General features: G+C 34.6%; 1 pseudogene; it reads right to left on the bottom strand.

The window, feature by feature from the left end:
- Positions 1 to 40,894: 40,894 nt before the first annotated feature.
- On the bottom strand, positions 40,895 to 41,687 carry LOC105865042 (enolase-phosphatase E1 pseudogene; annotated as a pseudogene).
- Between the last annotated feature and the right edge of the window lie 30,402 nt (positions 41,688 to 72,089).

The following is a 72,089-nucleotide window of genomic DNA, read 5'->3' as shown; positions in this document are numbered from 1 at the left end:
CTGGGCTTCTTGAACTTGTATATCGAGATTTTGAGCAAGGCCTGGGAAATTTTCCTCTATTATATCTTCAAAAAGCTTGTCCAGCCCTTGAGTGTTGTCTTCCTCCCCTTCGGCTAAACCTATGACCCTCACGTTAGGTTTTTTCATATAATCCCACAGCTCTTGTAGGCTTTGGTCTTTTCTCTTGTTTCTCTGCTGTATTTCTGTGACTGATTTATTTAATTGGAAGGTGTTATCTTCAAGCTCTGAGATTCTTTCTTCTGCTTGATCTACCCTGTTCTTGAGACTTTCCACAGTATTTTGTAGTTCTCTGAGTTGATTCTTCATCTCCAGGACTTCGGTTAAAGTTTTCTTCACTGTGTCAATCTCTTTGTTGAACCTTTGTTCCATTTCTTGGAGGTTTTTTGTGTTTTCTTGGTGTTGGTTATTGAGTTGTTGTTGCAGCTGGGTGAGTGTTCTTATGATCCACATACGAAATTCCTTTTCTGTCATATTGGTTGCCTGATTTTGGTCGGTGTCCGTTTCTAGGGGGCTGGTGCTCCTCCTTGGGGGTGTGTTTTCCGTTTGGTTCTTCATATTTCCTGAGTTCTTTCGCTGACTTCTTCCCATGTCGATCAGTTGTTGTTTCTTTCCTTAGGTTATTGTTTGGGTATTCACACACCTTGTTTAGTTTCTGAGGCGTTAGGTGGTGCCCTTGCCGCTGGTCTCCGGGTGCTCCGGTGGTCTCAGCCTCCAGTTCTCCCCCGCAGCCTCCTCCCGTGGAGTCTCCCGGGGTCTCAGGTACCCCTCCTTCCGGCCCTTGTCCGCTGTATGCTCGTCTTCTTGCTTCTTTCCTCTAGTTTCTGCTAGAATTGGTCTTTTCTGTAGAGACCCTCTGTCTGGCGGTGTTATTCGTCCGCCATCTTGCTCCGCCCCCTCCCTCTATTTTCTATTATATAATGTTCTTACGACTATGTAACGTCCCTCTACCTGTAATTTCCAAGCTTGCCCTCTGGCAGCCCCTATACTAAAGTTTCCTTTGTCCTGTGACTACTTTTCCTTTTCATATTGCTGAAGAAAGCTATATAACCCCACTAAGTCTCCTTTAACCCAAGTCAAATATGCTCAGGTCCATCAGCATGTATTCAGTCATTCTTTCTTCTGTCTTTATGTACACTCTCTAGTTTTTTCTTTCTGTTTTGTTTTATTGGTGATGCTATTGTTGCTATTTATTTTGATTGTTTTTGTTTTTATTTTGTTTTTAACTTTTCCTCTAAATCCATAGATTGCAGAATAGAATAGAATGGTTCAGATGTTCTCTAATACCCACAGATCAGTATCAGTCTCCTCTCATTCTATAATACATTTCATCCTGTTCATTTCACATATTATTCTACAAACCCTACTGGACTTCTATTAATTCTTGTGTTGTTGTTATTTTTGTCGATCACATTTCTGAGTTGTAGTGAACTGGCAAACACCTGAAATCTTTAAGATTTTTTTTTTATAAAAGTGATGCTTTTGGTTATCATTTATCCATTCTGTAGCTGTATCTTTATTTGTTGGATTCAAAAAGCAATATCTACAGATATAATGAATATAGCACATTCCATATAATATTCTATGTCTTTTCATTTTATGAAAAATAAACAACCCATTAGGGAAAACAAGAAATATTGGCTTGCCTGTGTTTGGTAGGTATTACCATGCAATTGGATTCATTTTGTTGCTGGTCCTCCTTCCTGAGTGCCTTACTCCCTTCATCTTATAGCCAATAAACATGGTCAACATCAGCATCTGCCTCTCTACTGACCTGAAGACACCCCATCCCATGTCTAATCCAATGCTCACATTAATAAAGAACAAACCTTTTAGCTGAATTGTTATGTCCTTCATTGTTTTTATCAAATGCATACTTGAAGTTTTATTTTCAAAATTTTTCAGGAAATGGCAGAGGTTGGCTAGTGTAAGATTGGAGAGAGTAAAAAGGTGATGAGAACTAAATACTTAGACTAATCTTGGTACCCAGACAAATATTATAATTTCAGAGATCATTCATACACTACAGAGAAATGTGATAAAAGCATCGAGAAAATGTACTTAAAGTTGCATTGATTTATAGTAAGTCTTTCTCTTTTTTATGTGCTTAAAATTTGTTTATTGGAACACTAACCTCTGAGGCATCTTTTAAATATTTGTTTATATGACTCAGATTTTTCTATTAGTGTCAGAGGAATTTGGGGAACAAAATCAATTCACTATCCTTGAAGAGGTATTTAATCTAGTATTCTTCTTTTAGTATATTTGAAAAAGTTTAATAATTCGTGTTGTTGGAATAATAAAACTATTACTCCAAATAGAAGTTCAAATAATAGAAGATTCACAAAACCTTTAAAAATTTGCTTACTCAAAACTCTGATCTGAACTTTAGAGTTATATGTTCAATGCTGTCATTACAGATATTTCTTATTGTTTGAATGTTTTGTTCACAAATTATGTTATTATCCACATAGGTTATATCAATATCATAAACTTTACTCTTTTTATGTAATTAAAAATTGTATTAATATGGTGTGATAGAAGTTGGACTAAATTATATATATTCTTCAAATTGCTTGTGCAATTACACATAGTCAAATCTTATATTACCACTGTTTAGTTATTTTTAAACTTATTTCTTAATTGTATTTAATATTTAGGTGAAACATATCATTTATTGTACAAAGCCACTTTTATAAGTAAATTGGGGCACTGGAAGTATTTACTTTGGGGCAAAATCTTACTCTTCTAGGAAATCTTAAATGCAAGATTACCTTGTCTATAATACATGCTTATTTAGAAAAGTTAGAAAATACAGAAAAATATAAAGAAAAAATTTGGTCACAAGCCCTCAATCTTCTTTTCTTCTCTCTCTCTCTCGATAAGTATTTGCAATATATGGGTATGCATATATATTAGTACATATATGTACACATACATACCTTTATACATATATATTAATATACTATACTGTTGGAAACATACCATTATAAATTCTTCAAAAACAATTCCAATGGCTGCATATTATTATTATTATTGAGACAAGTTCTCTCTATGTTGCCCAGGCTGGTCTAGAACCGAACTCCTGCCCTCAAGTGATCCTCTCACCTCAGCCTCCTAAGTAGCTGGGATTACAAGCAGGAGCTACCATGTCCATATGCATATTATTCAATTATATAGATGTGCAATAACTATTTTGTTCCCCTATTATAGAATATTTATATTTTTCACCTTTTTGTAATTAATATCACTGTTATAATATTCTTAGACATAAGTATTTTTCTATACTATTGATTTATTTTTGTAACAGATTATTAAAAGTTGAATCATTGGATTAAGGAATATGAATATTGCAGTGTTATTGATACATCCTTCCAAATTGATTTTTATGAAGATTTTGTGAGTAAGCAATATTGTCAGTCTATAAGAGATCTGTTTTATTATGTCTTTACCAGTACTGAGAATATCATCATTTTTCTTTTATAATTAGTGAAATATACTTACCTTTTCCAAAAAAGTGGCAAAAAAATTTTCAAATTCACTGAAGTTAAAATTTCAAACAGCACTTAAAATTTTAATTTCCATGAAGTTTGTTCCATATGCCTCATCAATTAGCTAGAAAAAATTTTAAAAACTACTTTAATCAACTTTAATACATTTATATGATCCAATTGAATTCAACTTAACACCAAGCACTTACAAACTGGAAAGAAAGCCTATTTCTTAGATATAACCTATAAAGAAGGAAAGAAGTTATCTATAGTACTAAGGCCTCATATTTCTGGTGTTTTCCCCTGAGAGAAATGACAGACAAGAGATCTGTTGTTAATAATCCTTTTGGGAACATGCTTTGACTACTGCTGGCTACTATATTGGGTTGTTTCTTTGACAACATAAGACTCAAGGCATCATAGTTAAGGGACAAGCATCACCTCAAAGAATCATGGGAATGAGCAAGATATACGTGGCAGCATTGTGCCTATTTTTTCTGTCCTTTCCCTGAGGTAGAAAGTTCTGTTATGATATCTCCCTATTCCACTGCATCAGGTCTTTGGCTGTGCCTTAAGAGTGAAAGGTTTGCTAGCTTTGCCCCAGCAGCGTAAAGGAGTTTTGGTCTGTTGGAGAGAGAGGGGAGAAGGATCAGGGCAGGGCTCCACACCTTTTCCCGAAGGGGCTGCTGTTACCACCCATTGTGTCTTTCTCAGACATCCTTCCCTACTCCTAGTCTCTCTTGTGAACACCCAGTTCATGGAGAAGAGCCTGCAAGTGGAATCACATTCATTTTGTTATACTCTCACAGTAGTCTGCCTACAGTCGTAAACAAGATTCATTACAAAGTTTAGCTGGATTCTTTTTACCTGCTTCTGTGACATTTGCTCTTCTTACCTGTTTGTAGGACAATTGCTTACTTTCAATCTCTCATTGGAAGCATCTGTCTTCCTTAGATTTCAGGCTTGTTGGTTGGCCAATGACCTCATTTGTCAAGAGAAATTGTGATTTTGTAGAGTGCCTTGCTTTTTGTTGTTGTTACTGTTGTAAGGGTGCGTGGTAGCAGCATTCTTTGCAGTTTTCTAAATCTTTAGAAGATGCCAAACACCCATAAAAGTTTTTGAGGTTGTGTTTTTATAATGCATTAATTTTAAGCCTCTGTAAATGTCTTTTTGTGTTTTACTTTCTTTTGGAACTTTTTTCTAGTTGGAGTTAAAATTTATTCCATAAAACTTCTTACCCTGAGGTAAAAAGGAGGAGATTGTAATTCAATTGAGGAAATTAAAATCTTCTTGGGTTAATTTAGGGAGACTTGTAACTAACTTTAAAGTGAAATCCCACATGAAACATGTTCAAATGTGGCAAGGGATTAGGTTAGCTTGAATTTGTTTATTTCCTTTGGTATTTGCTGGATAAATGGGAGTTTATTTATTTTAACCTATTTCAAAGCATTTTTACTTTTTGTTGTTCATGGTGGTGCTGCTTCCTGTTTCATATGGGGAAATGATGGAATTATGCTCCCTGTAGAAAACATTTTGCCTTAAGCAGAGACAAGACCTATTTACAGAACTAAGGAATAATAAATAATCTTATGAACTGCATTTTATTTTATTTTGCTGAGTTTTATTTTTAGGTAAAATACAATAATCGTTTTTTTTTACCTCTTTTACTTACTCTCAAGGATAAGACAGGAAACCCCAAATATTCCTTGAAAAGCCACAAAGTGAATTCATGAGATTAGTCCTTCAACAAAGTTTTTCTCTAGCACATTCTCTGTGCCCAGGACTTTAGCAGACAGTGGGATACCATGATGAACAAACAAGAGCAGTATTTCTGATCTCATGAAAGTTCAGATTTCTTGTTATTAACCCTGGACCCACATCAAGTATTGATTCTATGGAGAGAAAGATTCATTAGTTATACCACACAAATCAAATATATATATATAATTTTAAATTGTGATGATCCCTTTTAAAGAAATGTATGAGCTCCTATAAGACAGTACAAAGGAGTACTGGAGTTAGACTATGAGGAAGTGTTCAAAAAACACATCACTGAGAAAATTACAATTAAGATCAGATTTCAAAGAATAGTATGATTTGGAGTCAACTGGTGACTACATGGTATAATTTGTTTGGGAAGAGCTTTCCAGGTAAGGTGGACAGGATCTGCCGTATCCAAATGTCATAACAGCCAGGAGGGGCTTAATACATTGATGAAGCTGAGTAAAGCCTAAACATAGCTCAGAAAGCAAAAGAGAGAGTAGCATAAGTGAAGGACTAAATGTAGTTAAAAACTAACATTTACTGATTATTTAATATGTGTTGAGAACTGCTGGAAGCGTGTTCTATGGGTAAACACACTTCATTCTCTCAACATCCCACATTTTACTTTTGGCCCATAATAGAATAATTGGGACTGAATTCTCCTTACCATCTGTGAATGACTAGGAAACTAAACAAAATCTATGAAAACACTATTTTAATATATTGGACAACAAGCAGCAAGGGATTGTGTTCTTCTCCCAAAAAAGAAGAGAAGATATCGTGTTTCCCCGAAAATAAGACCTACCGATAAAATAAGCCCTAGCAGGATTTCTAACCATTTGCACAATATAAGCCCTGCCCCCAAAATAAGACCTAGTTGTCCTGGCCTGCGGGACCTTTTGTTATTTGCGGGGGCGAGGGGGACCGTGCCTGAAAGAAATGGGCGAGAGAAAGAAACGAGACCAAGCAAATGGTTGTCAAGGTCTGCTTTACTTAGATTTTTAGTAGGTTTTATAAGCATATAGAAACAAGGAAGTAGAAACAAAAAAATAGAGTGGCGACGATGAGGCTTGGGTCTGGGTTAATTAGCCCCAATCAGCGTTTTATTAGTATTTTGTTTTTGACTGGTTACTCATTTTTAACCTGCCAGGTGGTCGGGAACAATTGCAGGTAGCATGCCCTGGAGCAAGCACGTTAGGGAATGCATTTTTTTTGGAACTATAGCTGGAATTTTTTAGGGCAAAGTCTGTGCGTAGGACGAGTCATAGGGGAGTTGAGGGTCTTTGAGGGTCCTTGCCTCTAACACCTAGTGATGGCTGTGGCTACGCAGTGTATCTGTACAACCCATGCATTTCGTTGCAGAGTGGTAAAGAAGATGAGCAGCCCTTCTCATCTGCCCCATAAGAGCTCTGTTGCTCGACATGAGAGATTGGGGCCAATGGTTCTAAAGGAAATAGAGTCGCAAAAAATTCAGGATGGAATTCGGGGTTTGGAGAGTTATGATGATGTTCCAGAAGAAGACGATTTAACTATATTTGAATAAATGTAGATTGTTGTACTGTACTTAAAAAAAAATAACACACCCCCTGAAAATAAGCCCTAGGGTGTCTTCTTGAGGAAAAATAAATATAAGACCCTGTCTTATTTTCAGGGAAACACTGTAGGTGATCCCTATAATTGTCCCAGGTGACCTTTAGGCACTTCCTTGTATTCAGCATAAGCTAGGAGAAGTCAGCAGGGAATTTTGTCTTAGTATGATAAGGATCAAGAAACCAAAATTCAAGCAGACCAAGATTATTAAGTTTTACAGGGCAATTTTACTATATAGGTAGAAGCTATGTAGAGAATTTCTCTAGAAATATGTACAGAAGGCTCCTTGAGTCTTTTACTGAACACTAAGCTGTGTGTGCAAAGGATGACACTCAGTGAGCCCTGGGAAAGAATAATTACTAAGAAGCTGTATGGAAAACATTTTCCAGATGTCGCACAGATCTAGAAGACATGTAAGTTCCAAACAGAGTGGCCAAGTCTTGCTAGACATGTGAAATACTCACTAGAGAACTAGAAGGGTCATGTTTTAATAGAAGGGCTAAAGAAACCCTGGAATAAAGGTGACTGCAGATGTGCCCTAACAAAGCCTGGAAACAAGTTTTGAAAAAAATAAAAAGCCTGAAAAAGCCCAGGCTAATCTACCGGTCACTTAACTGCCTAGTTAAACAACATTATTTAAAGGAAGGCAACAAAAACCAGACACCCAGTATAATATTCACAATACCTTGAAGCAACAAGTAAAATAAAATAAAAATATAAAACAACAACTCTTAAGACATTGGATATTAGGCAATGAAGGACTGTGATCTCTGAGAGATAAGAAAACAGCTAGATGGGCCCTTTATTTTTCTAGCTTATTGCATAGAGAGTTTTCTGGTAATATTGCAGAGATGTTCAGGCAGAGCCTCCCTCAGTTAAGGAGATGGATCTAGGAGTCCAGGTAAGATACAATGGCTAGAGCCTACAGGATAGGGTATCAAAGGGGAGAAAACTACACAGGAAAAGGAACCCTGGGGGGATGCAGAGATTTCTACCTAAGTGTTCACTTAATTACCTACTACCACATGCATGTAAGAAAAATATGTAAGGCCAAGGAAAGACCATCTGAAAGGACTGGAAGCAACAGTCCTTGCACTGAAACAGGAGTAGGGATAGTGTCAATTCCCAACAATCACAGTGTAAAACCTGAAATAATTCACCAAATTGTTAGAGAATTAGGATGGGACTAGCCTCAGAAAGAGAAAAGATTACACCTGGGATAAATTATTCTCTGATCTTATCTAGAAAAGCTAAAAAGTAAAACCTAAAAGAATTGGAAGGTTTCCAAGTAATTTATCTCCCTCCCAGAACAAATCTTAAGAATATTTTTAAGAATACAAAACTGTCAGGCAATCAAAAAGGAAAAAAAAAAAGGCACAAAGTCTAGTAGTGTCCAATCAAAAATTTTCAGCTATGAAAAGAAGCAACACAATACAGCTCATAATGAAGGAAAATAAATCAATCAAAACTAACTCCAAAATGACACAGGTAATAATATTACTAGAAAAAGACATTAAAGCAGTTATGCTGACAATATTCCATATATTCAACAGGCTAGACCAGGGCTTTTCATCTTTAATGCTACTGATAATTTAGTCAATGGCCACAAAAGTTTTTATTTATTTTTGTTATTGCTAGAGGATTGGATTGTACAATGCATGATGGTTAGCAGCTTTCTACCCATTAAAAGTCAGTACCCACTCCTCACATTGTGACAATTAAAAAATTCACTGAGCATTGCCAAATGTCTTCTGAAGAAATAAATTTGCTTCTGATTTAGAAAACCACTGGTCTAGAGAAAAGATTAAATGTGTTCAATAAAAACAAGAAAGAAATGTGAAAAAGACTGAAATCAAACTTCAAGAGTTGAAAACTGTATTGTCTAAGATAAAAGAAAATACACCAGATGAGATTAATAGCAGACTAGACATTACAGAAGAAATAATAGTGGATTGAAGATATGTTGATAGGAATTATCCAAGAATACGTGAACTTGCCAAAAAATTTCAAGCAGCCACACATTCACATAATTGGAGTCCAAAGAAGAGGAGACAGGAGAGAGAAACATATAAATAATAGCCAAAAATTATCCAAATAAGAAGAAAAGTGTAAATCTAAAATCCAAAAAGTCCAATGAAACCCAATTATAAGAAATACAAAGAAAACTACATAAAGGCTCATTATAATCAAATTTCTTAAAACTAATGATTGAAACAAAACTATAAAACAAATAAAATTAAAAACACTTAAAGGAATCCAGAGAAAAACAGATACATTATATACAGAAGAAAAATAAAAAGATGACTAGATTTTTTTTGAAACAATAAAATCCAGAAGAAGTAAAACAAAATCTTTAAATTATTAAAAGAAACAAAATAAAACAAAATTTGTAAATCTAGAATTCCTTACCTAATAAAAATATCTTTCAAAAATCAAAGCAAAATAAAGAATATTTTTAGAAACACAAAAGTTTAAAAAGTTCATCATAGCAGACTTGTACTGTTAAAATATTTCTTTAAAAGTTCCTTAAGGGAAAGCAAAATAATGCCAGATGGAAATCTGGGCCTCCACCAAGAAATAAAGAGCACAGGAGATGGTAACTACATAGATTTTTTTCAAAAGACTTTATTTTTATTATTTAAATGTATTGAATGTATTGTAGAGTTTAAATAATATTGTGAACTAAAATAAAGTCTTAAGCCCCACAGCAGACTGAACGGACCCTTTCTTGGCCAAGGAGAGCTGAGTAAAACCTTAAAACTCAGTTGTTGGCCATGATAACAGAGGTCAGACAAGCCTGGTCACATCCCTTCCCTTTTGGAGTATTCTTTGTGACAGTAAGAAACTAAATCATAACAGGCCTAAGGCTATATATGACAAAGCTTAAATCACACCAGCAGGCCATCAATTTACTTAACAGATCACTTGAGTTTCAGTAAATGTCCAGTGACTTGTCTTTGATTGACAGACATCCACATTTTAAAACAATCAAAGCCTTCAGACAAATCTTCATTTCTTTAACTAGTTATAAAGCAAAGAATCTTTAAACCCACTTATGACCTGTAAGCCCCTGCTTTCAGATGTCCCATCATTTGGGGCCAAACCAACATAGACTCTCCATGTATTGACTCAGGATTTTACATCGAATTCCTGTCTCCATGAATGTATAAAAAAACTGTAACTCAGCTACTGAGAGCACATTGTCTCAGGACTGTTTAAGGCCATGTGCTCAGGTCAATCACACATATTTGGCTCAGAATAAGCCTTTTTAAATTATTTTACAGAGTTTGAGTTTTTTTTCCATTAACATCATGATGAAATAAAATGTATGATAAAGATATCACAAGTGATGATTCATCAAGGGGAATAATATTATTTGAATCTAGACTGTGATAAATATAAGATATATAATGGAAACCCTTGGACAACTATGAAAAAGTAGGTAGAGTTATAGTTAACGTGACTACAGAGTACTTAAAACTTTTAAGTATTTTTAATAAAATAGAAAGGAGAAAAAAACAAGTGGAACATATAGGAAGATTATTGATTTAGTTAACCAAAATATATCTGTAATTAATTTTAATGAAAACGGAATAAAAACTCCAATTAAAAGCCAGAGTGTGTCAGTTTGGATAAAAATGGAAGACCCAACTATACACTGCTTACCAGAAACTCATGTTAAATATAAAGATACAGGTTAAAATTAAATGATGGAAAAAGTTAAACAAATAAACTTGCATCATAAGCTGGAGTGGATATATTAATAATAAAGTATACTACAGGACACAAAATGTTTCTAGAGATAAAATAAGATATTTCATAGTGATAAAAGGTGTAATTCACCAAAAATAAATCAATAAATAAATGTATGTGCACTTAATAGAAGAGCTTCAAGCTACATGAAGCAAAACTAGGAGAACTAAAAGTAGAAATTGACAAATCTATAATAATAGGTGGAGATTTTAACACTCATCTCACAGTAATTCATAGAATAAATAGACACAAAATCACTCAGCATATAGAAAACTTGAACAACACTAAGTCATCTAACCTGACCTAATGACTATTTATAGAACACTCCACTCCACAACTGCAGAATGCACATTCTTTTTGACTACACATGAAACATTTACAAAGGTAGACCATATGCTATATATGGAAGTCTCAATGATAATGCACCTAATCTTCATAAAAAATACAAACATCTTTTTAACTTTTATTCTCTAGATGAAGAAACTGAGGGAAAGAAAAGTTAAATAAATCACTCAGTTATTAAGAGGCCAAGATGATATTTGAACATGGTGCTATTTCAGAGCTCATGAACCTTATTTTAAATTATTTAAAATATTGTCTGAGACCACCATCTTTATTTCTTTTGAGGTTCAAGAAGTAAACAGTTATATAGGGAATAGTTGGAAAGCAATTACAAAACTCTGATAAGCTGGAGTGGTTTGTAAGACTCTAAGGTGGGTTTGCCTGATATAGTCCTGATTCATTTCTTGTCCTAGAAGAATTATTAATTGTAAACCTTTCACTCACAAAAGTATCCTTGTTTGCACTATAAATACTGCATTATCAAACCTAATAGCCTATTTTCTTACTAGGTTTAAGTCAGACATTTGGAAATTATCAAACTCTGGCCAGTCACATGGAAAAAAGAAATGAAAGGAAAGAGCATTGAAAGTGCCTGATCTGATATGACCCACCCTAGGAAATTACCATCTCAACTAATAGAGATGGAGGAGAAGGAAGTGGAAGAGGAGGAAGAGAAGGAAGAGGAGGAATAGGCAAAGAGCAAGAAGGTGTTTGGCCTCTTCTTTTAGTTGAGTTGAATTCTGAACTAATTCGAAAGAAAGAGAGAGAGATGGAAACAGAAAGAGAAAGAAAGGAGAAGAGTTGGGAAAATAGTTTCACTCATTTGAATAAGGTTTTAACAGAGATCCAACCATTACCATCAACTCTCACACTTTCAGACCTGATTCTTGCTATCTTTTATTCAAGGAAGGTACAGAATTGAGGAATAGAAACATCCCCTAATCTAGCTACCATCCCAACTTTCACATCACTGGAACAATCACAAGGACTTCAGTTTTTCCTCCTTTTATAAGTCCTCCATTATAACAACATACACATTGCATATAAGGCAGCGGCCTCAAAAATAAACATAATGTGACACAATATTGAACATCTGCAAAATGACAAGAGTTGAACTGAATCTTTGCATAATTAATGCTTTAAAAAGTTAGATTGCCCACACTTGGAAGAGAATAATAAAGTAACAATTCCAAAGTTACAATGAGAAAATGAAAACATTTACCATAAATAGTGAAACATGAAAATTCCAAGTCATTTTTTCTGGAATACTCACTTGGTACTACCATAAACTACACATGTGCTGCTCTTAACACTTAAAAGGACAGATGGTTCCCCTTGATTCAAGGAAGTATTTTTATAGTAAGTTTCTATAGCTTTCTGATCATATGTATTATAATATCTTTAATATATATGAAATCAATGAATGATAAGATACATAATTGTGAATGCTTTCCATTTCTTTGCATTCTTCTGCCAGTTAAGGGGAAAGGATTTATCCTTGCTAGACTTAATCCTGATCTCCATAATTTCTTAGTTATTATCAAAAAGAAGGATGCACTTTTGATGAGAAAGACTGCTGTAAAAATTAAAAGTACTTTTATTAATTTTTGTCTTTGGATTAATTCTCTCTGAATTCAGCTTCTCAGAAGCCTAGAACATGGGCTGGGCTGGTATGACATTATATAGGTTATACATAAGCAATTCTACTGTTTAAAATAAACATGAGAATTTGGGGCACTAATATAATCACCAATGATAAATATTTTGAGAGCCACCATCATTCTTTTCTGTCGGAAATTTCATCTACTGCTAAAGTTAGAAGATCAAGTCAGAATTCATTATCTGCAGACTTGGGGACATCTCACAGATAAATTCCAGCTGCAAACCATGATAGTGAGTCTGGATTTAATGTTTGACTTTCTGGTTGACAGGGTGAGTAATTTGAACCTGAGTTGATAGTAGTGACCCTCAACTAGAACAACTTGATGTATTAGCAACTTCTTCTAGAAGTTAGCTTGCACTTCTCAACAACCCCTTACTAAGGAAAATAAGTTACTTCAGAGGAGAATTAAATAAAACAAATCAGAAGGGTAACATTTTCTTTGTATATATTTATTTCTACATAGGGTTTCCTTGACCCTTCAATAATAGAAATGGCAAGCCTGAATTATTTCTTCATCCAACCCTTTATAAAAGTAAGAAGGGAGTAGCAGCAATACAGAGAAGGATGGAGAGAAGTAGAAACTTAAGTAACTAATAGATTGCTCTAAATTCATTGTGAATATTTCGCTGGTATGAGAGCAAATATGTAAGAATGTATTGGATGTGGTAATAATCAAAAAATAAAAATTAAATTGACAGATTGGGGTTCCATGGTAATTCTTAGAATAATATCCATATCTATATTTCCTGGCATGAATGTCAAAGGTTTGTTTTTCTAATTTCCAGAACAGCAAACTCCACCTGGGATATCAAATTCAAGCTGCATTTCTTCCCACCTCTTATGTTAATAATAGTCATTACAAGCCTTCACTCAAAATTTACATTGCCATTTGGCCTGGCATTTTTACAACTTGAATATCATCTTAACTGTAGAATAGAAATGTAGAGATATAAACATATTTATTTTATTTAAAAATTCAAATCTAAGGAAAATGTACCTTTCACAAATAGAAGGAGTGGTGCCTTTTTATTTCCACAAGAAGTTTACTCAGATGCTTCTTTAGTCTGTCACAATATATAACTTTTATTTTAACACTCTTTTATATCTTTAGAATATGATGACATAACCAAACAATGTATTGGTTAATATATATATATGTGTATATATATATTACACATACATACACACATATATATATGTGTATATATATATTACACATACATACACACATATATATATATTATTTATTTGGGAGCTTTGGTTTTCTTTTTCAAAAAGCCTTTTATAAAAACTAAGAAATAGTAGTAATACAGTTTTCAAACAATTCATATAGAGAAATAATACAAAAAAGTATAGTTGAAATCTTGTGATTCAGTTTTTGGTTTATTATTATATTATTATTAATACTATACTTGAAGTTGATTGAGAAATTCAAATCAGAAGAAAAGAATCTCAGGCCAATATTTTATTCCAAAACCTTTTCAGTGGATGTTTTAGGTTGAGTGCCCACTCATTCTTCCTTTCACTTTCCACACCCAAATTACTGAACAGCGAAAATTCATTTTCAACATAACTCTGAGATATTGCATGAAAGCCATCAAAGGAAGACAGCTCAGCTCAGAGTATTATATTTATAAAGACAGGAAAGTGAACCAATACATTATAAAAGATTGTCAAGAGCAGGAGTTTGAACTAAAAAGCATTTTCTCTTTTTATTTTCAGAGATGAAGACTGTTAGATTAATCAATCTTCCAAGAACCCACACAAAGAACAAAGGTAGCAGCTCAGGTTTTAAACAAAAAGAAAGTTAACTAGTTTTATTTTTTCATATGTTTTATGATGACCACATCTTTTCTGTTTATACTGACATCATTGTTCAACAAGTAGCACATCGGTATGTGGCCATTCAACTGACTGAGTAGGTTTAATTTCCATGAGCCTTCTCTGTAACTGATTCTGCAATATTGGACAGTGGATCATCAAACTTATTAAATTACATCTTCTAAAATAGTTGACATTACATAACAAATTGCCCTAAAACTTAGTGGCTTTAAACAATAGCATTTATTATCTCACACTGTCTGTGGATTAAGAATCTGAGCATGAGTTAACGGAGTCCTCAGTTTAGGGCCTCTCACAAAACCACAATCCAGGTATGAGCCAGCACTGTAATCTCATCCCAAGGCCTGAATATAGAGGGTCTGCTTCCAAGCTCACTTATGTAGCTGCGGGCAGGATTCAGTTCTTCAAAGACTTCTGGGCTTCCTTGCTTATGTTCCTTGCTTATGGTTGGCCAAAGGCCACCCTCAGTTCTTTTCCATGAGATTCGGGGATTCATGCAAATTAATTCGTCAGAGCAAGCACACAAGAAAGAGTGCCGACAAGGAAAGGAGTTACTATCTTTTATAACTTAATCTCAGATGTTACGTTCCATTATTTTTTGTTATTTTCTAATCATTAGAAGCAATCATTAGATTAGATCCTGCCTACACTCAAGAAAAAGTGATTCTAGTATTCTATGGGGATATTGGGAAGAAATTTTAGAAGTTTACTGATCACAATATCAGACCATTTTGTAGATTAGTGTGTGAGTTGCTAAAGTGTCATGCTTTTGCTTAGTTTCAAAAATGATGTAAATAAATGTATTGAAAACAGTTGATTAGATGGTCACTAACACAGTGGTTTTATAAGAAATAAATGTGGACTTTTTTTATAATATAGGATGCAGATAGATGACTATGCATATTTTGCTCTGAATGATCTATATATATGCCATGTAATAGAAAATTGCTCACATTATCATTATACCTATAATCATTTGTTCAGAATGCCAACATGATTTTTTAAGATATCAAAATTTCCAAGGGTTTTCTACTTACAAATGTTTTTTAGTTATATTCTAGATTTCTATCCTTTAATTTTAGAACATTTAAGTGCCTACTTTTTTTTAATAAAAGTGATAACATTAATGCTATACTTCCAACAATTTAATTTCTTTCCCTGACATTCATTTGTACATATATACACTTACATGTATTCCACTGTCACTCGTTCACTATTTTTCATACTATTTTATTCTATATACCTGTCTAATGAGAGCATATCCCAAGTTCTTGCTTGTGGTTGTAATTGACTTTGATTCCTCTTTAGGGCTTACACAGGGCAGCCAACTACACAGAAGAATATAAACTTTTGGATTTGCATCTTATTTCTTGCTTCATTAATTTCATTAACTTCCAAACTGATGAATTCTTAGAATTAAAATATCATTCACATTTAATACCAAAAATCACTTTCTTCACACTTAAATGTTTTTAATTGTATTTTTTAATTCTAGTCCTAAATGTGTTTGTCAAAGTCTGAATTAGATTTATGTCCTAGGACTACAAGAGTTAGCTGAACAGTAATAGGATTGAAGGAGAATGTTTTCTTTATAAGAAATTGGAAGATTGCTTAAGATATTTGGTATGCAATGTAGACTTTTATACTTTTCAATGTAACTAAAGGTATGTGTCTAAGATTGGTGAATGATGTATATAGGTAACTATTGATTGATACAGAAAGATCAAATCTAGGCACCTGAAGAAGAGACCTTTCTTTTTTCCTACAAGTACAGCCTGTGTGGGATTTGTATAGAGTCTCATTTAATAAGAGATTTTATTTTGTTGTTTACTTACAACAGTGACAAATGGTGGCCAGAAGGAAAAGCAAAGTATGTAATCAATCTTAACACCTTTGTTTTTTTCCTGAGAGAATAAAAAAGACTAAAGGAGGACAAAACAAAGAAGATACTTTGAAAGAAAAAAGGGAAAAAATGTTTCTTGCTTCTGCTATCAACGATGATGATGGTGATGATAAATAATGACAATAGTGATAATAATAAAAATAATGAAAGCTGCTATTTCTTATCTTTAAAAGATACCTAAGAGTTAGGTATTATCACAGCTTCACAGATGAGTCTATTTGAGATTCACAGAAAACAAAAATTTGCCTGAATTGACACTTCTAAAAAAGCACTATACAAATCCAAGTCAGTCTTTCTTTAATTTTTGTGTCCTTTCTATTATTTCATTCTGCATGTCATAAAGAAACTCGGTGACAGTGGTGGTGACACACACTTTAACCCATTTTCTACAGTGGTAGAAACTGTAGAAAATACAAAGTCCAATTTCTATAATTCCTCATAATTTCTTAGAACTTGTGCTTTCCTTTCTAAAAAGTTTTTGATATTTTAAAAACACAAATATAAATTTATTATTACATGGAACTATTAAAAAAATGGAAAACACGTTGCAAATATTCAAAGAGCAGCAAATTTTGTCTCAAAAGAAAGAGGATAAACCCTATAGTGGTTAGTAAACTGCAGCTACCATTATCTGACTGAAGATCCCCAAAGTAGACAAAATTCATAAAAGTATGGCAGGACTAGTTTAGACTAACATCACCCATTCCAACTCTGATAGTTTTGCTGAAATTATCATGATTTCAATAATTGCTGATTCAATTCTTGCTAAAAGAAGGCATTAAAAGCATGAGCTTTGAAGTCAAACAAACATGGGACAAATCCTAGCTTTGCCAATAGCCACAAGACTTTATATTAACATTTAACTTCTTAATGGTCTATTTTATTTTTTAACATAGAGATTAAGTATAATAATATGAACTTCATGGGGTTATTGCACAGAATAAAAGAAATAATCTGCTTTATAAATGGATATTACATTATTGATATTATTATCATCATTGATATTGATGTTTTAATAGCACCTACCTTGGTTTCAAATATGACTAGATTGCTTCTTGGTGGCTCTCATTCATTTACTCAACTATATTTATTGAGATCAGAAGATTTGCCTGGTTCTTTGCTAGGCACTGAGATGGAAAGGGAATGAGACACATTCTGTCTCCTCAGCCCCATTCTTGTGTCTCCCCTACTCTCAAACTTCCTATGGGCTTAAAATGTAGCTGGGGCTTAACAAGAAGCCACATATCCAAGGACTTGTTGAGTATCAGGGTTATTTTTCATTTGTTTGTTTGTTACAGTCTAAAACCTTTAAAAGAGAGATAGATGTGGCACTCTGCCTATTATAAGAGGGAAGTGGAGAGAGTACCCATCGGCACATACATTAGTTAAGAGTCCAGTGAAATAGTCCATGGAAGAGATTATAGTAGGTCGGACTAAGTCACTGACAGTAGAGGTGGAAAGATGGGGCTAGACTTGAGATACTAAACAGAGGCAACATTAACAAGTCTTCTAATAGATCAGATATGTGAAGACGGGTAGATGGAAGAAAGCAAGGGTGAGTTGAAATAGATTTAGCTAAGAGGAACTAAGGATAGATTAGATTTGCATGAGAAAACCAACAGATCAGCTTTAGAGATGTTGAGGTTAAAATGATTATGATATTGGCCGGGCGTGGTGGCTCACGTTTGTAATCCAGCACTGTGGGAGGCCCAGGTGGGCAGATCGTTTGAGCTCAGGAGTTTGAGACCAACCTGAGCAAGAGCAAGACCGTCTCTACTAAAAATAGAAAGAAATTAGCCAGACAACTAAAAAATATATATAGAAAAAATTATCCAGAAATGGTGGTGCATGCCTTCAGACCCAGCTACTCGGAAGGCTGAGGCAGGAGGATCGCTTGAGCCCAGGAGTTTGAGGTTGCTGTGAGTTAGGCTGACACCATGGCACTCTAGTCTGGGCAATGGAGTGAGACTCTGTCTTAAAATAAATAAATAAATGAAAATAAAATAAAATAAAACATAAAATGATTAAGATATATCCAAGCACATATGTCAAGTATGTCATTGGCTAAAGAAAACTGGAAAGGTTTTTAGGAAAGGTTTGATGGAGATATGTATGCCAAAGTTTTTAATCAAGAAGATGAGCTGAAAGTCAGTTAGAAAATAAAATGGCATTTTAGCAAGCTGTGAGAAAATCCAACATTTCAAGATCATTTCAAGAAGAGGGTAGTGTATGGAAATCACCTAACAGAGTGCTGATGCATATTTAAATGTAAATAAACGCTATTCAGTAATAACAATTAAAAATTGTAGTATTGCTCACCTAAGATATTCATACAAGTTGATTTTTATGTTAAAAAAATAAGGCAGCTCAGTGTTTCTCAAATATTTTAACTGTTTGGGATTACCCACACTAAGTTACAACTATGTGTTTGTATAATGGATGACTATAACTTGCATCTATTAATAATTCTATTGATTTACTGTGGACACTCCTTTGACATGTTAATTTTTCCATTTTTTATTTCCCAGGGATATTAGTAATTTGTTCTTTCTCTTACATTTACTATCTAAACTATGATAGAGTTTACTGAGCTAAAGACCTTTCTTTGTGATTTAGCTGAGCAAGAAGGAAGGCATGGAACACTGCAATGATGATAAGAAATATTTGGGGTGACCTTCTGTTTCCTTTTCCTCTTGCCTTCTGATTTCAGGTACTCTGAATGCTTTCATTTGGAATGTAAATCTGCTTTTCAACAAAGGCAGCTTTGATTAAGTTCTGTATGTTCTTGGGTGAGATTTCAGCCACATCTCAAGGTCTTCAGTAAATTTTCACATTATTTAGTTTCTCAGCTGTCTTCAGCCTTATTAAAAGCAAGGTCCTTATGAATCATGCATCTTTCTGGATGGGGCACTCTATGTCATTTGCTCTTTACTTTTGCACGTACATTTTAAATCTAGGTGCTATTTTTCTCTCACATTTATTTTTTGGATGAAGAAAAGAATAAGAATATTTGCTTTGCTTAGTCTATGAAGGAAGTAATTGGTGTTCGGAATTGTATTTTTGCCCATGATTATGATTTCCAGATTTATTCATCATTGTCCTGTTTGCTTAAGGTTATTTTTGTCATATTTTAAACCGCATGATTGACAGGAAAAGTTGGATATAACAAATTTTCTGATGCTGAATATAGATGACACGGAGCACTTGCTCTGAGGTCCTAGTACACAGATGTCTAAGCTATTATCTTGGGCCAAATCCTCACTTATTTTGCCAAAAGCACATATCAATTAAATGGAGTCAGAACTTTCTGCAATATTGCATTCACATTCTGGCTCATTGGATGTATCAACATTAACATTTTTGGGTTTGTTTGTGTTTTCCCTTTGAACGATCTAAGCACCATGCCAGCCATTGTTTTTTTATTAAGTTTGCCCATTCTTTAAAACTAACACAACTTTTTCAAACATCTTCAGTTTGTCTTAGTCTGCCGATAAGTAAGTTCCTAAAATTTGAAAATAAAAATCTTAGCTTATACTGATACCATTTAAGTATTGAAGGAAACAAGAAATAGAAAAATCCCATTCTTTCAGCCACACACAACTGGTTCTGTGCTTTGGCTTTGCATAATTAGATTTACGAACTTGGGCAAATTTTACAAATTTTATAATTGTATTTTATTGTTTTAATTATTAGTTCATTTCTTTATCTTCATTTTAAAGAGAATATTAAATTCTGTCTATAGAAAAACTTAATTTAAAGCATTAGACGAAATAAATTAGAAGAAATAAATTAGCTTCATTTGGCACCAAGTAGATACTTAATAAAAGACATTTTTTTATTATTACAGAAATTTAGATATTTTGGAAGCTGGGAAGTATGCTCTAGATCAGTTGAATCAATTTTCACACCAACCTCTTTCTAGAATGGACTGTTTCCTAGGCTCTCTGGTAGGTAGGGTTCCAAGAATAACTGTGTTCCAGTAGACAGATGCCTGCATGTGAAACAGAAAGGGAAAGTGAGCTGCATGAAGCTGGGAGACCAGAACTTCTGGAATATATGTCACCAGAGTGGTTTGGTCCTTTCAGGACTAGAATTGCTGGCAATGGCTTCCTGATGTGGCAGCTTTCTGATCACAGCTAGACTGTGTGGTCTATAGCATGGATTAGCAGCATTTCCCTTAGCAGACCGGTTCTACAGAAGCAGTTTGGCAGTTCCTTGAATGTCTGCCTAGAGTCAATTCCTTCTGCCTACCTAACAATTCCATGTAGTGTATAAACTTCTTAGTGGATTCTTTCCTATTTTATGTCACCAGAATAGATTCTGTTTCTTATCTGACCAATACAGCAATCACTTATATAGGATGAAAAAATAGTATATAATTTACTTAAGCTACTGTATTTTTGTTTATTTGTTTTGTGGTGAGCTGCTACTTTAGTTAAACTTTAGACAAGTCATGCTTAGGGAATAGAACATACAATGTGGAATTTACTAAAGGAGAAAATGGAGAAGTGAATATTAAGAACCAGAAACTACAGGATAGAAAGCTAATGACCTTTCTTGTTACATGGTGGTAAAACATTCAGTTATACCAGTCGCCTACTGTACCTTTAAAAGCAAAACACGTACCAAGGGGAATTAAAAAAAAAAATCAGATTGTTGAAGTAGCTGGTGTCTCCCTGTCAATTTCGTCAGAATTCTACAAGACTTAGACATTCAAACTCTCATTTTCTTTTGCTTCACAGATATTCAATTCACCCAGCACCATTTATTAAAAAGACCATCATTTTCCCACCATGCTGCAGTGTCACCTTGTGCTCAATCAAGGGACTGCATATGGGTGAGTCTGCTGTGTGTTCTCTTTTTTGTTCCTTTGTCTTATATGTGTACCTTATTACCAACACCACAGTCTTATTATGCTTTATAAGTCTTCATTTGGGGCGTATGAGCCCATGCAGGCTCTTATAACAAAATACCATAGACTGGGTGGCTTGTAAACGAATATTTATTTCTCACAATTCTGGAAGCTGGACAGTTCAAAATCAAGGTCCTGGCAGATTCTGTGTCTGGTAAGGGTTTGCTCTCTGCTTCATAGATGGTGCCTTCTTGCTCTGTCCTCACGTGGTGGAAGGGGCAAGGTAGCTCTCTGGGGTTTCTTTTATAAGTGTGCTAATCCTGTTGACTACTTACCTCTCAAAAGTCCCCACTTCCTAATTCTGTTTCCCTAAAGGTTAGGATTTCAACATACGAATTTTTGGGGGACGCAAACACTCAGATCATAGTGGTGATAATATTTATTGTCCTTTAAATATGCTAAGTCATTTTTGGGCATACTCATGTTCATGTAAATATTAAATTCAGATTGTTAGTAGCCATATTCTTTTAAGGGTGGAAATTTTGCCTGAGGTTGCCCTGAATTTACTTACAGTTTAGTTTTGACAGAACTGACATCTTTAAAATATTGGGTCTTCCAAACAGAGAAAAAAAAAATAGATTTGCCTGTGTTCATCTAAATGTTTTGAAACATACCTTAGCAATATCTTTTTCTTTAGTTTTCTTGTATAGCTCTTACCCATCTTCATTACATTTATTCTAGATATTGAAGAATTTTCTTGATGCAATAATTATTGTATCATTTCTCAAATTTTTGTTTGTTAATTGTTCCTAGAACACAGAAGTACAGTTGATTTTTATATGGATCTCGTATTCAATGATTTAAGTTTATTTGCTTATTCTAAGTTTGTATTTAGGTGATTTTAAATATTTTAAGTATAAAACCATGTCTTCTGCAAATAACAATATCTACATTTTTTCTTTTTCACATCTACTAACTTTTATCTTTTCGTTACCCCATTGCTATCAAGGATCTTTGGTAAACGGTTGAAAGGAGTATTCATAGTGAACATTTTTTTCAAATTTAACCTTGGGGGGGAAAGTCATTCAGCATTTTAACTAATCATAAACTTTATTAAAATTTTCCTCTAAACACGACCTTAACAGCATCACAGATTTTAACGTGCACAGTATGCACTAAGGGACATTCCTGGATTCCGTGCCATAAATAGTGACATTTTTATCAGGACTGAATCACTCCCCGGAACAGGAGTATAGTGGCATGAGTACTGAATGGAACTCATATGCTAGACTCAGAATATCAGCAACCCAGGAAGACATTCTGTCAGAACACGTTGTTCTCAGAATAGAGCCTGCAATGAGCTGTCAGCCAGAGGGACTTGAGAAGAGGTTTGCAAACATTTGTTCAACAGAATAGAAATGCAGAGGCACACCAAGAAAAACAAAAGGCAGATTCCTGACCAGAGGAGGTCCTTGTATATGGAGATAATCATGCTCACCAATCCTAGTCCTGGGAAACCAGGGTAAGACCTCCGTCCAGGTTGGAGACTGACCCCCTTCCTTTGCATCCAGAACCTTGTGTGGCAAAGGAACAGACATTGACCAACTTTTCTCTGTGCATATCAGAGCCCAGTTTGAGTGTTACACACCCAGGAAGATGGTTGGTATTTGCTTTGTTTGTTATGAGAAGTATCTAATGGCTGTTTTTTCCTAAGGATATCTTTTCCTCCCTGTATGTGTATGTGTAGGAGCTGATGGGAGGGTGAATTGGTTTGGGGCTGGGGAAATAATTAAATGCTATTACTAATGTACAGACACGAGTCTATCATGAAATTTTTAAAGTTTAAGAGACTTAAGGGAGAGTCTTGGCAATATCTTCACACGGTCATGTTTTTATAACATGTTTTTATAAACATGTTTTTATAAACATTTAATTTATAAATTAAAAAAAAAACAAATGATATTTTAACCACAGCTGGTTTAAAAAAAGACTTTAACACACTTGTAACAATATAATAGTTTTAATAGTTTTAACTATTAATTTTCTAACTTACCCATAACATTTTTTTTTGTTTATTTGACTTAAATACTCTGGATTTACCCCTGTTAATGTGTTTAATTTTCTTGAAGCTGTGATTTCTCCATCCATGAGAATTTTGTGATAAGATATTATAGTTGAATTCAGCCAGGCTCCAGTGAAATCCAGACAAAATTTCATACATTTCATTAAAAAACGATAATGTAGTTTTAGATAAATTACGAGTAAGATATTTAAAAATGCAGTATCTTTTGCTGGGGCTCTGCCAAAATTAGCAGAAGAGAAAGTGAGGTAGGTTGACATTTATTAACATGTTCATGTTCCTAGATATTTTCCTCTCCACTCCACCCCCCATAAAGAGGCTTTGCCTGTGCAAGAACCCCTCCACCTCCAACAAACACACAAACAAATAAACTGGAAGTGGTCTCTAAGCTAAGTAAATTGGGGAGCTCAGGAACTGTCCTTTAGCTACTGTCTCCATTCTGCTGTTTCTTCATGGTTCTCGATTGATATTTGTGCGTACAATAAAATAGGATGTCTTTTGCTTGGAAAAATCAAACATATTCTTTATTTATTTTAAAAACTAACATAGTAGGAGAGTCACAGAGTGAAATCTGAACCTCCTACTTCGGCCTTAAGTGTGAGAGGCTGGCTAAAAACTCAGCATAAGCTTGTCTTCTATGTGACTTTTGTCTTAATGTGACCAATGTCCTATTCTATTTTTCCAGGTCATAACTAGATAATGTTGAGGTATGTCGGACAACAAAGTACCATGTACCTTTTCCAACTACACCCTCTTCCTATACTTTATCAATGGAAAAATGGCAAAAGTTTAAGGAATTTCAGACCTTGTGAAAATGAGCAATGAAATGTTGAAATGTTTTATATTTTATAAGCATATGAGTTGAATGGGTGCTTACATGTGACCTTTATACCCCTTAAGAATTATCCAGCTCAAATTTTCCAATCCTAGCAAAACAGGCTTAGTCAATTTCTAGAAAACAAAAACAAAATCAAGAGTAGAGGAAATATGTGAATATAAGACACACAGGCTAGGGCTGTAGATGGAGATTTTTTTTAAGGAGAACCTTTTGGAATGAGAGATGAGGGAGGTATTGGAATATGGGATGCCTGTCAAAGACAGAAAAATAAAAAGAAATTTAAAAACCATTCCTCTGGACTATTTGTCACCTTCATGGTATTTCAAGAAGTACAAGTCAAGCAAAAGACTTGAATTATTTTGAATTTGTTCTATTTTCATGGGCTGTGTCATTTTAACTGCAACACTGCCCTGGGTCTGAACTACGTAGGTCAAAGCTGTAGAAGTATTTGTAGATGTTAGATTTATAACTTCCCCATGAATAGGGGAAATTTGGGCCTGTGATGTATATATTAGGTTTTCATATGGTACTTTTGCTTGCTTCTCATCTTAGCAGTGCATTTATTAGTTTCTGTGCATGTTCCTAATTTTCCCACATCCCTTCTTATGGACACATTTAATAAAATTAGCCTTTTCATATATAAGTTTGATTTATAAGGTCTTCTGCAATGAATGTATAATGGGCAAGTATTATTATTCTGAAACTTATATGTGTAATGTTGTTTGTAATATTTCTAAAATAAATATTTCATTCTTTGGCTACTCCAGCAACTGAGGAAGACAGGCTTCTCTGAAAGCTACAGGTTACTAGAGGAATCTGATTCATTTCCACTACTATCCAATGGGACTAGGTAAATTTATCTGTGCAAAACTAAAAGAAAAAAACCTCATAATATTGTTATTTTCTAAGAAAACCTGGAAAATTATTAGAGAAGAAAAATGATCCCATAAATAAGGAAATAATGCATAGCCTAAGGTACATTTTCAAATAAGTGATCATCAATCAGCAGCTTGGCATAATGGAAGCTACTGATTCACCAATTCTGCCCTGAAATCTTTTAATCTCAAAAAGGAAACAACAGAGATCAGATGGTCTTTGTGTGTTTCCTCCAAAATGTAGACCTGGAGTCAAGGATATAGATACAAGTATTTTATCTGGATCTGATCTGAGAAAACATGAAGTGGTGGAATAAAGATGAACACAAATTCTCTGACACTTTTCTCATTGAGAAGTGAGGTCTATTTACTCACTGGCTTTATGACTGCTTTATTGTGGTCTGGGTTATGACTGTGTTGACCAATAAAACAGAGTAAAAATGTCTGATAGAAGTGATGCTGCATAGTTACTGACGCTAAATACAAGAAGCCTTGCTGTTTTGCCCAGGTATCTTGTAATAATCACTCTGGGAAGCCTCTGTAGAAGAGATCAAAGTACAATGAGACTGCCATGGTCTCAGGCCTCATGCTAATTCCTTAGCACTTCTTTCCTGCTCTATGTTTATGACCCTTTGGCCAGAGAGTTCTCTCAGGCAGGTGAGCCCAGGGAATACAGATATATATGCACAGTGTTTGGTAATCATGTAGAGTATAGTTCGCAAATGTTTGACTCAAAGATCCCTTTGAGCGACTTTGCCTATGTAGTTTTGTTGATTTAGGATTTTAAAGCCTGCTATTATCCTGAATTCCTGGCTGGGTCAGAACCAGAAGAGACCCTGTTATAATTTACAGATATAAACTTGGTCCTCATCCCAAGTGGGCAAAAGAAAATAGAAATCATAAAAGGCTTGTGAAAAATACAAATGTATCCCTGTTGTCATATCATAGGTTGGCAAGACATAGGGGTGAACAAAAATGGCCAAATTAGAAAAAAAATTTAAAAGTGAAATTACAAAGTCTTCTTCTAGGTAAATGGAAAGAAGAGGATCAGATCACTCTGTCTCGGGTACCTGGCTTCCTTGTGTCCATCCACTTTTATGCTTAAAATTGAATTTTTTTCTTGGCTAATAGGGACCCTTAATTCTTCTTGGGAGAGACGGTAAATTCTCTCTCTGGGAGAGAACATGTAGGGATGTCTAAGGAGGAGACATTACTGGTGGGTAGAATGTCCAAGAGTCATCACAGGGTTATCCAGGATTGCCAAAAAGGTTACAAACCTGGCACCCATCTTAGATTTTTAAGTTTTTAAAACTGTTCTAAAGTAACCTATAAAAACAATACAAATCACTGAATTGCTTTCTCCCACCATCAGTAATAAGGGAAGCTATGTCCCCAGCTGGAGGATGTAACTCATGGTCTCTAGGGTAGAGAGGTGGCCAGCACACACTGATATAGGGAAAAGAGAATATCTTCAGCAGAAAGACTGGATAATCCTTTCCCACGGGAAAAGAAGCAGTGTTTCTATCAAAGGGTCCCAGTGTGTAGAGCAGTGACAGCTTTGCCAGAGGGCACCTCAACTATGGCAAGATTCCACTAAGAAAAAAACCTCACAATTTTCCTTTAGTTCAGTTGAATGGAGTTAAGGTTCTGATTCGTTGACTCCAAATGTGTTCAGCTGTTAGACTCTTCACTTCATTCCAGCAAATAAACCGACTAATTCAAAGTTTAAGCCAACACTTATGTCATTATAACAAAATGGTTAACATAACGGAATGTATTTGATTACCTGGTGACTATCTCAAGGGTTTCTTATGATATGATACAGGAAAAACTAGGCTGAAAACTAAGAAAACCAGTCTCGAGAAAGATTTTTCCTAGGAATTCCTTCGACTAAAGCATTATATTTTCTAAACTTAATGGCAACATCTTTTAATGTAGATACCTGAAATGCCATAGTGTTCTATATACATTAAAGCAATTAAGAAATACAACAATGGCTTCTTTGTGACTATTTCTAAATTTACCTCAATTCTATCTCATTTTTACTTTGTGTTTCAAAGAATTCAGCTAGCCTTGGAACAGTGCCATTTAGCCACATTCTTATTACATAGTGCAGATCCAGTGTTCGTTACTTAAAACAAAGTATTGGTTGATCCTACTTCTTTACTTTGGTCAATGATTTTGAATTATATGGTGTGCTTGTTATTGGTTTTGTTGTCTCAATAAATCCTGAAGATTAATTTAAGTTTATTTTCTTCTTAACTACCATTTGGTCCTTTCTGTTATCCTTGGTTTTATCTGATTTATTGACAATTTTGTTGATCACTTGTCTGAAGTTTCTATTATGCCCACTGTTCTTTGTATTTAATTATTTGAGTGATTATAACATTTTCTTTTAAAATAGAGCTTCATTTTTAAAGTCTTGTCAATTAGTCTCTCATGCCTTTAATGATGTTTACTACAGCAAATAGCAATATTTATTTCAGATTTCAATCTGTCTCTCTCTCTCTTTGTCTCTTTCTCATGGTAAAATCTATGAGAATGAGCATTGAAATAATAACATGATAAAAATGTTATTTCAAAAAATTATGTTTCTATCTTTCCTAATTGAGATTTTAGAAATTTAACAACTGAGAATAAATCACAAAAAGCTTGACTTAGTGAATGTCCAAAAATAGAGACTATGAAGTGAAGTGAAAAGTAGAAAAAGCCACATTGAAATTTTCTAAACCAAATGATTAATTTGCTTTTTATTTTAATCGAGACCAAAGGGAAAAAATGATTGCATCACTGCCAATTCATTTGACATAAGTATTTCTTGAGATTTTGTAATTTTCTCAGAGAAGTATGTAATAGTGAGAGTCTTATGTAAGTATAACTAAAAGAAGAGATTTATGAGACAAAAGCCATTAGACTCTATGTTTAGAAAACTCTCATGCCATTTGTGATCAAAGAAAAGAAAGAAGTTATGGGGGACTGTGTCAGGGCGATTCTGCCCTATCCAGCCCATAGATGTTATACAATGAGTATCCCTTATCCAAAATGCTTGGGACCAGAAGTGTTTTAGATTTCATATTTTTTTCAGATTTTGGAATATTTGCATATACATAATGAAATATTCTGTGAATGGGACCCAAGTCTAAACACAAAATTAATTTATATTTCATATATATCTTATACCATAGTCTGAAAGTAATTTTATATATTTTTAATAATTTTGTACATGAAACACAGTTTGTGTACACTGAGCCATTGGAAAGCAAAGGTGTCACTATCTCAGCCACCCATGTGAAAAATTTGTGGTTGTTTGGCATCACCCTGATTCCTGACTCTGAATTTATATGGTATGACACGAAATCATTTTTTTCATACTACTCACACATGAATACTTAACAGTAAAAATTATGACACACCATTAATACAGTGAAGAAATAATGTGTTCCCGGTAACTAAGCAGCACAGTAGCATTACCAGAGTACCTGGATCAGGTGTTAGACAACAGCAACAACAAACCATGGCAGGCTGTCAGTCTCTACCTACGATGCTGTGTTTTGATTAAAAGGTTACTGTGTACTGTATCTTATTTTTCTAGATGAGAAGAAACATCAGAAGCATCTGAGGGACCAGGAAGTGAGTCTTCTGGTTAAGAGTAGACCTTCTGCTGGGTGGCTTTTAAAATGTTCCTCCAGAGTTATCTGCCTCAGTAACGACATTTTTTGTATTAGAAATCCCTCTTTGATTTTATAAATTGACATGATTTCTTGTCCTGCTATGAATGTGTGCACCTCTAGTCCTTCAATGAGCCCATCATGCATTTTCATCATGTTATTTCTAGACATGTTTTCTGCAGTGTTAACAACGTCATCTTTAGCGTCACTATTATGAAAATCATGTTGATTCAGAACCATTTTACTTCTTTCACCATCAGTTAACACGTGAACAACTGGAGCTTCATTAGAGATGTTAAAAACTTCTTTGATATACACTCCTTCCAACTTACCGATGGACTCTGAAAGTATATGTTTTGCTTATATATGGAGATCAGACATTTTCTCTTTCGATATACAAAGTCTTTCAAATCACCTCATCATTTATCATCATACTGAACATATTTGCAGGCCAGAGCTTGTGCCAGACATGTACAACTGTGTCTTTACTCACTGTGTTCTAAACGTTGGCAATGGCATATATAGCATCCTTCATACTAAATTCCTTTTGGAAATCTTCCACAACTGCACTTCTGTTCACTGTTGCTAACACACTGTTCAAGAAAGTACTTTTGTATAATATTTACTCTTCATTGATCTAAGTATACTCTGGTTGGTCAGATGGCTGAGCTAATGAATCACATTTGGGGGAAAATTCATGGCATAAACATTATTTTTGATGAGAATTTCAGCTGGAGGGTGAGCAGAGGAATAATTGTCAAGGAATAACAAAACCTTGCCATTGGCTGGGCGCAGTGGCTCACGCCTGTAATCCTAGCTCTCTGGGAGGCCGAGGCGGGCGGATTGCTCAAGGTCAGGAGTTCAAAACCAGCCTGAGCAAGAGTGAGACCCCGTCTCTACTATAAATAGAAAGAAATTAATTGGCCAAATAATATATATAGAAAAAATTAGCCGGGCATGGTGGTGCATGCCTGTAGTCCCAGCCACTTGGGAGGCTGAGGCAGAAGGATCGCTTGAGCCCAGGAGTTTGAGGTTGCTGTGAGCTAGGCTGATGCCATGGCACTCATTCTAGCCTGGGCAACAAAGCGAGACTCTGTCTCAAAAAAAAAAAAAAACCTTGCCATAATCATCCAGTTCAGCTTTCCTGCAGTGAACATGAGCCACTGGTTCAAAATGTTTGTGAAACCACCAGAAAAGATCTCCCTGGAGATCTACATTTTTTGTTAACATAATAATGGACTGGTAAGACATTTGTTCCTTAAAAACAACAAGGATGCAAGCTTTTGCCTCTCACAGCAAGTTTACACTTATGCTCGTCTGCTGCATTAGCACATCCCAGAACAGTTATTCTGTCCTTGGCATCCTTAATTCCTTCAGGGTCTGGCTAATCAGCTATAGTTGGTGTCTTTCTGGGGAAATAATGCCCAAATGGTGATGTTTCATCAGCATTATCTGGCATCGGATTTTCATCAGCAAGGATGTTGGCTAACTTTTCAACGACTTTTTCTGCTGCTTTGTGATCAGAAGATACTTCCTTACTCCACATTCTTAAAAATTTAATGCTATGCCTCACCATAAATTTCTGTAACCAGCCTAACCAGCCTATTGAATAGTCACAGTTCCCTTCAATTTTAAGTTCATCGTGATAGATCTTTGCTTGTTTCATGATCAGCATACCAGTAAGTGGCATGCGTTCACCATAAAGCTGAAGGATTCACTCTTTCAATACACAATAGAGATTATCATTTTTAGCTTTATGAAGTGTTTTTCTATGTTTCATTAACTTCTGTTCATCACTTTCAGCATAGAATTTCAACAGTTTGTCCCTCTGTTTCTTCAAGTCATATACAGTGGCCATTCCAATACCATACTCTTCTATGTGACATTTCACATTTTCACCACTGTCTGATTTCTCCAACAGCTTGGCTTTCTTAGATAAACATAAATGCTCACTCTTTTTCTTATCAGTATTATCCACAGGGTATCTTCAGACCTTTTTAACATTTGCAACAATATCTTTATACAATAATGAGGAGAATAAGCAAAAAATGCCCACAAAAACCAGTGAGTAATGCATGTAGGTCTTGGCCCCATGTGGGGCATTGTGGGGAACCTGCCACTTGGTGCCTCCAGCCTGCATGTGCCATTTCATTACCCTTTGTGGGCGTGGTTTTGTGGGGGCTCAGGGAACACAAGTAAAAAATATATCACAGCTGAGGAGGGCTGGGAGTGTCTTTTTTTCCTTGAGGATGCTGAATAAACTGTATGTTGTGCACCTGTGTTTTGACTGTGACCTTATTGCGGGAGGTTAGATGTGGAATTTTCCACTTGTGGCATTATGACAGAGCTCAAAAAGTTTCAGATTTGGGAGCATTTGGGATTTTGAATTTTCAGATTAGGCATAAGTAACCTGTATATTTCTACAACTTTTGGTATTGTAGAACATAGAAACATCATGTCTTGTAATTAAAATGCCTGTTGAGGTTGTACTTATTTCAAGCCTCCACCTGATTTGCATCTTTCTTCTACTGTGTTTCCCCCAAAATAAGACCTACCCATAAAATAAGCCCTAGAATGATTTCTAAGCACTTGTGCAATATAAGCCCTACCCCAAAATAAGACCTAGTGATGGGCGTGGCTACGCAGTGTATCTGCACAACCCATGCATTTCATCGTGGAGTGGTAAAGTAGATGAGCAGCCCTCCTCATCTGCCCCATCATGACAGCTACTAGCCCCAAGGTGACCGGAAAGTTGCGGGCAGCCCCACCAACAACAAGGTCGTCTCCCCCTGTCAGGTCCTGGCCATCCTGTGTGTGCTGCAAGCTGTGGCTTTGAGGGGAAAATAACACATCCCCTGAAAATAAGCCCTAGGGTGTCTTTTGTTGAGGAAAGATAAATATAAGACCCTGTCTTATTTTCTGGGAAACAGGGTATGTGGTGAAGGCAACTACTTTTTGGTGAAAGACCCATGCTCTTTATCCACAGAGTAAAGTAAGTATTGGGAGAAAGATATTTGTCCAAGCATTTTATAACTCAGTCCTTTTGTATCTAAGTGGAGACATGTGATTAACTCTGTCTAATGAAATGTAGGCAAAAATAATGAATATCGCTTCTTACATAAGAAAGTCATGTATCCTCTGTGTCATCCTCATATTTTTTCTTACACTTTAGTAAATTTATTGGCTCCATATGGAAGATCTTAGGATTACAAAATGCAAAGTATCTAAATCCTCACATTGTCCAGGCACGGTGGCTCATGCCTGAAATCCTAGCACTCTGGGAGGCCGAGGCGGGCGGATTGCTTGAGGTCAGGAGTTTGAAACCAGCCTGAGCAAGAGCAAGACCCCATCTCTACTATAAAATAGAATAAATTAATTGGCCAACTAATATATATAGAAAAAAAAATTAGCAGGCATGGTGGCACATGCTTGTAGTCCCAGCTACTGGGGAGGCTGAGGCAGGAGGATTGCTTGAGTCCAGGAGTTTGAGCTAGGCTGACACCCCGGCACTCACTCTAGCCTGGGCAACGAAGTGAGACTCTGTCTCAAAAAAATAAAAATAAAATAAATCCTCACATCTGCCTAGAAGAAATCTTTCTAACAAGGTACATATGTTTAGGTTGGCACACTTTTTCTATGAAAGGTCCACTTTGTAGATATTTTATTTTAATCTTTGTGAACTACAATCTGTGTTCCCTTTTTTTCCTCTTCCTTCTCTTTCTTCCTTGTCCTCCTCTGCTTCTCCTTATCCTTCTCTTTCTCCTTCTCCTTCTCCTTCTCCTTCTCCTTCTTCTTCCTCTTCCTCTTCAAAAATGTAAAAACTATTCTTTTCTTGAGAATCATTGAATAGGGCATGGAGCAGATCAGCCTGTGGGTCCTAGTTTGCCATTCCTCATATTAAGCCACTGAAATTTGGAGGTTTTGCAACAGCAATGAAAATATCCTGATTAATACATTTTATAATAGGGGCTTGCAAACTTTGTCCCTCTGGCCAAATATGGCTGTAGCCTGTTTGTAAAAAAAAAAGATCTATTGGAACTCAGCCATACCCATCCACCTTCATATTCTCTATGGCTGCTTTTGTCCGACAAGGGCAGAATTAAGTAACTGCCACAGAGACCACACAACTACCGAAGCCTAAAATATTTACTGTCTGAAACATCACAGAAAAAGCTTGCTGACCCCTCTTCTATAACTTTGAAAATTCAGACTTTCCCTGTCTCTAAAAGTGCTTTTTCATTAATGTGCCAGCCACATTCTCGAGGCAGTTTATTTTCCTACTTTATAATTTTTTTTCCTCATATTAAGCCAAAATCTCTCCCTGGAACATTTCTCTATTGATCCTAGTTCTGCGCCCTACAACCTCAGAGCATAAAATGTTTCCTCTTCTGCAGAGCAGCCTCTCAAACACTACAGTACTGTGGAGGAGAGGAAAATGAGTTATAGTGTGACATTTCACTAGTTTACCACAAAGAGGTATGGTTTTTTCTGTTTTCCTTGTAATCCTTTTCTGAAGTGTTTGTTAGAACCTTAAAAAGAACTATCTGGTGCAAATTGACCTCAAAAGTGACTTCTTCATGTATAAATTTCAAATATTGAAAAAAAATATAGAACATTGTCCAGTTTTATGTATCTACTCTGGGAAACATCAGCTATGCCCTCTTTTGCTTTATTGATATTTTGGATAAGATTGTATGATGGAATGATTAGCATTAAATAGTGAGTGTGTTGAAATAGATTGTTCTAAATTTTATATATAATTTTATCATGTATAAACTTTGTATGTTCAAGCAAATTTCTTAAGTCTGTTACACTTCACTTTCGTTATCTATAAAATGAGAGAATTATTACTTCATCAGAAACTGTCTATCACAGGTGTGTTTTGAGGATTAAAAGAAACAATACCAAGCTATATTTTTTAATCAAACTGTATTTAAAACATGTATTAAAAAACATTTGTTTTGTTTTTTTGGTTTTTTTTTTTGAAGTCTTTAGGCTGGTCCAAAGGTAGGGCGTTATCTAACTTTTTTTTTTTTTGAGACAGAGTCTCGCTTTGTTGCCCAGGCTAGAGTGAGTGCCGTAGCGTCAGCCTAGCTCACAGCAACCTCAAACTCCTGGGCTCGAGCGATCCTTCTGCCTCAGCCTCCCTGGTAGCTGGGACTACAGGCATGTGCCACCATGCCCGGCTAATTTTTTTTTTTATATATATATCAGTTGGCCAATTAATTTCTTTCTATTTATAGTAGAGACGGGGTCTCACTCTTGCTCAGGCTGGTTTTGAACTCCTGACCTTGAGCAATCCGCCCGCCTCGGCCTCCCAAGAGCTAGGATTACAGGCGTGAGCCACAGCGCCCGGCCCGTTATCTTACTTGATTGTTCACAGTTACAGGTTGAACTCTAGTCTAAAAAAAAACACCTGTCTTTAAAAAAAAAACTGTATTTTAAAAATGCTGTATTTTAAAAAAGAAACAATACATTTGTGATGGTCTGCCCTATCCTCAACACATTGGAAGCATTAAGAAAATGGTTATTATGGTGCTAAGTCATAGTTTCATTTTTGCTGTAGATATGCTCTAAAAATAGCATCTTTTGCCATGTTGCCTGTACATACTCTCACACAAGGAGCACAGTGTGTGGATTTTGCAAATTTGTATGAAATACAATTAGCAGTTATCTTATTTTAAAGACTTCTTACTATATTGCATAATTTTTCAGTGTTTTTTAATAAGTTCCACAACATGATTGTATATTTCTTTGTACATATGTGCTCTTAAACATTATTTACTTGTGACTAATGCAAAGTTTTAAATTGTTTTGAATACACAATACAATCTCTATAGAGACTATCTCCCATTTGCTACCTTTTTTAAATTAAGCTAAAAAGGTAGTTATAGATCCTTAGAGTAAAAAGACCTTAATCTAATGATACCGCATCTAAGGCATGAATAGCTTCTACAGTATTCAACAAATATTCACTGAGTGTCTCTGCCTTGCATAGTCCTCATGTTTCTTCTCTTGGAAAGTTCATTCTAGTGGGGGGAAAAAAAAGACAACAATTTCACAACAGATAAGCAAAGGCAATGTTTAAATTGTAAAGAGAGGGCTACTTTTCCAAGAATAATCAAAGAAGATACTCTTTATCACTAAGGCTTTAGCTCAACTGCTACCTCTCTGGAGAGAAGATGCAAGAAAAAAGCACTCCAGGCAAAGAAAACCACAAGTAAAAATGCCATGAGTCAGAAACGGGTCCACGTGGGAGCAAGTAGCATCAAGTGACAGGTCATCATCTTGGTATGACTTGAAATTACATGGCCCAAGTGGCCTGGCCATTAGAAAATCCTCGTTGTAGGAAAATATGTCTTCTTTAATCTCCTTCCAGTTGTTTCTAGTTTAGTCCTTTGGAACTGTGTAATATAAGCCTAATCCTTCTAATATTTGTCTTCTTAGTGCTAAACTTCCTCAATTCCTTTCAGCGTTGCAAGGTAGCATAATAGGAAGTGCCCTGGCTTTGTGGTTAGATAAACCCAGTGTCTTTTTCAGCTTTACTATATATTAGCTATGTGGTGTCAGGAGAATTTCTTAATCTTTCTGAGCTCTAGTTTTCTTTCTTAGAAAATCACAAGAATCATACCCAGCTTTTAGGAATATTGTGAGGATTACGTGAGAAAATTGTATAAAGTACAAAATAGCACTAGGCATATAGCATGCGTTAAATGAAAGGTGACAAGAATAATTAATAGCAGTTATTACGTTCTTATTGTCCTTGTTTTATGGCAGCTCTCCTGTTTGTTAATGTTCATCTGGAAGTGCAGCTCCCAGAATTTAATGCAAGAGACTGACTAGTGTGCATTGAAGTCATCAATCTAGGACTATTGCATGCTTTGTTCTGGACACTCTAATTTTATAATTGAAGTTCAGGATGCTTTACGTGTTTTTTGGCAAGTACATGATACTTATATTGACCTTACTTTAAAATAAAATCTCTGTCTTGTTTGCATATGTCTTCCTTTTTTCTCCTTTTTTGAACTAAGAGTTAGATTTCTGGAACTTAGATGAAAGGCAATATAACACAGAAGATAAGAATACTGCTTTTGTGGCCAGATCTGCCTTTGAATGCTGGCTTTGTACCTGTCTGAACTTGGGCAAGTTGTTGAAAATTCTTATACATTTTCTTCCTCTGTAAAGTGTGAATGTTAATAACTACTCTGTAGAGTTTTTATAAAGATTAAATGGGATAATACATTTAAAATGCTTAGCATAAGGCCTAGAATATAATAGATCAATAAATGTTAGTCATCATTAATATTCCATTAAACTGCATTTTGTTAGTTTAATTGTTCTTCTGGTTAAGTATCTTTTCCTTTTTTTTTTTTTTTTTTTTAGGTCCTTATCCTATAATCTATGTTCTTCTCCATATTTGAGTAAGGCATAAATTTTATTAATGTTCTATTTACATTTATGACCACAACATTGGAAGGAACAAGGCTAAGTGTAGCACCCTGGGACAATCGAAAAGATATCTCTATATATACAAATTATTAATAATTCATTGTTCAGTAGCCTTGGGTATGGGCAACCAACCATTGCCAAAGATAACTGTTTTTTTGAGGTGTATCAGCTGTTGATTCATGTTTAGCCCAGCTTTCTCTGGACTGACACATAATTATATAACAGATGGCCTGGGAAGATATCAATATGAAAATTAATTTCATTTTCTTTAATTTATGAAGTATATGCAAATTTCTATTTTTAAAAAAGATAGCCAAAACATTGTTTTATGATTTTTTGCATAAATCATACTCTCATTTATTAGAAACAAATGAGAATGCATATAAATGGTCATTATATAACAATCACTGTAGTATTACCATTTGAAATGGTTTCTGTTCATTCCTGACTTCATTCCAACAAATTATAGTAAAGACATGTATCACAAAGCATTTTTTATTCAGTCATGTAAAATTTGTGAGGACATATTTTCATGCTTTTGATATGCTCAATCCTTTAACAAATATTAAGCTCTTTTTTTGTTACTTTGCTATTAGGAATCAATAGTGCCAAGGCATACTCTTAGATTTTGACATAATTCACATCAGCAATTAAAATCTCAATAATGACTCTGATGACAAGTGGCTCATCTTAGACTTGAGGAACAGGCTTATGAAGTGGGGAACCCATTCTAATTGCACTATGAAAGACAATCACAACTTTTATAAATGTGTGAAAGAATCAGTTGAAGTGAAGTCTGATAACTCTAATTTAAATAACTAAATATTTTATTTATTTTTTTTAATTCAGGGTGCTATGGGGGTACAAACATTGTGGGTACATGTAATGTATTTGCCTCATCCAAGCCAGGGCTACAAGTGTGCCCTTCCCCCATACAGTGCACTCTGCTTCCATTAGTTGTGGGTTTTCCCCCCCCAACCCCCACATGACCAGCACCCAATGAGTATTACTTCCATGTGAGCACCTTAGTATTAAGCAGTTAGTACCAATTTGATGGGAAGTACATGTGGTGCTTGTTTTTCCATTCTTGTGATAACTCACTTTGGAAGATGGGTTCAAACTCTATCCAGGATAATATAAGAGGTGCTAGTTCACCATTGTTTTATGTAGTTGAGTAGTATTCCATGGTCTACATACACCACATTTTATTAATCCACCCATATATTGATGGGCACTTGGGTTGTTCCCACATCTTTGCAATTATGAATTGTGCTGCTATAAACATTCAAATGCAGATATCTTTAAGAATGTACTTTTTTCCTTTAGGTAGATGCCTAGTAGTGCCATTGCTGAATCAAATGGTATTTTTATTTTTAGCTCTTTGAGTTATCTTCAAATTACTTTCCACAGGGGTTGTACTAATTTGCAGTCCCACTAGCAGTGTATGAGTGTTCCAATTTCTCCACATCCATGCCAGCATTTGCTGTTTGGGGACTTTTTGATAAAAGCCATTCTCACTAGAGTTAGGTGATATTTCATTGTGATTTTGATTTTCATTTCCCTTATGATTAGAGATGTTGAACACCTTTTTTTTTATATGAATGCTGGCCATTATTATGTCTTCTTCTGAGAAATTTCTGTTCATATCCTTTGGCCATTTATTGATGAGATTGCTTGATTTTATCTTATTGATTTTTTTAAGTTCTATATAGATTGTTGTTATCAGCCCCTTATCAGTTGTGTAGAAAGCAAATATTTTCTACCATTCTGTAGGTCGTCTATTTTCTCTAATGATAGTTTCCTTGGCTGTGATCAGGTCCCATTTGTTTATTTTTGTTGCTGCTGTGATTGCTTTGGGGCTCTTCTTCATAAATTTGTTCCCTAGGCTGATGTTTAAAAGAGTCTTCCAAATGGTTTCTTCCAGAATTCTTAAGGTTTCACACCTTAGATTTAAGTCTGTTATCCATTGTGAGTTGATTTTTGTGAGAGGTGAGAAGTGGGGATCCAGTTTCAATCTTCTGCATATGGATATTGAAGGTGATGTCTCTTTGATTTTATTTTCAGCTTGACTATTATTGGCATATGTGAATTCCACTGAATTGTGTGTATTAATTTTCTGTCCTTAGACTTTACTGAATTCATTTATCAATTCCAGGAGTCTCTTGGTTGAAAATCCTTGGGATTTTCTAGATATAATATCATATCATCAGCAAGGAGTGAGAGTTTGACCTCTTCTGCCCCATTGGGACACCTTTAATTCCTATTCCTTTTTCTTGTTTGATCGCTATGGAATAGACTTCCAGTATTATGTTGAATATAAGTGGAGATAGTGGACAACCTTGTCTGGTTCCTGTTCTAAGCAAGAATGTTTTCAATTTTTCCCCATTCAGTATGATATTGGCTCTAGGTTTATTGTATATGGCCTTAATAATTTTAAGGAATGTCCCATCTATGCCTATTTCATTAAGAGTTTTTCTGACAAAAGTGTGCTGGATTTTGTCAAATACTTTTTCTGCATCTATTGAGAGAATCATATGGTCTTTGTTGTTGCTTTTATTAATGTGGTGAATTGCACTTACAGATTTGTGTATATTGAACCAACCTTGCATCTCTGGCATAAAGCCCACCTGGTCATGATGAATTTTGTTTTATGTGCTGTTGGATTCTGTTTGCTGAGATTTTGTTGAAGATTTTTGAATCTACATTCATGAGGGATATTGGTCTGTAGTTTTCTTTTTTGTTGTTGTTGTGTCTTTTCCTGGCTTTGATATCAAGGTGATACTGGCTTCGCAGAATGAGTTTGAAAGGATACAATAGTGCTTCCTAAATTTTACCCCATTCTACTACCTTTTGTGGAGATTATAGCTTTCGGAATTCTGTTCTTAGGAGAAAAAAAAATAAAAACATTTTTAGAGAGAGAATAAAGTATATTCTTGGCTTCTGAATAGAAAAAATTGTTTCCTCAATTATTTTACTTGTAATTTTTCTTCCTCATAGAAATTCTTGGGAGACAATAAGCATGTAAGTTTATGTTGAAATTAATTTTACAGAGGATCTTTTAAAAGTAGGAATATACATTCTCTTTTATATTCTGACTGGATTGATAATTACATTTTTTGAAGAAATAAATGCTTTTATTAATCACAACATGAAATTGGCATGACATCCTATTAGAATCCAACCAGGATAAATAATGCTTTTATAAAATTTATATTTCTCACATCCATTTCAGAGGAAATTATTAAGATCTTCTTGATCTTACAGACTGATTTCAGCAAAATCTGCTTTTATTATTAGCAGATAGCAATTAACATATACTCTCAAACTGTGCTAAGAAGAAGTTAGAAAGGCAACCATAAGATCTATAATAATAAAAATCGGCAGAATTGGGACTGTTTTGTTAAACTTTAAGAATCACATCTCTATTTTAGCTAGTTACATAGGTGTACCTTTTTCACTTGTAAAGCAACGGCTTGCTGTGGGTGTCATAATAATTATCAAGTTTCTTCTTAAGTGACAGATACTTGATTGATCAAGATTCAAGTGAGATATCTTTTCCAATTTTGCTCTCTTTTGGAGAAGAAACAAATACTTTTTGTCTTGTATACGTAAGAATACAATTATGAAATTCATCTGTTATAATTTCTAGCTCACAAATAAACAGGGGCAATGAATTAGTACTAAAAATGAGTCTTGAAATATTTCCAGTTTTTTAAATAAGGCTTCTGAAGAATTTCTCAAACTATCTTTCCATTTCAACACATGACTTGATAAACATAACACATTAGGTCTATATTTTAGGAATTTCTTCTAACAACTATACTTTGCCCTCAATAATAGTTAGAGTATTGTTTCAAGCAATTTCTACATATAAAGCATATTGAAATAGGTTTCATTTTCAGTAAACTAAGACTTTTTTTCACTTATGGGTCTGTGGAAGTTAATTTGAGGTCTGTCCACAAAGTATACAGTCATTGTTAATATAACGAGAATGGTTTGCACAACATTGACGTAACCTGACAGCCAAGGAGAGTGGACTGTAATGCGCCTGTACAAACAATGGCGACATGACTGTACTAATCAGTGGCATGCTAGATGCTGTTGACTGAACATGTGCACTGTGTGGCCATCTCATTCAAAATGACTGAACGAGTGAAGTACAGATTCTACATCAAATTTTGTATAAGCTTGATCAATCCTCCCTGGAAACAATTCAGATGATTCAGAAGGCTTTCGGGAATGATGCAATGAGTGCAGTGCAAATAAAAGTGTGGCACAAATGTTTCAAAGATAGTTGAGAATCTGTTGAAAGTGATCCACATTCCAGAAGGCCTGCAACAAGCAGAATACCCAAGAATGTTGAACGTGTATTGGTTAGGTTAAAAGACACTGGGAGAACTGCATGAGGTCCCAAGGTACCTACTTTGTAGGGGGCTGAGGTGTCATTGTCCTGTGTACAATGTTTCTTATATCTTGTATTTTCTTCAATAAATATCTCTATTTTTCTATTATATGGTTGGATACTCCCTGGACAGATCTCATATATATACACTCGTGTGCCAATGTGTATATATATATATATATATATATATATATATATATATATATATATACACACACACACACAAACACTTGTGTACCAATGTGTGTGTATATATATATGTATATATATATGTATGTATGTATATTCTAAGTAAGTTAATTTTACCATTAGAATAAAACTAGATGCTACAGAGGCAGCTCTGTGAGGAACAGTGTGGTCTTCCTTAGAAACCCTCCTCTAGGTTGAGGAAGGCAGGTAGGTATAGTTAGATGAAGTATGTGATAAGGCTGTCCTAAGTCTTGTCATCATCCATTAGTCCTGCATTGCCTGGTCTCCCCACCACAGCTACATGCACAACTGCTTCCTTGGCAGCACTGGCCTCTAGAGTAACATCTGTCAGAAACAAAATGTTGTTAGTTGAACACCCAGTGCTATTGCAACCTTTCAATAACACTCACTCTCCACTTCATGTCCAATCTTAGTATCAAAGTGACCACCACCAAGCTCAAGAATATCTCCCTCTGTAGAATGCCCAAATGATTGTTTCTGTGCTTCTACACTTTCTGAAAAATAGATGCACCCCTTCATTCTAGGTGCTGACTGCTGGAATCACATCTGCAAAGAACCCTGCTTTCATGCACCCAGCTGTGAATGCTGCCCTCCACATGTGATCCTGCAGCTCTTTGAGGGCAATGTTCTTTCAGTCCAGAGACATCTGCCAGTGCACACATATTATTTACCATAGCCTGAATGATTTGTTGCAGGCCACCCACTCTATTCCCAGATACTGAAGGGATAGGAACAGCCCCATTCATATGGGCATCCTCTTCACCCTGTTTCCTCAAAAGATTGACATCTGCTGGCACTCCTCTTCTTCTCAGTGTGTCTGCAGATACTCTAACATTTCCTTTGATGTAAGGAAATAAAATGTCCTTCACGAAAACAGTCAGGGTTGTGATACTTTTCATATTTAAGATGATCATAGTGACTTCTCTGGGTGATGAAAGCATGACCATTTCTCCACCAGATGCCACTAAGGGAATCTGCCTACTGGTAGGGAGGGCAGAGGGTGGCACCAGCTGCCCCCTCAAGTGCTGTCCTGGGATTCTGACAGTTCCGAAGAATCTTGTAGCCACTCACCCAAGCCACCTGTGCACACCTGGAAGGGGAGAAGGCAGCTGCCCGGGAACTCTGCTGGTGAGCAATTTGGGGCAGTGGCCAAGATGGACAATCATGTTTTAAACAAGAAATGCTGACGAGGATGTAGAGAGATAGGAACACTCTTAGACTGCTGGTGGGACTGAAAATTAGTGTAACCTCTGTGGAAGATAATTTGGAGATACCTCAAAGAATAGAAATACTATTTGATCCAGCAGCAGCACTACTAGGCATCTACTCAAAGGAACAAAAGACATTCTATAATAAAGACATCTGCACTTCAATGTTTATGGCAGCACAATTCACTATTGCAAAGATGTGGAAACAACCCAAGTGCCCTTCAATCCATGAGTGAATTAATAAAATATGCTATATGTATCCAATGGAATACTACTCAATTATAAAAAACAATGGTGATCTAGCACCTCTTATATTATCCTGGATGGAGCTTTAGCCCATCCTTCGAAGTGAGTTATCATAAGAATGGAAGAATAAGCATCATATATACTAGCCATCAAATTGGCACTAACTGATCAACACTAGGGTGTTCACATAGTAGTAATATTCATTGGGGGTTGGGGGAGAGTGGGGGTTGGTAAACTTGCAACTAATGGATGTGGTGAGCATTGTATGGGGGAAGGGCACTCTAATCCTGGCTTGGGTGAGGCAAAGTCATAACATGTAACCAAAATGTTTGTACCTCCATAATACCCTGAAATAAAAAAAAAATTAAAGGGGAAAATTGCTTTGAAAAGGGTATCAATTTTGTAATCTACATAATTTATATATTTTTTATCCAATATGCAATCAAATCATCATGTGACATCTATAATACTTATTTTTCTATTTAATATAAAATTTCATAAAGACAAATAATACTGAAAACAAAATTAGAGAATTAATTGTGGAAAAAACCAAAATTTTTAAAATAAAATTTTAATTATTAGTCACTTCTCTTTTCTTTTAAGTTAAAATTTGAATGAAAGTGACTTAAATGGTTTATAATGATTTCTAAATATGTTAATAGTATTTCTGGGCAAGCAAAATCATTGTAAGACTTATCAATATTGATATTAGTATTCTGATCTAATCAGGCAATGTATATATAAAAGGCTTGGGGAGAGATAAACCTTCCATTTCTTTAAACAGAAGTTGTAATAGTCCATCAATTTTAATTTTGGTTTAGATATGTAGCATTGAATGGTTTTTAACAAAATGTATTAGAGAAAATGAAATCACACAGTGTATTAGGAGACCAAGAAGAATGCATATGAACTCAATTGATTTAAAATTATATTGGCCTCATTTTTTAATCATTTACTTATTTAAGTTAAATAGATTTCAATTTTGGCTTTAGTTTGTTGAGTCCCTTAATATTTATTAAAAAGAACTGTTGAAAGGCTGTGGTTTTTGGGTAAAATATAGCCTGCTGTAATATTTGGCAGTTTTAGAAAATGAGATCCCTTGAATCTGTGAGATTAAGAGCTGAATCTGGTTCACTGCTGCAACCCACTCCCACAAAGAGCTGGTCGTGTCTAAGTAGACCATAAAGATTTCCCGAACAAGTAAGTGGATGGATGAATGGATGCTAACAAATACATTCAGAAGGCTGTTGACCACAAAAGTGGCCTTGACTTTTTCTGAGAACAGCCTAATATATATATATATATATATATATATATATATATATACACATTTTAAAGGATTACTAATCAACTTTATTTCTAATTTTCATTTACACTTAAAATACTCTCAAAAGATTGAAAATGAAAAAAATATATATGTGTGGGAATATAACAAAGTCAGAATCAATGTTAACTCAGAGGAACTCTCACCATGACATCCGATACAGCTGCTCATAGCTCCAAGCCTTTCTACAGCCAAAGCATGGAGGAAAACTGTAACCGGATTCATAATGTCTTTAAAGTAAACTGCCTGTTCAGGAGAAGCAAAAGTTTAACTTAGACCTTAGAGGAATTTCTCTTTTATGTCCTTAATTAGCATTCTCTGATCTGAAGTGTGTCCATTCTAGATATATAAGACATTCTGTGGTGCTGTTTCTCATGGTGAACATAGCATAGACAGTATAACAATCATAGTTGAAATCGGGTCCAAATGTACTCTGAATTATACTGTTATCTTTCATGAACTATTCAGAGCAGTAGTTTTCATACGGTATTCTGCAGATTCCAAGCGATCTCTGGAAGTACGTCAGGGGCTTCCTTCGGGGAAATGAGTCATGGGGCCGATTAAAGAGGACACAGTAAGGGTAGGTTCACTTGGGTTTTGTGTAAGATTTAAAAAATGCTTCTGTTCCCATAAAAACTATTTGAAAGTCATCGATCTAAGGAAATGTTAGACAATATAACTCTCGGGCAATCATTTCTAAATTTTCACCAAAAGGAATTTCTTTTTTGATATCAAATGCACAGTAGAAAGTTTTAAAGTTTTCGTCTATGATAAGAATATGAGGTTCATGTGGGCTTTAATATCAAGTAAGAAAAGAGCCGTACGTTTTGACAATGAATTTGATAGTAGAAAAAATTACTGTTGTCGTAAGCAAAACACACTCCTAATTGGTGAGATTACATTTTTCATAGCTAAAGATATGCGGAGACCCAAAAGGCATAGATTAAAAAGAACTTATACATTTTTAAAACGAGAGGCTATTGACCAATCCTTTATTAATATTTGATGAGCAAAAGCTACTTTGTAGACTGAGGAATGAGAGGAACAATGGTATGCTTTTGAAATATTTGTTAATGTGGTATTTTTTGAACTAAAACTGCTGATAAAATGTCAGTGTGAAAGACAAAGGGAAAAATAGTTAACCAAAAAAAAGTGGGATAGCTATATAGCAAAGATTTACAAGTATAAATATACATTTATATTGATATGTGGGTATATGATATATTTATATGCATACATATGCATAAATATATACACAAAATATTGCATTTTAAAAGTAGTATATACTTATTCTTAAATTTAGAAAATATTAAAAAGTAATAAAAATAGTCTATGTATTCCATAAGTGAAAGATATTTACTCTTAACTGAACCGTTTCAATTCTGATGTTCATATGTATATATGTATTTTATAGAGTTGATATTATATTTTTCTAATACTATTTCTAAAACAATGCCATATCATAAATGTTTTATACTAAACATTTATAAACATAATTTTAATGTCTGTATACTATACTATTGCATCACTGTAACATAATTCTTTTAATTAAACTGTTGTTTTGTAAAATTAAGCTTTTTTCCATTTTTAAATGTTTGTAAAAATTCCATTTAAGAAATTTTATTTAGTATTTGTAGGCATTTTTATGTTCCCAGTTGTGTTCTTTCGTATAGATGAATATACTGGAACAAAAATCATAAGCATTTTGAAAGTCATTTACACATATCATTCAGTTAATTTCCAGAAAATTGTAGGTATTTATATACACACTTGATATACTTTAAGATTCCCACCTCACTGCACATTCACCAGGACTGAGTGTTATCTATGTCAGTTTTGCCAATGAAAAAAATATAGGGTTTTAATTTGCATCTCTATGCTTACAAATAAGATTGAACAATCATTTTAATTATATCGTTCAATTTTATCTTCTGTGAATTGCATACTAATTTACCCATTTACCTATTTGAGTCTAAATGCTTATCTCCTTATGAGCTTCCAATTGTTTTAGATAGTATTTCTGAAATAAAGAAAAGTTTATATTAAATGAATGAAAAATGGTTTTAAAAACACCACTTTGAGTTAGGTTTAAAAGGGATATAGTCATGAGGTTTCCATCATATCTTTAGATATTGTGATTTTTATGAACCAACACTTAGAAAAGAGAATATTTTGAGCTATCACCCTATCACTTTCTAATTTCAATAAACAAGTCTGAGAGACACAGAAAAATTAATATATTTAACATGATCACAATTTTGTGGAATATGTTAAACTATATAATATATGCATCCAGAGTTTTAAAAATCTGTTAGCCCTAACAACCTGTGTTTGTCTCTTCTTCTTCTTCTTTTTTTTTTTTTTTTTTTAGACAGAGTCTCACTTTGTTGCCCAGGCTAGAGTGAGTGCCGTGTCATCAGCCTAGCTCACAGCAACCTCAAACTCCTGGGGCTCAAGCGATCCTACTGCCTCAGCCTCCCCAGTAGCTAGGACTACAGGCATGTGCCACCATGCCTGGCTAATTTTTTCTATATACATTAGCTGGCCAATTAATTTATTTTTATTTATAGTAGAAACCTCTGCCTCCCAGAGTGCTAGGATTACAGGTGTGAGCCATTGCGCCCGGCCTGTTTCTTCTCACTTTAAAAACTACTCTTAAAATAAAATGCATCATAAATTGTATTTTTTCCCTAGATACGGCCTAATTTATTCAGCTATAATAATTGGGTCAATAGAATAAATCAGAAACATAATTAAGGTCGTTGGTATAACCAGATAGACTATAACTACAGAATAAAACATCTGAGCTGTTACCCATTAATTTGGCAAGAATACCCAAATCCTATGTTTTCAGGATAGAGTCAGTGACTAACAAATATATTGTATCTTCAGACAAATCATGTCCATGAGGAACTAGTAAAGATAAGGTAAACGAGAAAAAAATTATGTAGACTAGATAAACAGCCAATTCCTTGCATCATTTAAAATGAAATTTACTACCTTGTTTGCAAAACTATTGCAGAAGTAGTACAATGTAGTGACTAAGAGCACCGTTCAAAGTCAAGCTCCTCCAGGAAGTAACTTTGGCAGCTCAAAAAAGTTATGTAACATCTCTTGGCTGCAGTTTCTTGGGGTCAATCATCATGTAATCTTACCTTGGTATCCATGGGGAACTGGTTCCAGGACCCCTCACAGATACCAGATTCCATAGATACTCAAGTCTCTTATATAAAATGGAGTAGTAGTATTTGCATATAACCTATGAATATTTTCATCATCTCTAGATTACTTATAATACCTAATACAATGCAAATGCTATGTAAATAGTTATTATACTGTATTGTTTAGTAATAATGACAAGAAAAACAGTCTGTACACATTCAGTAAGTATGTAACCATTCACTCTTTTCTGAATATTTTCAATCTGCAGTTGGTTGAATCCATGGATGTGGAACCCACAGATACCGAGTACCTGCTCATAGAGTTGTTGCTCTTAGCCCCATGTAGAAATTATACATGCAGATGAGTTTGTTCTCCATAAATAAGATCATAGGAAAAACTATAGACAAGTTTTTTTAGTAATCTATAACTGAAAGAAATATTGAAACGTGCTGAGAATTGCAAGCATCATTAGAATAAGTTCTTTGAAGGGGGCATTTATATTATATCAAGCATAAATGCAGTTAATTTTGCCAAGATGAAAATAGACACATTATTCTACTAGAAACTTGTAGCTTATTTTGTTTCATATATGCAATGTATGTGAGGGTGTGCCAATATATTAATACATATATAAGCTTTCAGGTACATGAAAGTGAAAGAAATTATTTTCGCCTTTTAATTTTTACTTTCTTATCATCCCATACATGTTATACACTCCTTGAGACCAGACTTTTTTCCAGATCAGAACATAGTTCTGTAGTATGCTCATTAAGCCTAGCAGATGATCACAGACCACCCTTAGCAACAGGCTCATCTTAATTAACTTAAAGTTCCAGCCATAAATGGGAGATCTCAGCTTTCAGCAACATTTTCATAGCTGAACGCAATGCATTTTTAGAGCACTTCATAAAACTTGAGGGTCAGGGAGGAGGTTAGAAAGGAGTCATATGAATTCATGTTCTCTGAGGATTTCCAGAGTGTATTTTTAAGTCCTTTTCCTCTCTAGAATTATTGCTACCTATAACATTGCTTTAACATTTCAGTTTATTTTGATATTGTCCAGCTCACCTTACTTCGTTTCAACTGACACTGACCCTTTGAAAGAATGACTTACAAAAGAAAAGAATTAATTATACCAGCAATCCAAAAACTACTACCTTCTAAATCAGTGCATCTCTTTGTCTTGATTATTTTAACAAGGCTCTCTCCATTTACATAATTTTCCCTTCCTGCAGTCAGTCCAATTACCTTGTTTTCTTGTTTTACGACTCTGCTAATAGATACATCATTTATAATCCACAAATCTGGCTTCCCTATTCCATTTTATTTGTTTTTATCTTCATCTCCCTTTTCCTTAAATGGCATTTGAAAATCAAGTATTTTTAATGTAATTCTTGCTTTGCTATCGGTTGTGACTCATTCAAATTCTCACTCAATAGAAGCTACTGAGGCCTCTGTGTTAGTGCTGTGGTTTTAATATTTGATTTAATTTTCATTTGTTTTAGAAATGAATAGCAACACTGAAGTTGAGGCTATAGTCTCCTATTTGCAATTTCATATGTTTACCTGAAAACAAATCAAGCTGAAGAGTTAATGATCCGATTTAAAAAAAAAACAAAACACTATGTTGACCAGAAAGAAAAAAAAATATTCTACTTTTTAAGACCAAACTAGCTCTGCATGGTATAAATAAACCAGCTCCTCACTCCATGATCAAACATACCTAGGGCAGCCAGAGACAGCTTCAGAAGGTAATTTAATATACAAGTAGCCAGAGTGAGTTCAATGAACTTCTTATGAAAGGACGAGAGAATGGAGTTTCCTAGGGTGAGTCCATTCCATGTCACTAGGAGGAGAGCTGGCCCCGAGGAGGGAATTCTAACTATAAAGTGTCTTTACAGGAGGGGCTGTGCATGTGTGCTGGGGAATGAACCTCCATAATTAACCACACGGAGTTTCATGCCCATTGGTATTTTCCTCCCTGAGCTCCTGCATTTCAAGAAATAACCCTCTATTTGATGACTACTCACAGCGATACTCAAAAAATATTATTCAATAAATGTCACTTAATTTGCACACTAATATTTTCCAGAGTCAAAATTACTGGTTTTCTTTCCCATTTTTAACACTTGGTTTGTCATTATGTAACTGAAAGAAAAGTATATCACAGAGTTAAGAAACAAGAGACAAGTGTAATGCTAATGATTTCCTTTTTCAGACCACATTGGGTGTGTTCAGGCCATGAGGTAATGTTTTCTTTCTTCAAATTCTGTTTTGCTGAAGAGAAGGGGAATAAAAAGAAAAAACTTCCTGAATAAACTATACATTAATCATATTTTCACAAAGGAATATCCCAATTAAACTGACAACAGAGCATAAGAAAAAAGTAGAATTGTTCAAGACTTAGGCTGAAAAATTCTGGACTTCTCAATAGCATTTCTCAATCCATGTGTGATAGGCATATCTATCAATCAGAATTAATAGAGAATAAGGACTATATGTAATCCAATCATATAACTATAACAATTAAGTTAATCATATACTAACAGATTCTTTATTTAAAGAAAGGTCTTTGTTATAAATTTTATAGAAGAACCATCTTTCTCTGGGCCCTGAGCAAAATGAATATTTTCTAAACATAGCATTCAATATATTTCTCAAAATATTCAAGTGAGAAAAAAATATTTTTGTGTTTCAGACTGCATGAATGTCTGTGGCATTTTATTAAATTTATTATGGTACAATGAATTATAATATAAAATAATATAATATGGCATCTAATAATGGTATATTATAGCTAGAACAAATGATCCTACATTATTCCAGCTTGAGTTTTGAGAAACCATGTGGAATTGTGTCTACAGTATCTTTGTTTCTTTTCACACACAACAGTGGCTTTAATTTCAACTCTGACTCTTAACTTGCTGGGTAGCCTTGGACAATCACTCAAGGTCTCTGAGACTGAATAGCTCCAACTGCAAAATCAGGATAATAATACTTGTCTTGAAGGATTGGCTTGAGAACTATAGAAAATATTCACTTAGCACCATGCATAATAACAAAGGTTTGCTTTACAAATGGAAGTTTTCATTATTATTTGTGGTGTCATGTTTAAATGAAAATCATTAACATATTAAAGTTAATGGTTAATCTACTATCTGGGACCACTGTATCTCCACCACCTAAACGCTGCCTGGCAATTAATGGGCATTCAATGTGTGCCAATTTGACGAATGAAGGAACAGTGCCTCCCACACAATGCATAGTCATTATCTCCATTGTCACTCTTCACATGTGCCTTCCCCAGATCTCTGTGTTCTCACCACCATCTGCACACTCAATTCCCAGCTTTCTGCTCTTGTCATAAGGGTCCTCTCAATTGAAATGTTGTTCTTTTTTTCTCCCTTCATCCAAAATTAACCAGTTCTCTGAGTTGCATCTGAAGTGAAGCCTTCTTAAAGAAACGAAACTTCTTAAGTTTCTGACCTCTTAATCTATCTGTTGAATTTTACCCTCTGATTGTGTTCAATTTGTCTTTGTGTAATTGTGTGAACTTCCATTGTCTTAATTTGATACCAAAAGTATGTGTGTTGGGAGTAGGAGGGAAAGACTGCACTATCTTTGCACCGATCATAAAGTATTACTTAGTATATGTATTAGTTTTCTATTGCTGCTGTACCAAATTAACACAAACTCAGTGACTTAAAGCAATGAAAAGTTATTATCTTACAGTTTTGGGATTCAGAAACCTGAAATGAGTCTCACTGGGGTAAACAAAATCAAGGTGTTGGTTGGCCTGCATTCCTTTCTTTAGATTCTAAGCAAGAATACATCTTTTTGCCTTTTCCAGCTTCTAGAGGCTACTCACATTTTAGAAACTTGTGGCCCTTTCCATCTTCAAAGCCCAAAATGGCTAGTTGAAACTTTCTCGCATCACATCGATATTGACTTTTCTGCCTCTCTCTTGCATATTTTAGGAGACTTATGATTGCTTTGGATTCACCCTGATAATCTAAGATATTTTTGTGATATATACTCTGCTGATTTGCTGCCTTGATTGCATCCTCTGCCATAATTTTAACCCCCTATCCATATAACCTAATCTATGTGTTCTAAGAATTAGGACAGGGACATTCTTGGGAGGCCACCATGCTGCCTACCACAGTTCACTATCCTTCAAACTCTCTTAGTCAGCTAGTCTCACCTCCCTGAAAGCTCAGCCCTGCCACATCTTTGGCTGTAATTTGTTCATTAGTTGGAGATAATTTAGGTTTAGTAGCTCCAGCACTTAAGCTACTCTATCAAGACCAAGGTTTAACTTGTAGCCATTTCTTGTACTGATTTCCTTATTTTAGGACTTCTAGCCCAAATTTGTACCTAATATCTTTAAGACCAGCCCCTGCCTTGTTCTAAAGTTTTCCTACCTAGAGCCAGAGTTCTGTTTTTTTCTCTGATCTTGTACTTGGGACTCTAATTCATGTGATGTGCATATATCACTCTTTCCAGGCTCCCAGTCACTTTGTAACTATGTATCTGCTGGCCTCTTACTGATATCATGTGCTCAAATTTTCTAAAGTCAACTACCTGCTTTGATAGCATCTCCTCTATTACTGTATCCTGAATTTTAGCTTGAGGCTGCCAGAGAGACTTTGCAATATGGTACATTCTGATTGAAGAGTCCAGAATTAGATAATTGAGCACCACTCACTTAGGTATTTCTTTATTTGGGGGGGGGGGAGTTATTAAGCCTCCCTCTTTAAACAGAATCTTTTTTTCTTTTGTTCTTTTTTTACCACATGACATCTCTCTCCCCTAGCTTATAATTCCTTTCTTTGACTCTGCCTCATAAACAAATTTTCACATGCTCTCTAACCCTGCCCAAGAATAGGAGTGCTGGTAAGACAAGAAAGGAGCCCAGCACACAAAATTTAGAGACAGGGTCAGGACTTTTATGACCCTGAGAGTGAATGTCTCCTTGAATTTTGCATTCTAGCCTTTTCTTTTGCCTAGTACTCATCCAGACCTGGTGTGTTACCTGGAAATTTAAAGGGAATTATTATCAAATCTGTCCCATCTGTACTTACTATGTCATTTGTCATTATAAAAGAAGAGAAAGAAGAGCTATACTGTGCCCTAAAAAGAATGAGTGATTCCTTATAATGTTCTTCAAATGGGACCATGATCTGTCAGCCCCAGCTTCTCCTTTTATGACCCAAAACCTCTACTTCTTCACCGAAACCCATCCATCCTGACTTCAGTACCTTGATCTGCCAAAATCAACTTGTTCCACCTTGACTTTTTCCACCACGACCTATTAATTCTGACATTCTTTCACTAGGACCTGTCAAACTAACTTCTCCCACCATGACCTTTGACTTTCTCTATCAAAAGATTTGGTTTTCTGCACTTTCTTTAGGGAAAATTCTTGCTAACCCTGAAGTTATATTGTGCTAACCTGTTCTTTTGGCTGGATTTGAGATTTCATGGATGAGAGCAGCCAGAGAAAAAAATATCATTAATTTTAATTCCCTGAGAACTTGGGAAGAGAAGATGGAAAGCAGTTCTTTCCGTAACTTCCTCCCTCTAGGTGACTTCCTCTATTCTATGCTATAATAAATCTCCCTCTTCAGTGTCCCTGCTGTATAAGGCTTTTACAGTTCCCTCCATTTTTCTGTCACTTTATATTCGTCTCCTGACATTAATTGACTATAATGAAACTCTTTAGGCTTTTGCCCGTATAGAATTATTTACACAGGGCAGAGACCAAAATGCTGCCTGTCTGTGAGATTTTCTCCAGGGTCATGATATCCTAAATTTTATATTAGTTTCTTCTTTACTGGGATAAAATTAGATTCTTTTATGTAGGTCAATTGGTAGTGTAAAGAGAGTAGCCTATTTTTTAATTTCAGATCTATTTTAATGATTTTTACCTTAATAGAAATATTTCAAATATTTCAATCATCAAAATCCTGCAAATTTGTCTTTTCTCAATCTGAAGTTGTTTATTTTTACTCTAAAATTAAATGTCACAAACTAACCATATAATAACCCATAAAAATGGTGACCTATATCTATGAGTAAAAACAAATTACTTATTAATAAATCCAAAAATCTTATTCTTTTTGCTTTTCCTTATTTGCATAGTTTGAATGTTAAGCTTTATGCTTATGAATTTACATGATCTTCTTTCATGCACTGTTATTTTTCTGGTCTTGGTAGTTTTAAAATAATATTAAAACAAACAACAGAATTTTCCTAAGGAATCTAGGGGAAAAAAAGATATGCAACATGCTCTTACTTCAAAATTACTTCCTTAGGTATTTTTACAATTGCAAAAGAAAAAAAGGAAGAAAACGAAGGAGAAGGAGAAGAAAGAGAAAGAGGAGAAAGAGAAGACCATAGCAACTCTTATTGGGAAAATATATATTTCATATTCAGAGAAGATTCTTATAGAAATGCTTATAAATAAAGAAAACGAGTTTGTCCTAAACATTAACTATACTTGTATTTTACAGTTACCTTTTTGAAGGTTTCCTCTTTTATGATATTTGAAGTGTTTTGGAGAAAGCCTCAATTAGACATTAGTTTATTTTTAACACTTTTGTATCTGTCAGGGTTCAGTCAAGGAAGCACAGCTGCAGAATATTAAGAGAGTAAGGAACTTGTGAAAAGAATAAGATCATGCATAAAATGAGAGAAGATGAGGAAATGAAAATCTCCTTGGCAGAACTGGAGAATGAAAGACAATTCAGTGGAAAACCAGTACAAGTGAATAAGTCTGAACTTTTAGCAAAGTCCAAGAAGCTAAGTCCAGCAGCCAAAGTAGGATCACAAAAGTTGAGCTCATGCAGAGGTCTTTGGAACTGTTCCTCCACATGTTTATCACCTCTGCAGCTCCTCAGCCAGAGGATAATCCTGGGGCCACTGCTGGCCAGCAGGAGGGAGAGACACAAATGGGAAGGATAGGAACAGCCGGAGTTCCCTGGGAAACTCTGCATTTGTCTGTCATTGTATCTGACACCAAAGACCTTCCAATAATTAAGACTGCTGCTTCACTTCAAAAATTATGAAAATTCTACTTTTGTCCAACATTAACCTGGAAGCACAAAAGAAAAGTGAGTCAGGAAAACATTAACCAGGTTAAATTTAGCATACTCCTCCTCATCATTCTCTAGTCTTCATTGATTAGAGAGTGTATCCCACAAGGGGCAGTTAAAACAGACACCACCAACTGGACTGGCAGGAGCCATGAATTGCCCTAAGGACAGCAGAGGAAGGTAAATTTATGAATGCTTTTTGCAACAAAAGTTAATTGGACCCAAATATTTTGAATTAATGAAATTTTCATGAAAAGATTTAGTCATATTTTGCCATTTACTTTCTGTGTAACATTGAATAAATCCATAAAATTTCTGAATCTCATTTTTTCTTGCATGTGAAATGAACTTAATATTATAACTATCTTAGGATGGTGCTATGGTTTGGATACAGTGCATTTGGCCCCACTCATGCTGAAATTCAGTCCCCATTGCAGTGGTGTTCAAGTAGGGCTGAGAGGGAAGTGTTTGAATCATGGGTGGAGATTTCTTATGAATGGCTCCATACTGTTCTTGAGATGGTGAGTGAGTTCTTACTCTGGTTAGAGTGAATCAGTTCTCTCAAGAATGGATTAGCTCACAGAGAGGGGGTTGTTGTAAATCTAGGACATCCCTTGGATCTTCATTTCTTTGCACATATCCACTTCCCCTTTGACCTTCCTCTGCATGTTTTGATACAGAACAGAAGTCCTCCCCAGAAGCCAGGGCTTTGCACTTGAACTTCCCAACCTGCAAACCTATGAGCCAAATAAACCTCCTCCTTATAAAATTTCCCAGCTTCAGCTAGTCTGTTATAGCAACTCAAAATGAAATAAGAAAGATGGGTTCCTAGAAGCAGATCTTGAGGTGAGTTTTCGTGTGATTTTTAGAAAGTGTTCTTACAAAAATCTGGCAAGGGAACAGAGAGGAGGGTCAGGGAGGGAAAGAACATCAAACAAGATTGAATTGTCACACAGAGTGCAGAAGAGAGTTTGGTTCAATCCTATAAAGGAATCCTGATGATAATGTAAGGCATATCTCAGAATTGACTCAAACAAGGGACAAGGGAATTAGATAGAGTATTTGTACTCTGCACTGTTGGCCATGGGTTAAGACCATCCTGGTGGAATCTCCCAAGAACTTGCCCGTCCATGTGCACAGGCAAAGTAGTCTGGCAACATGAGAGTAGCCCTCTTACAAGGGACACAGACATTGGCTATTGGTCAGAAAGCACACAGAAGCAAATGTGCAAGAAAATGGTAAAGAAATCAGAAGGGATATATTTAGGGTGTTTAATAACAGCTATGATACTTTCTAAGGTTTTTACACAGTCTTAATGAGAAAATATATGCAAAGTACACAGAAAGTTAACTTACATAGAATAAGAATCCAATAATATTTAGCCAATAGTATTAGCAGCAGAAGTAAGCATTGTTAATTTAAGGTCTTCTGGAGAATAACAAAAATTCTGATACCATTATAAGAATTCATGGCAGATTTAACAACACATTTTTTTTTTATTAAATAAAGGAGAAAATAACATACTGGGATAAAGTATTTGAAGTATATGTAGCTGAAAGGGGATTAATAGCAAAAATGTATTATTATACATTCTCGATAAAAAATAAGCAAACTAATAGAAAATGAGAAATATGGGTTTATAATACACATAAAAATAAACACAAAGTATGAATAAACATATTCAAAGCTCAAATTACATAGTACTAATAAAAAATCATATGAGATATAATTATTTTATCCACCAAATGGACAAGATAATAAGAAAGTTTGTTAGGTAGGGACTAGAATGTGGGGAATGGGCACTCTCATATACTTTTAGCAGGACTGAAAATCGGTATGAAATTTTGGGAGGAAATTTGTTATTCTTTATCAAGATGCAGACCAGTTTAATCAGCAACTCCACATGTAGGTATACATCCTAGAAAAACACACTCAACTATACAAAAAAAAAAGCATATAGAAATATTTGTTACAGCCTTGCATTTAATAATAAGATTTGAAAATAATATAGATACTCATCAAAAGATAATTGGTAAAGCAATGTATGATATGTCCATACCAAGAAATATAATGCAGTAGTTAATATATCAAACCTAGTTCTTTCTGCACTTATGTGCAATGATCTCCCACACATATTATTAAGATTAAAAATCAACTTTTAAAAATGTTAAGCACAAAATTATCTGTTTATTAAAAAATATCCAAAGACAAACGTGAACACTGCTCAAAGAACTCACCAAACTTACTGTTTGGAAAACAAAACAAACTGCAACCTCAATAATTTGGTGAGTTGAAGCTTACGATAGTATTTAATAAATGGAGCTCATGGTTCAAATCTGAAAGCCGAATAATGTTTGGCCACTGAAATGTTATGTTTATTTTGTAAATTAAGTAATTGTTAAGTGACACATCATGAGAGTCATGTACGAACTCAGATTTACAAGGCTATCTTTCTTTTAACAGATTTAGGGAATATAAGTGCAGTTTCATTACATGTATATATTAGTGAAGTCTCACTTTGTAGTGTAGTTATTACCCAAATAATGTAAATTATATCCATTAGGTAACTTCTTATCACTCTCCCTCCTTCTATTCTCCCACCCTTCTGAATCTCCAATCTCTATTTTTCTATTCTCTATATTCATCTGTACACATTATGTAGCTCCAACTTATTAGTGAGAACATGCAGTACTTTACTTTCTGAATTATTTCACTTAAGATAATGATCTGCAGTTCCATCATATTGCTAGAAAAGACATGATATTATCCTTTTTTATGCCTTAGGAGTATTCAATTGTGTATATGTATCACATTTTCTTTATCCAATTATCCACCGATGGACACTTAGGTTGATTTCATATCATTGTTATTATGAATAGTGCCGTGATAATCATATGAGTGCAAGTATCCTTTCAATACAATGATTTCTTCTCCTTTAGATAGATACTCAGTAGTGGGATTGTTGGATTGAATGATATTTCTATATATCTATTTGTTGAGAAATTTCCATATTTTGTTCCACAGAAGTTTTAGTAATTTACATTTCAAGAAACAATGTATAAGCATTCCCTTTTCTCCACATCCTCTCCAGCATATATTGTTTTTTGAATTTTTTTAAAAGCCATTCTGACTAGCATAAGATGATATCTCATTATGGTTTTAATTTGTATTTCTCTGATGAGTAGTAATGTTGATCTTTTTTTCTTATGTTTTTTGGCCATTTGTATGTCTTTGAAAAATATCTGTTCATGTCCTTTTTCCAATTTTAATAGGGTTATTTGGCTATTTTTGTTGAGTTTTTCAAATTCCATATAGATTCCTGATATTAGTCCTTTGTTGGATGCATTTATAAATATTTTTTCCCATTCTGTAGGTTGTTTGTTCGAGCTGTTGGTTTTTTCTTTTCCTGTGTAGAAGCTTTTTAGTTTAATTAACTTTCATTTGTCTATTCTTGCTTTTGTTGCATTTGCTTTTGATGTTTTAGTCATGAATTCTTTGCCTAGACCAATGTTCAGAATAGTTTCTCCTAGATTTTCTTCCAGAATTTTTAAGGTTTCAGGTCTTACATTTAAGTCTTTAATTCATCTAAGTTGATTTGTGTATAGGGTGAGATATAGGGGTCCAGTTTCATTCTTTTCTATATGGCTATTCAATTTTCCCCAGCATTATTTATTAAATTGGATATCCTTTCTCTAGTGTAGGTTTTTGCTGATTTTGTTGAAGATAAATTAGCTTTGGTCGGTGGCTTTATTACTGGGTTCTCAATTCTGTTCCATTGATCTATGGATCTATTTTTATACCAGTACCATGCTATTTTGGTCACTATAGCCTTGTAGTATGATTTAAAATCAGGTAACGTGATGGCTACTTACCACTCTGTTCTTTTTGCTTAGAATTGCTTTGGTTATTTGGGTTCATTTTTGGTTTCAGATGAATTTTAGGGTTTTTTTCTAATTCTGTAAAAATGGCATTGGTATTTTGATAGGAAGTACATTGAATCTGTAGATTACATTTAGCAATATTGGTTCTTCTGATCCATGAGCATAGGATGTTTTTCCATTTGTTTATGTCATCTACAACTTTCATCAGTGTTTTGTAATTTTTCTTGTCAAGATCTTTCACTTCCTTAGTTAAATGCATTCTTTTGATTTTTTTGTAGCTATTGTAAGTGAGGTTCGTTTCTTGATTTCATCATCAGCTTAATCATTATTGGTTTATAGAAATGTTACTGATTTTTCTATGTTAGTGCTGCATCTTAAAACTTTACCAAATACGTTTATCAAATCTAGGAGTCTTTTGGTGGAGTCTTTGGGGTTTTGTTGGTTTAGGATCATACAGTTGGAAAAGAGGGACAATTTGACTTTCTCTTTTCCAATTTGCATGCCCTTTATTTCTTTCTCTGGTCTGATTGGTCTGACCTGGAATTTTGGTACTAAGTTGAATAAGAGTGGCAAAAGTGGGCATCCTTGTCTTATTCCAGTTCTTATGGTGAATACTTTCCATTTTTCTTCATTCATTATGATATTAGCTATGGGTTTGTCATATATGGCTTTTACTATTTTCAGATATGTTCCTTTTATGCTTGGTATTTTTGAGGGTTGTTATAATAAAGGAATGCTGAATTTTACTGAATGCTTTTTCTGCATGTATTCAGATGTTCATATGTTTTTTGTTTTTAATTCTGTTTATGTGATCCATCGCCTTTATTGATTTGTATATGTTCTACTATCCTTGCCTCCCTGTAATAAAACCCACTCAATAGTGATGTATTAACTTTTTGATGTGCTGTTGGATTCAGTTTGCTAGTATTTTGTTAAGGATTTTTTACATTTAGGTTCACCATGGGTATTGGTCTGTAGTTTTCTCTTTTGTTGTTTTTGTGCCTTTGCCTCTCTTTGGTATCAGGGTGATACTGGCTTCATAGAAGGAGTTGCCATTCTCTTCTATAAATTAGATTCAACAATAGTAGGCAAGAATTCTGCAAGGCAGGTCAACTTTCAAGCCTACAACATCTTTACTGACACTTTTACTCACTTCTATTACCTGTCTGGCACCTGTAAGTTTTGGGGTTTTGTTTCTTTGACTATTTTCATTATCACTATATTTAATATCTAAAAATCTTGATTCAGACAGACTCCCTTCAATTCTAATCTAATGTTAGAACTGATGCCACATCTGCAAAATGATGAAATAAATATGTCTTAGTGCTCCCTGCTGGATGTTTTACCTTTATATGTAATACTGTTCCTAGTGCCCATTATAGTGTACCAGGCACATTATAAAGCATCAGTGAAAGAATGAATGAATAAGTGAAATCAGTGGTTTCAGAACACAGTAAGGCAACTAGTTAGATGTTTGGTCTCTTTAGCTAGATATTATCATTGAGTTAAACAACTACAGTTACTGGTTGAACAGTTTAAAGCAGCTGGAGATTTAAAAGAAAACATAACATGATTAAGGTTCCCTAGCTCTCTGGGGCAACAGAAGTATCCTTTGACTAGCTACTTAAAGAATGGTGAGTTAACTGGCTCTTAATGTAGATGGGAACCAATTTGGCAGAAAAAAAAGATAAAAGTGAAAGCTACTCCTTACGTAATCCTATGTTAACCCTAAATGATTAGGTCAAAATCCAAGCCCATCATGGCTATTATCAAAGATGAGATGAAGAGTTTGTTTTTATCTCTCTTTCTGGGACATCTTTAGGTTTAACTTGAGAAGTAAATGAATTTGAAATAAATAAAGCTGTGGACTAACATTCCACAGTCTCAATCGACCCTACAAATAAGCTGAGTACTCTGACAACAGGGTCCTCTTCCTCCAATTACAACTAATTGAAACCCATATGTCTCTCAATCTGCTTTAGAAATTTCCTATATGTAAGATATAATTGACTTGGGAAATGAATCAAATACACTGAACATCAGGATAGATTCACTAAAATTTCAGCATTAATCTGATATCATTCCTAAATTCAGAGAAAGCATGTTAAAGTATATAATTTATATTTTAACATTTTCATTTGATCAATTACTAGATCTTTCTCTTTTCAGAAAGCATATACACAGAGAGACTTGCAAGAAAGTGAAGTCTTACTTTTTAATTAGAGCAAACGTGTTAAATGGATATAAGTAATTTGAATACAGCAGAGACCTCTTAAATCTCTGTCAATAAATCTGTAACTGCAGTAGGTCTATCTCTGCATCATAGATTTTGTTAAAGTTGGGCCTGAAATATAACAGTGAAATAAATTTGTTACTAATGCAATCAAGTGTTTCAGTAATTCATGAGAAAGTAATTCTTCAATGTACATGACTCAGTGAATAATTTAAGATTTTTCAGACTTGATAATAGAACCAATGAGCTCTTCATAAATTCCAAAATAAAGAAATTCAGTACCTGCTTCAAGTATTGTATTTTTTAAAATTCTTTTTAATTACCATACTATTTATTTTGTGGCATAAAAATTGTTTAGGTGACAGTCTGTTCAAATGTAGTATTTCTATAGATTCCACACAATATTCTTGTTTCCAATAAAATTAATAATCAGCTTGGTTCTGACTATATATTCAATATTTGAATAAAATATTCAATCATACAACTAGTTGAATGTTCACCATATGTAAGACAGATTTATTACATGTGGAGACTTATTTTGATGGGCAATTATCAGTGTATTATTAGTGTATTATCAGTGTATCAATGTATCAATTATGAGTGTAAAAGAGATACACTCAAGATTTTATAAATATCCATTTCTCCAGAGTCTATTTTATAAGCAATATTTTCTTTTTTGGAGACATTTATTTTTAAATACTGGTCAATGTATATTACCCATGCTACAAAGGAGAGAAATCATTTAACAGGAAATAAAAGGGTAAAATTGTGTTTTTCCCACCTTACATTCACTATATATTCTCTTTGTTAGATAATGGAAAGAAAGACTAGTAAATTCATATTTGTTTTCACTTTTTTTAGTACTTCCAAATCACCATTATGTTTTTTTTCTTGCCTTAACCCAATGTTCAATATATTATACAAGTTTCCTCCAATACTGCAAAAATGTCCTTATTTTCATAGTTTTTGATATTGAGTATTTAACAGTCCTTTGAAAAAAATTTAAATGTCTTATATCTACCAGACTCTCTTACCTACATGTTTCTTTCAGCTCCTTAAAAATTCTAATCGTTTTCCCCTCACAGAAATAATCTTGGCTCTTATTCAATAGATTGTTTTGTTATTTAAGTTACGTGAAACATTCTGAATTGGGCACTGTGCTTACAGGGAGCAGAAAAGATTGTTTTAATTTAATACAGGTTAAATTCCAGCTGCAGAGATCTCCAAGACAATAATTGGATTATACAAGGTAAATAAAAGGCAGCCAGTTACCCAGGAGAGCCCTTATACAAGGAATTTTAATGTCATTAGTGTTACACATTTTCTTAGTCTAGATCAACAATAGCTTTCACATAAAAGTGCTGAAGCCAAAGCAATCCTCTGCATCCATTTTCTGAGCCCTTACAGTAGTGTTTCTTATAATGTGACTTGTAACTCATCTGCATTAGATTGTCTCGCTCAGAGGAGTGCTTGTTTAAAATACTCATTACCAGGTATCACTCAAGATCCAAAAAATCACTCATCTACATCCAGGCTGGGATAGAAGAAACGGTAAAATAATGATGTCAATGTTACTGAGAAATTTCAATACTGCTCCACCCTGAATGATGAGGATACTACACAAATTCTGTGTCTGAATAAAAAAGACTAACTATGGGTAAAATATGAACGTGCTTAAGTTTACCATTTGTGGCACTTTCTCCTGAAAGGAACTGTTAGAAATTCATCAGTACCATCTTATCCACATTGTTCCTTGGACTAATTTGGGAAACTAAATATTTTTACGAGAATCAAAGTATGCATTAGCATATTTAAGATTCTGAGATATCCTATTGTAGAGAAATATATTCAACTTTATTTTTTCAGTGTTTCCCATCTTTAACTAAAATTCCGTACGTCTTCTATAATCAGTTACTTATCTGTATAGAATGCTTACTAGCATCTTGAATATATTATTGTTTTACAAAACAAAATTTTGGGAAGCACTCATTCCAGACAACTTCAACAACTTCATTTATGGAGAGAAAACCAAGAACTTATAAAATTAAGAGGATTATGAAAGGGCACAGAAGTTAATAAATGTGAGTGTGTGTATGTATGTGTTTACCATTTGTGCATAAGTTTACCAATGTGAGCGATTTCTATGTTCATAATGTCCTACTACTTAAGGGATTTGGTGCATAATTTATACTTGTAGATTGTTGATATGCTTATTTTCCAGGTTAAAAATTTAAGTTAATATGTTTCCTTTACATTTAGATATTTTGGCTTCTATACCTATCTCTAATTGTGAAATATAATGATTTGAGATTCCATATAAAGTAAATTTTATCATCAACATAGAGTTGAATGACAATCCTCACCCTGCCGTTAATCCTGGAATTACAATAGATTTAGCAGTGTTCTAGTATACAAACTGTATGACAGTGAGGTATAAGGATGGTATTTTCAGGCTCTTTCTCCAGTATTTTTGCTAAGCCTTCTGCCTTGGAATCAATGGGCTCTAGTTGGCCTGGCGGGGGCTACTCAAAAACAGGTTCTGGAAACTGATAGGGACAGATTAGTCAGTCCTTACTGTCACTACACCATTCTTGGAACCTTCCTTGTCCTAGTAGAAAGAGAAACAACTTCTACAATCAGGGTCCGGTTGCTTTTGTCTTCAAAAACCCAGAACACCAAATAAGACTTGGCCCCAGATGTCTGTAGACCATGAAGAGACAGAGAGCTAAAGTTGTTGAGAAATTTTGTTCGGGTCATTAATTCATTAATGTTAGCATCAGTGGATTTGTAGGTAAGATATTGCTTTCAGAAGGCTTAACAAATATTTGAAATTTGACTTTCAAAACATCATTTCAACTTACATCTATGTGGAGGAAGCATTTTACTATTTATACCTCAGTGCTACAAAGCAGCATAGTGATAATGTATATCATTAAAACGTGTCAGATTATTATGTATGTTTGAAGTACAACATCCATAATTAAGATATGACTCACCAGATATCAAGTCTCTATGTCACAACTTACTACCTATATGACTTTGGTAAAGTATCTTAACATTTCTAAAACATGGATTTTTCATTACGAATTTTTACTTCATCTCTTAGAGTGTGAAATTAAAATTAAACCAAAATGAATACATCTAAAACTTTTAACGTAACACCTAACACATGTCAAAGCTCAATATAAAATATTTATCAAATGATTAGCACTTTTAGAGTGATACGGTATTAGTAGGTTGCTTTTTGCTTAACCCAAAAATCAGTTTAGGTTGGATTATTCATTAGTCTTAACTTTTGTAGCTATCTATAGAATCACAAGAGTAGATGTTAAAGAAAACATTGGATTGTGTACCTTTACACTTTAGAGTTTGATTAAGATACTAAGTAATATATCACAGAATGCTATAAAGTGTAACATGTTAATTTAAAAATTAATCTAATTTATATTTCTTTCAAAGAAACAAAAGATACTACAGAATTATGTGGCACTCTCTCAGAATGTGTCAATTCTTCCATTTCATCAGTTGGTCATTCTATTTTCCTTGGATTTACTTTGATGTAGGACAAAATTAGTTTACTTTTAGAAAGCAGGTTAATAAGCACATTTCTATAAATCCAAGTCATTGGCCTGGGATTTTATAAAATTATGCATTATAAAAACTGGAAGGAACTGTTAGAAATTCATCAGTACCATCTTATCCATATTGTTCCTTGGATTGATTTGGGAAACTAAGCATTTTTAAGAGAATCAAAGTATACATTAGCATATTTAAGATTCTGAGATATCTTATTGTAGTGAAATATATTCAACTTTATTTTTTCAGTGTTTCCCATCTTTAACTAAAATTCCGTACATCTTCTATAATCTGTTATTTATCTGTATAGAATGCTTACTAGCATCTTGAATATATTATTGTTTTACAAAACAAAATTTTGGGAAGCACTCATTCCAGACAACTTCAACAACTTCCTTTATGGAGAGAAAACCAAGAACTTATAAAATTAAGAGGATTATGCAAGGGCACGGAGGTTAATAAATGTGAATGTGTGTATGTATTTGTTTGTGTTCAAACTAATGATACAGTAGGGTCTTCTGTTTTTCATCCATTCAGACAACTTTGAGAATCTGAGTCATATAAAGATCATTAAACAAATTTTTTTCTAGAAGGTTCTTATTTGAACCTTTGGGTTCAAATATGTCATGCTTACTTACTAAAGTCATGCTTACTTTGGATTAACGAGGCATGTAAACCTCAGTGGGAACCAGACCAAATTATAGTATACCATAATAGTTTTCGTATAGTAATGAGCTTATAGTAGATTCTCAATAATATCTGTTGATGGCTTCATTAATTTTGGAACAGTCTGATAGACATTACTAAAGAGACCTTTAGAGTTGTAGTTCTAAGAACACTAAAGAACTGTTATTTTAACTGCACTCAATTCTCTTTCCTCCAAAGAAAAAAAAGGCATTAAATTGATGTAGTCAGCTATAAATCACATTCTGTATCCTTGACCTGGGTTTCAAGTAGTCTATATTACAGTTTCAGAGCAGGTGCTACTATACTTTGTAGAAATGTATGTGCATGCTGTTTGCCTTTACATTTATTGCTGAATTTGGTGCCAAATAAATGTTGTTCAATTCTAGTCCATGCTTGGGACTTACTCCTGTAAATTAAACTTGACAAAGTGGAGGTTGTTTGAAAGCCAACTGTGTGAATTTTCAAAACCACTTTTATCTGGCAATATTGTATAGAAAATTGAACCCTGGGTGGCCATCAGTACAATATATTAACTATGAAATATATTTGTGAAGGGGCTTTGTTTGTATAATAACTACTTTGAGTCTGTAGGTTTAGAATCTTATCTTGTCCAAAAGATGATTTTGTAAAAATCTAGAGAAAAAATAGCCCAACAAATTTTCTGTGGATATTTTTCCTTTGTTTTCCATTTTTTATGTTATTTTCAAGAGCTATGCTTACTTTGGATTGCTAGGAGTGTAAACCTCAGCGGGAGCCAGACAGAATTACAGGATAATACAGTGGAAAAAGCATCATTATTTCCTGACTCATTTATACTATGGGCAAAATCCACCAGATATAGAAAGATGGTATACAGGCTCTGATCTGCTTTGTTGGAGTTTATATTAGACTAGCTGTATGCAAAATGTTCATTGAGATAAATAAAGAAAAGCAACAGATTGTTCTGCTCTGTAAGGTCACATGGTTTTAATCAATTACTAAATCTACCCAGAGGACAAAGAATATTTAATAAGAGCTTTAAATAATGATATTGAAAATTGTAATAATATGAAAATATTTTTCAAAAAAAATATGACGTGTGGATGAATCTGCTTGTTCTTAAAAAGGGAGAGTTTCCACCCATTCTATAGATAGATAACATGGACTACTTTCTTTTTTTTTAAGGTGTATTGTTTTTATTGCAAAACTGATATACATGCAGACATTTAGAAATTACAGATAAGCCAAAAAAAAATGTTGTTACCCAAACACAATCTTGCAGTGACTTATAATATTTTGGTGCATATACTTTCAGATTTTTTTCTAAGCACATATATGTATATGTATATTTTTTCCTAAGACCTTGAATAGTGTTCTAATGATTAAATATATCACGCATATCTTTCACTAACATTAATATAATGCTCTTTTATAAGAGCATTTTGGAGACTGCATAGTATTCCACTTATGAATGCATTGTATGGCACTAAACTATGTTCCTAGTGTGGACATTTAGATTCTAATTTTTTACTATTATAAACAACACTGCAATAAAGTAATTAAAATGTAAATTTACTAATTAACCATTTTTAATTTTTATTTTTAATTTTTTTATTTCAGCATATTATGGCGGTACAAATGTTAAGGTTACATATATTGCCCATGCCCCCCTTCCCCCTCCCACCGGCACAACACCCGATAAATGTTATTCCTATATGTCTACTTAAGTGTTGATCTGTTAATATCAATTTGCTGGTGAGTACATGTGGTGCTTGTTTTTCCATTCTTTTTTTTTTTTTTTTTTTTTTTTTGAGACAGAGTCTCACTTTGTTGCACAGGCTAGAGTGAGTGCCGTGGCGTCAGCCTAGCTCACAGCAACCTCAAACTCCTGGGCTCAAGCAATCCTTCTGCCTCAGCCTCCCGAGTAGCTGGGACTACAGGCATGCGCCACCATGCCCGGCTAATTTTATATATATATATATATTAGTTGGCCAATTAATTTCTTTCTATTTATAGTAGAGACGGGGTCTTGCTCTTGCTCAGGCTGGTTTCGAACTCCTGACCTCGAGCAATCTGCCCGCCTCGGCCTCCCAGAGTGCTAGGATCACAGGCTTGAGCCACCAAGCCCGGCCTGTTTTTCCATTCTTGAGATACATCACTTAGTAGAATGGGTTCCAGCTCTATCCAGGAAAATACAAAATGTGCTATATCACTGTTGTTTCTTATAGATAAATAGTACTCCATGGTATACATATACCACATTTTATTAATCCACTCATGTATTGATGGGCACCTGGATTGTTTCCACACCTTTGTAATTGTGAACTGTGCTGCTATAAACATTCGCGTGCAGGTGTCCCATTTGTAGAGTGCCATTTGATCTTTGGGGTAGATGCCCAGTAGTGGAATTGCTGGATCAAATGGTAGATCTACTTGTATCGCTTTAAGGTATCTCCATATTGCTTTCCACAGAGGCTGAACCAGTTTGCAGTCAGTCCCACCGCAGTGTAGGAGTGTTCCTATCTCTCCACATCCACACCAACATTTATTGTTTGGGGACTTTTTGATAGAGGCCATTCTTACTGGAGACAAGTGATAGCTCATTGTGGTTTTCATTTGCATTTCTCTGATGATTAGAGATGTTGATCATTTTTTCATATTTTTTTTGGCCTTTATTCTGTCGTCTTTTGAGAAGTTTCTGTTCATTTCTTTGCCCACTTTTCGATAGAGTTGTTTGATTTTTCCTTGCTGATTTTCCTGAGTTCTAAATAGATTCAAGTTATCAGCCCTTTGTCAGATGTGTAGCTTGTGAAAATTTTCTCCCATTCTATCGGTTGTCTGTTTGGTCTCTTGACAGTTTCTTTGGCTGTGCAAATGTTTTGTTAATTTGAGCAGGTCCCATTTATTCATTTTTGTTGCTGCTGTGATTGCGTTTGGGGTCTTCTTCATAAATTCTTTGTGTAGGCCAATGTCTAGAAGAGTATTTCCAACGTTTTCCTCTAGGAATCTAATAGTTTCAGATCTAATGTTCAAGTCTGTTACCCAGCATGAGTTGATTTTTGTGAGAGGTGAAAGGTATGGGTCCTGTTTGTCTTCTGCATATGGCTATCCCATTTTCCCAATAGCATTTATTGAATAGGGTTATTTTCCCCAGTGTATGTTTTTGTCTGCTTTGTTGAAGATTAGTTGGCTATATGAGGATGGTTATATATTTGGGTTCTCTGTTCTGTTCCACTGGTCAATGTCCCTGTTCTTGTGCCAGTTCTAAGCCGTTTTAATTACTATAGCCTTGTAGTATAGTTTGAAATCTGGTAAATTGATACCTCCAATTTTGTTTTTATTGCCTAGGATTCATTTTGCTATATGGGGTCTTCTCTGGTTCCATAAGAAGCATAAAACTATTTTTTCTATATCTGTGAAGAATGCTTATGGTATTTTAATAGGGATTGCATTGACTCTGTAGATCACTTTGGGTAGTATAGACATTTTAACAATGTTGATTCTGATGACCCATGAACATGGTATATTCTTCCACCTGTTTTCATCATCTGCTATTTCCTTCTTCAGTGTTTCATAGTTCTCTCTGTAGAGGTCTTTTACCTCCTTAGTTAAATATATTCCTAGGTACTTATTTTCTTTGTTGCTATTTTGAAGGGAAGTGAGTCTTGATTTGGTTCTCACTTGTACTGTTGTTGTCGTATATGAATGCCTCTGATTTCTATGTATTGACTTTGTATTCTAAGACTTTACCAAATTCATTTACCAGATCAAGGAGTCACCATAATAGTCAGAGACTTTAACACCCCACTGACAGCACAGGATAGATCCTCCAAACAGAAAATCAACAAAGAAATAATGGACTTAAACAGAACTCTAAAACAAATGGGCCTGACTTTTACAAAACTTTCTACCTCAAAACCACTGAATATACATTCTTCTCATCAGCTCATGGGTCATTCTCTAAGATTGATCATATCCTAGGACAGACAGCATGTCTCAAACAATTTTTAAAAAATGGAAATTATACCATGTATCTTTTCAGACCACAATGGAATAAATGTAGAAATCAATCCTAACAGGAGTTCTCATTTCTACACAAAGTCATGGAAACTAAACAACCTTCTGCTGAACGATCACTCCAAAAACAAGGAAATCAAGATGGAAATCAAAAGATTCTTTGATCTAAATGACAAAGGTGACACAAGTTACCAAAACCTGTGGGACACAGCTAAAGCAGTCCTGAGAGGAAAGTTTATTTCTATAAATGCCTATATCCAAAAGTCAAAAAGATTACAAATAGACAACCTAATGAATCGTCTCAAAGAGCTGGAAAAAGAAGGACAGACCGACCCCAAACCCAGCCGAAGAAGTGAAATCTTTAAGATCAAATCAGAACTAAATGAAATTGACAACAGGGAAACTATACGGAAGATTAATAAAACAAAAAGTTGGTTCTTTGAAAAAATAAACAAAATTGACATACCATTGGCTAGATTAACGAAAAGCAGAAAAGAAAAATCTCTAATAAGCTCCATCAGGAACAATGAAGGAGAAATTACAACCGATGCCATGGAGATACAAGATATAATTTATGAATACTACAAAAACCTCTATGCACACAAACGGGAAAATGTGGAGGAAATGGACAATTTCTTAGAAACATACAGCCTGCCTAGGCTCAAGCAGGAAGAAATAGAATTCCTAAACAGGGCAATATCAAGTACTGAAATTGAAACAGCAATAAAAACCTTCCTAAAAAGAAAAGTCCTGGACCAGATGGTTTCACACCCGAAGTTTACCACACCTACAAAGAAGAACTGGTGCCTATCTTGCAGAAATGATTCCACAACATCGAGAAGGATGGAAATCTCCCCAACACATTTTATGAAGCCAACATAACCCTGATACCAAAACCAGGAAAGGATGCAACAAAAAAAGAAAACTACAGACCAATGAATATAGATGACCTAATAAATATAGATGCAAAAATTCTCAACAAAATCCTAGCCAATCAAATCCAGGTGCTCATCAAGAAAATAATCCATCACAACCAAGTGGGTTTCATCCCAGTGATGCAGGGATGGTTCAACATATGCAAATCTATAAATGTAATTCACCATATAAACAGAAGCAAAAACAAAGACCATATGATCCTCTCAATAGACTCAGAGAAAGCATTTGACAAAATTCAACACCCTTTTATGATAAGAATGCTCAACAAAATAGGCATAGATGGGGCTTACCTAAAAATGATACAAGTCATATATGACAAACCCATAGCCAATATCATATTGAATGGGGGAAATTTGAAAGCATTCCCACTTAGAACTGGAACTATACAAGGTTGCCCACTATCTCCACTTCTATTCAAGATGGTGCTAGAAGTCCTTGCTACAGTAATCATACAAGAGAGTGGAATTAAGGGCATCCAAGTGGGAGCAGAAGAGATCAAACTCTCACTCTTTGCTGATGACATGATATTATACCTAGAAAACCCCAAAGATTCAACCAAGAGACTCCTTGATCTGATAAATGAATTTGTACTACTTTCATTTATGTCAAAAAGCACTATGGCCAGGTGAGGGCAGAAGTGTTTCTATTGTTATCACTTTCAAGCAAAGATGTCTTTAGCTAGGCCTGATTTGCTTCCCACCACCACCCCCACCCCCAGTTAAAAATGAAAGGAAACACTGATTACGTAGATTTTTAATATAGTGATTGAGCCTGTAAATATAGCACAGGTAAAATAAAGACGCTGAGTGTAGCTCCCCTGTCTTTGTTCCCTACCTTTTCTCGTTAATGAACTCTCCATTTGTTCCCTACCTTTTCTCATTAATGAACTCTCCAAGCCTCTTTGACAATTTTGCTGGTTTACTTTCTTTATGTAATTAACAGCAATTATCCTGCTATTGCTATCTTCCAGAATCATCAGCCTGACTGGAATGAAGACTACTTTCTAGAGTTAGCTCCTCCATGCATGCCAGCCACAGGACTTAGAAATAACAAAAGACTTGCCACAAAGACCAAGATGGGGCCAGTTTATGTGGATAGGACCTCAAAAGGTCAGTAGGTGAAGATGTTCTAAGGCTAAATTAGCTATCTATACCTAATATGGATGCTAAGATTGGTTCAGGCACAAGGAGATACATGAAAGAAAAATATTGAATAACGATTCTTCCTCTCATCTTTTTTAATTCATATTTTTCCCATGATTGATCAAGAATTTTTAGGTCAAGTTTACCAATGAAGTTTTCCAACTAGGTAATTTAATACTTGGTTCATAGTTAATTTTAATAAGCATTATAAAGTTAGAGTGCATCAGAGTAGAATGACATAAAACAGTGTTTCTAGGTGGGCTGTCCTCAGACCACCAGTATCAGAATCACCTGAGACTGTTGCAGTGAGGCTAAGATATTTGCTTTGTATATAGCTCACTGTGACAAATCTGTGTAAGTGGTCTCATTTGACTTTTAGAGAAACATGACCCTGGCTTTAATCCTGGTTTAATCACTTACTACCTATAGAATTTGGGGGAATTGTGTAAATTAACTGAGTCTTGACTTTTGGAATACTCTTAAAAGGTCAAGGTCAATTGAGAAAATGAAATGAGAAATGTATGTGAAATAGCCAACCAGGCTATTATGCTTAAAACTTAAACATATTGTGTGTACTCAGCCATAGATGTAAAATAAAACTCACCTGCATACACTTCTTTCTGAACTTTGAGAAGAACCTTAGAAATATGTTCACATGTAACATGTTTGCCAAATTTACAAAATTAAGATAATTTTGCTCCAATCAGGTCTCCAGCTCCTTCTACTATAACTTCTACAATGCTGCACTCCTCTTTGTGTCTATTTGTATGATATGACCACAGGCATTTTTAAGATTTAACCAAAAGATGTTGAATTGAGAACATTGTATTTGGTTTGAGCATAGTCAGCAGCTGTCCAAGAGTGACTTGGCTTCCAGAAATATGCCTACCATCCACTGTGAGGACTCCCCCAGCATCAAGACTCAAAGGTGCAGTGTTGGAAGTCATTTGCAATATAATTATATCCAACAGTAGTAGATACTACCAGGGGTATATGGGAAGTACAGATGAAATAAGGTCTGAACTAAATGGAATCATGAGCCGCTATGTGAAATATTTTTCTTATCATCAAACATGAAAATGTAAGCAAAATATTAGGTTCTCAACAATGACAACTAAAAGCACAAGTTCTGTCAAAAATAGAGACACTGAACATGTAATTTTGAATGCACAAAGCATTATTTTTATAAGACATCTCACACAGGAGAACTTACTACAATTCATGAGTTTGTGGGCACACAGTGTGTCTGTGTGGAAAGTGGATGAATCCCAACTATCAGTAATAATAATAAAATTCAAGCAACTATGTGAGAAAAAAAAGACTGAACTATGCTTATATCCTTTTTAGAAAAAAGAAATTGCAAAATAATAGTTCTTTCCAGAGGCAACCAAAGATGCACAATAAAAAAAATGCAGAAAAACATATTTTAAAATTATATTAGATGCAATAATAAAATTATTCTTTTCTGGAAATTATGAGGCTTAGAGTAAATCACAGTTTTTATAATTTACATTTCATTGTGTTTCTTTTTCGTTCTAAATGAATTCTTCTGTTTGTATTTAATTTCTTATACTTTTTTGTTCTTTTTCTTTAATAGGGCCTCATATTTAGTTAAGCTTCAGGTCCTACAATATCTGAATCTACTTCTACAGATATCCATGCATATGGTAGTGCAGGCCATATTTGTTAATAAACATCAGAACACACACACATACACACATCCCACATGCATGCAAACTAGCTCAGAATAATGATTTATATTATACAGTGTGAATATCTAAGAAGTTATCAAAAAACATGGTGAGAATCAAAATGCCTCTGTATTTTTTTTTCAGTTAAAATATATTAAGAGAATGGTTAT

This window comes from Microcebus murinus, chromosome 8, assembly GCF_040939455.1.
Source record: "Microcebus murinus isolate Inina chromosome 8, M.murinus_Inina_mat1.0, whole genome shotgun sequence".
NCBI classification, from domain to species: Eukaryota; Metazoa; Chordata; class Mammalia; order Primates; family Cheirogaleidae; genus Microcebus; species Microcebus murinus.
This window is presented reverse-complemented; position numbering and strand designations above follow the sequence as displayed.